Raw genomic sequence first — 72,089 nt, 5'->3', positions numbered from 1 at the left:
CGGAGCAGTAATCAATCTCTGTTTCAGCTCCTGAAAACTAGCTTCGCATTTATCTGACCAGATAAATCGCTTATTCTTCTTTGTAAGCTCGGTTAGGGGCATTGAAATTTTGGAGAACCCTTCCACGAACCTACGGTAGTACCCAGCTAATCCCAAGAAGCTTCTGATCTCTGTCACTGTCTTCGGTCTCGGCCAATCCCTGACGGATTCGATCTTCCCGGAATCCACCTTGATCCCATCTTTACTCACTATGTGCCCTAGGAAGGACACCTGAGACAACCAGAACTCACATTTCTTGAACTTGGCGTAGAGTCTATGTTCTCGAAGTCGTTGCAGTACCATCTGAAGATGTAACTCATGCTCCTCTTCTGACTGAGAGTACACGAGGATGTCGTCGATAAACACAATCACACAGATATCGAGGAAATCCTTGAATACTCTATTCATCGAGTCCATGAATGCTTTGCAGGAGCATTGGTTAGTCCGAATGACATAACCGGGGAACTCGTAGTGTCCATACCTAGTGCGGAAAGCCGTCTTTGGAATGTCCTCCTCTCGGATCCTCAACTGATGATAACCCGAACGGAGATCAATCTTAGAAAAGACCGTCTTCCCCTGAAGCTGATCGAACAAGTCATCGATCCTAGGTAATGGATATTTGTTCTTCACCGTCAGCTTGTTCAACTCTCTGTAGTCGATGCACATCCTCATAGATCCATCCTTCTTCTTCACGAACAAAACCGGGGCTCCCCAAGGTGACACACTGGGCCGAATGAACCCTATGTCAAGCAACCCCTGGAGCTGAATCTTTAACTCCTTAAGTTCAGTTGGAGCCATCCTATACGGGGCTTTAGAAACCGGATCCACCCCTGGTGCCAAGTCAATCACGAAGTCAATCTCCCGATGAGGTGGTAACCCTGGGAGTTCTTCGGGAAAAACGTCCAAAAATTCCCGAACCACACTGATGTCCTCTGGCCGAATGGTGTCTGGCCGAGTGGTGTCCACCACCACGGCCAGAAACCCTAAGCACCCACCGTGCAATAATTCTCTCGCTGACATAGCCGAGATCACCGGGATCCGAGATCCCTGAACCGAACCCACAAATACGAACGGTTCTTCACTTTCCGGTTGGAAGACCACCATCTTCCTCTTGCAATCAATACTCGCCGAATATTTAGATAGGAAATCCATTCCTAAAATAATATCAAATTCAACTAAACTCATCTCTATCAGATCAGCGCTTAACTCTCTACCATCTATCCTGATCGGCATAGACCTAATCCACCTATTGGAGATAACCAATTCTCCGCCAGGTAACAGGGTTCCAAACCCTGATTCATATCTATCAAAGGGTCTACCCAACTTACTAAAGACTCTGGCCGCCACATAAGAACGTGTAGCCCCAGAATCAAACAGCACTGAATAAAGCGAGTCGTTAATAAAAATCTGACCTGTAACAACTGATGGGCTGGCATCTGCATCAGCCTGCGTGATAGCGAACACCCTGGCTGGAGTGGGTATCGCTGGAGCTCTCGGTGCCTCTGGCGGAGCCGGGGACATTCCCTCTTGAAGTGCCCGGGCATGCCACAATGAAAGCATCCCTGCCCCTTGCACTCTCCCCGATGATGCCTCTTGCAGCTAGGGCACTCGGGATAGGAGAATCGGGTCTCATTACCACCAGGACGACTCCCTCTGTTCTGGTTCCCCCGGAACCTCTTGTTCTGACTCGAGCCGCCGGAAGCAGTGGGTGCCCTCTTCCTCTGATCAATGGCCGAACCACTACTCCCCCTGCTGAAGCCTGATGCAGGAGGGGTAGGAGCTCCGCCACCAACCGGAGTACTGGCTGAATCTGACATACACCCCACTGCGCCCTCAGCTCGCAGTGCCTTCTCCACCATCTGAGCATAGGTGGTGCTGTCGTCAGTGGTAATCATCAGGTCATGCCTGATCTTGGGATTCAACCCGTCCAGATACTTCTCCTTCCTGCTGAAGTCGGTCGGCACAATTCCCGAGGCTAACCTCGCCAACCGGTCAAACTGAGTAGTATACTCAGTGACACTCATGTTCTCCCGCTGGGTCAGGTGAACGAACTCTTTCCTCTTGGCGCTTCTAACCGCCTCATTGTAGTATTTCGCGTTGAAGAGTTCCTGGAACCTTTCCCAGGTCATGGTGGTGACATCGTGAATCTGAGACACCATGTCCCACCATACCAGGGCATCCTCCTGGAACTGGAATGTGGCGCACACCACTCTGTCGTTACCGGTGACACCCATGAAGTTCAAGATTCTGGTGATCACCGTAAGCCACTGCTCGGCTTTCGATACATCTGGACCTCCCAGGAATACCGGAGGTGCTTGCTTCCGGAACCGCTCATACAAAGGTTCCAATCTATGGGCCGCCACTACCATCTCGGCCTGGGCAGCAGGGGCAGGTGCCACTGGAACTACTGGCACTGGAACTGCAGGAGCACCCTGCTGTCTCAACCTCTGAATCTCGAGGTCTTGTTCTTCGATCCGGGCTTGCATCTCCGCAAACCGCAACTCCCAATTCGGGGCTCCCTGATCGGCTGGGGGAGCCTGGGCAGCCTGTGGCGGGTTCTCATCACCCCGACCACGAGCCCTGCCTCGGGGACCTCTACCTCGGCCCCTAGCAGGTGGGGGAAACCGAGCTCCCTCTCCCTGATTCGACCCCACGGAGTTGCCCCGACTCCTGGTAGTCCGCCTGGCGTCCATCTAGTTAGAACCGCCTGCGAAACCAAGAGTTGGCATATCAGGTCGTATTCAAGGCGAGCTTACTAATGCCGCTTAATTTGGAAATTAGAAATGAAACATGCGCCTATTCTACTATCAGGCTACTAACATGCTTCCTAACAGGCTTTTCTTTTTCATAACTGAATAAAATAAACTACTAAAGCAATAAAGGCTTACTGAACCGTGAACCGAGCTAACTGCTGATGATGATTGTACATGTCGTGACGATCTTCGGAAGACAACCTGGCGGCTCTGATACCAAGTTGTAACACCCTAACTATCTTAGGCGTATTACGTGATTTTTAAACGTACTGTGCAGCTCGTTGCTAGTCAACGAGGTTTATGGAAAAACGTGATTAATTAAAATTTTGCTTTTTCATTAAACTTATAAACCATTTTGCAAAAAGTCTCGGGATCCCGATTTATAAAAATATTTACAAACGTTTTTACTATTCAACTTTTACATCAAAATAAAGTCGTCTAACGACGGGTTACAAAATCTCGGCCCTTTGTCCCGAGGATCGTACGCTCCAGTGCCTAACCGCCCCGAGCATGTACAATCCCATAAGCTCGCTCACGGTCCATCGGCTACATGCCTTGCCTTTACCTACACATGAACATAAACCGTGAGTCGACGGACTCGGTAAGAAAAGCATAAAAATATCATACATAAAGGCGAGCTGCGAAGTGTCCAACACGATGCGAGTCCCGCCATCGCCATGTCCAACATGGTGCCGAGCACTTCCGCCATGTCCAACATGGTACCGAGTTTTGAACGTTCGGGGGACGGTACTATTGACAAGTATCCTCTGATCGGTCGAGCCGGTCATACTCGGCTCTTGGTCATACCGGCTCACTGCATCGACGGGATAGGTCAATAAGATCGAACCACCAACCGGTGTCGGCTGATCGGTCGAGCCGGTCATACTCCGGCTGTGGTCATACTCCGGCCTCGTACCGACGTGACGGGGTTGGGTGGTTCGAAGCCTAAATACATATCTAATGTAATCTAACAGGCTTCCTACATGCACGCTAAACATGTAATCTACATATGCATACTGTTATACTAATCTTACGGATTCGATTTCGGGTGTGCGGTCAACCCGACCGGAACTGAAGCCGAACGGCGGACATCGGCTCCTAAACCATAAAAATCACAACGCTATAAGTGACACGCTAAATCACTTCCCGGGGACTAAAACTTGAAACTAAAAGTTTCCCTATCGATAAAAAGCATGGCAATACCCCTAAAAACCCAAAAACGAGGAAAACTAGGGTTCTGAAAAAATCCCCAACCGGCAGACCGGTTGCCCAACCGGAATTCCGGTTCTGGGAAAATTCAGGACCCCATCCGGAATTCCGGATGCTCAACCGGAATTCCGGTTCCTCGCGAGCGACAAACTAAAAATCTCCTAACTTGACCAATTCGAACCCAATTGATCCCAAACTTTCCAGACCTGTTCTATATGCCCCAAATAACAATTCCAAGGCCTCAAACCTACCCAGAAACCACATATACGAAATTCACCATTGGAGCTCAAGCTTTGAGTTCCAAACTCAAGCTTGAGCAAAACCACCTAACATGCAATCAAACTAGCTTAAAACCTCTTAAACTAGCATAATATAACCTCTGAAAACAAACAACAACATCCAGCAATTCACAGAAACAAAACATCACATTTTCATTCAAAATTCATAACTTTTGCAAAGAAAACTCAAGGCTTTAACAATCTAACCTACATGCTTCTAACATAGCTTAAACAACAACAATAATCATGCTTTAAAACAACCTAAATTAACAACAAAACACAGCAGAAACATCTCTCAAAAATCACATGCATTTTCATCCATTTTCATCATTTTCTTGAATTACAAAAGGAAAAGCTTAGAGACCTTACCTAGGATGAAGAACACTTAGAATGCAATGGAAATAGCTTGAAAATTCAGAAATCCCAGCCCTAAGATCACCCCACCAGCCGAGAGAGGAAGAGAGGAAAGAGAGAGCCTTTTTTGAATTTTTTTTCTATTTTTCTAAGTTGAAAAAAATGAGTAAAAAGGAGTCTTTACACACTAATTCTTTCAGCCAAATAACATGCATAAATTAAACATTTATTTCATTTATTAAATCATATAAGACAAAATACTAATGGGGCAAAAAGACCATTTTGCCCCTCCACCATAAAATCACTAAAATCATACTAAAGGGGTATTTTTGGGACATTCTAAATTCCCGGCCATTCCCGACATTCCCAATGTCTAAAACCCGCCCCCAAAATACTAACATACTAAGTTGTGATTTCTACTGAGCCAAACGCCGCGTTCCAAAATACCGGACACCGGAAATGCGAAATATAAAAACTGCTGATGACATAATTATGCATATCTGAATTCCATAAATAACAATGATAAATTATTTAAATAGCTATAAATAATTTCATGATTAACATAAATAACTGCTAATTTCCAAATTAACTAAGCGGGCTTTACAATAAAACTCATTTTAATATAATCAGATTTACTAATTAATAAAAGATCAAAAATCATTTTATGTTGCATGGTTCACATGATTTATTTCATGATTATATACTTAATGTATAAATTCATCTATTTAGTCCAAAACATATATAAATATACATATATTTGTTCATGATTATAGTGTCGTAAGCACAGTGGAATATAATCATGATTATATGTTTAAAAGTTTAATTTTTATGAAATTATTTATAGCTATTTAAATAATTTATTATACTGTTATTATTGAATTCAGAGATGCATTTTTATGTCATGTAGTAGTTTGTATAATTTTGCATTCCGGTGCCCGGTATTTTGGAACTCGGTGTTTGGCTCAGTAGAAATCACAACTTAGTATGTTAGTAGTTGGGACGGTTTATTAGACATTGGGAATGTCGGGAATGGCCGGGAATTTAGAATTTCCCAAAAATACCCCTTTAGTGATTATTATGTGATTTTAGTGTGGATGGGTAAAATGGTCTTTTTGCCCCAATGATATTTTGTCTTTTAGTTATTTTATTAATTGAAAATAAATGTTTATTTTATATGTTTATTTGGCTGAAAGTAGTGTAATATGCCTTAAAATTCATTTTCTCTTTACATTTTCAACACTTAGTCAAAATTGGAAAAAAAATTCAAAGAAAACACTTTCTCTTTTCCTCTCTCTCTCTCTCGGCTGGAAGGGTGTTCCAAGAGCTGGGATTTTTGATTTTCAAGCTAGCTTCAACCTAATTTCTAGTAATCTCTGGTTGTGGTATGTCTCTCTAGCTTTTTCTCCTTTGTTTTCTTGAAATTTTAATGAAAAAAATGAGTAATGCATGATGATTTTGGATGATGTTGCTGCTGTTAATTGTTGTTGTTTTCACAGGTTAAATCTTGTTATTTTTAAGTAGTTTAAAGGTAGTGAATGCATGTTGGTTGTTTGGATTCAAGCTTTGTAGTTTTAGCTCTAGAATATGAATTTTGAAGATATATGTTGAATCTGTAATTACTTGCTGTAGTGGATTTTTTTCATTTTCAGAGGCTTAGTTATGCATGATTATGTAGGTTTAATCTAGTTTGATTGCATGTTAGTTGATTCTAACCAAGTTTGAGTTTTGGAACTCAAAGCTTGGTCTCTAATGGTGTTTTGTGAATCTGTGAGTTCTGGGTAGTCTTGTTGCCTTTGAATGGTTATTTGGGGTCATATAGAACAGGTCTGGAAGATCTTGTGTGATTTGGGTTGGAATTGATCGAGTTATGAATTTTTGAAATTTTTCTGCGAGGAACCGGAATTCCGGTTGTGCAACCGGAATTCCGGATGAGGGTCCAGGAATTCTCAGAACCGGAATTCCGGTTGCAGAACCGGAATTCCGGTTGCAGAACCGGTCTACCGGTTGGGGAATTTTCATAAACCCTAGATTTTCTCGATTTTATGTTTTAGGGGGTATTGCCATGCTTTTTATCGATAGGGAAACTTTTAGTTCCTAGTTTAAGTCCCCGGGAAGTGATTTAGCGTGTCACTTATAGTGTTGTGATTTTTATAGTTTAGGAGCCTGTAATCCGCCGCGCAGTTAAAGTTCCAGTCAGGTTGACCGGCACACCTGAATTCGGAATCCAGGTAAGATTAGTATAACAGTATGCATATGTAGATTACATGTTTAGCGTGCATGTAGGAAGCCTATTAGATTACATTAGTTATGTATGTTAGCTTCGAACCATCCAACCCTGTCACGTCGGTACAGGCTGGAGTATGACCAGCAGCCGGAGTATGACCGGTTCGACCGATCAGGCTGACACTTGGTTGGTGGTTCCGTACTATTGACGTATCCCGTCGGTACAGGCTGGAGTATGACCAGCAGCAGGAGTATGACCGGTTCGACCGATCAGGTGGATATAGTAACACGTCGGTACAGGCTGGAGTATGACCAGCAGCCGGAGTATGACCGGTTCGACCGATCAGGCTGTTACGTGTCAATAGTACCGTCCCTATGAACGTTCAGAACTCAGTACCGTGTTGGACACGGCAGTAGTGACTCAGTACCGTGTTGGAAACGGCAGTAGTGGGACTCAGTATCGTGTTGGACACGGCAGTTAGGGTTATGATCAGGGGTATGGGCGTCTGATCATGACCGGGATTTATGTATGAGTATTATTATGCTTTTCTTACTGAGTCTGTCGACTCACAGTTCTACGTTTATGTTTAGGTAAAGGCAAGGCTAGAGCTGATGGACCGTGAGCGAGCTTATGAAGGTTGTACATGTCGGGGCGGTTAGGCCTGGAGAGTACGTACGATCCTCGGGACAGCGAGGCTGATTTTGTAACTAGTCGCTAGGCGACATTTATTTTGTATAAACAGTTAAATTTTGTAAATGATTTTGTAATCGGGATCCCTAGTCTTTTTGTAATTATATTTTACAAGTTTAATTAAAAAGCAAAAATTTTAATTAATCACGTTTTCTATAAACCTCGTTGATTAGCAACGAGCTGCACAACATGTTTAAAAATCACGTAATACGCCTATGTTAGTTAGGGTGTTACATGTCAGCTCACTGGATTTAGACTAACATGATAATTGGCGATAAGGTATACTTATACCTTGGATAAGTGTTATGTCATTTCCATGGCATTGGCAAAGTTTACCAGTATCGGATGTATGGAGTATACATTGAAAATGACCGATATTGATCTTGGATAAGATATCATAAACTTGTCGTTATATCTTTCTAAGTCAATATCAATAGTTGGTCTTAGGTCTATCGATTTTAATCCTGATATGGTTAGGTTCAGCTTAGTTGTATTATTTATGTTCTTCAAGTTGTTCGTGGAAGCTAACAAATGGTTCTAGCGGATATTTACACATTGGAAACATGATAGTTCAATTGAGTGGGAATACTAATCATAGATATGGAATCTATAACTTCTATAAGTATTTAGAAGTGAAATGATGATTTCCTTCGAGCTTGGCTGAATAGAGATAAATGATTGAGACCTCATTTCAGTAATTATATTAGTTTACTGAAGTATCATTTTATAGGTAGCTATGTATTTTAAAGAAAAAATACATTAAAGGGTAGAACGGTAAATTTGTCTCTATTCAAAGTAGATCATCTATAGAGGATCTTCGACTATTAGGATTGTAACAATGAATAATCATAACGTATCTATATCGTGGTACATATAGAGCGTTCTATATAATTGAGAGTGCTATTCAATTCCAAATTTATAGTAGCGCAAGACGGAATTAATAAGTTAAAAAATTTACTTGGTGAATTTTATAATTTTTCCATATATTTTCTAGTAGTACTTACCATTTTTTTTGTTTCTTTTAATTAAAAAATCACAAAATCTGAAGAGATAATGAATGATCAGAAATCTTATATTTTAAAATGAAGTTACAATGATCCACTTTCTCACTAATTAGTCTGATTAAAAAAAAATATATATATATATATATATATTAAAATGAACCGAACTATGCATGAAAAGTCCATAAACCATGTACATTGTTATATTTTTTTGTTGTTTGATTCTAGCTAAACAAAAGAAATTTATGGATCCGTTTGGTTGGGAGGAATAAGAATGGGAATAGGAATAGGAATAGGAATAGGAATAGGAATGGAATGGAATAAAATTTAAAATGCATAAAAAAAAATGATAAAAAAATAATTAATTTTTGTTTCTTGTTACATTGGAATGGTCATTCCTTTCTTTTTAAAATGGAATAGCCATTCCACCAAAATGGTAGAAAGAGCATTCCATTGGAATGTTATTCCAATACCTTAAAATGCAACCAAACAAAGGAATAGAATGAAAATTATTTCCTTTCCATCCTATTCCATTTCATTACCTCCAACCAAACGACGCCTAAAAGTATTGAGATCAAGTTTCGCTTGTGCGGGCTTGTGGTTGCTTCCAAAAGAAAAAAAAATAGTTACGGGTAATAGTTATATAATTATGCTAGGGTTTTGGAGTGAAAAGCAAACATATCATATTTGTAAATTGTTTCCAACCAACGTCCTAGGATATGTATAAAATGTACTATGATTGTTTTCCTTTTTTAATTTAATCTAGTAATATTATTTTTTTTTTCTTTTAATAAACAAAATAATAAGTCACCTTTTATAATTATACTTTTTGTGAATAGACAATTATTAATATAGACTAAAAAAAAAAATCACATTTAGTGATAATTTTTTAGTCAATAAAAAAAAATTGCGACTAAATGTGATTTTTAGTCACAACAAAAAATTATTTGTGACTAAATATAGTATTTAGATACAAGTTGTCACTAATTTAGTTTTAGTTACAACAAATATTGTGACTAAAAATACATTTAGTCACAACAAATTATGATTTTTGTAACTAATACTTTTAGCCACGGACCTTTTAGTCACAACGTATGATTGACAATTTATAATTAGTCACAACTTTTTTACTTTTAATCACAAATTTTGTTTTGACTTAAAATTAATTTTTTTGTAGTAATATATAATTATGAATTAAGAATAAAAATTATAATTCTATTAATGATAATTACATAAGGTACTATTTTTTATAAAAAAAATTATATTTTTACGTTTAAAATTTTTTAATTATATTTTTACAGATTTCCATAAAAACAACAAGAAAACTACATAAAAATAAAATCAAAACAACAACAAAAAATTAGAGATAATTAAAAATTAACAAGAGTACAATATAAAAAAAACTGTATTTCCTGTAAATAAAATAAAAAAAATCATAAAAATATTTAAAATTATGTGAAATCGTACTTTTGTAATTTTTTTTATTATTTTTGTATATTTGTGAAATAATCCTTTTTTTTTCACGTCAAAAGATACAGCCCATTATTTAGAACAAGAAATGACACAGAAAACAAATTAATAATAATTAAAAAAAAAAAAATCCTTATTTTGATTCATGCAAAAACTCTAATACGTAGAAATAGAGAAATGGTACAAGAACTACAAGGGAAAAAGAAAAACAAGAGAAAATGAAATTAATGTGATGAGAATAAAATCATAAATACAAATTAATATTATATTAGCTAGGGTATTAAATTAATTAATTGAAGCTACTTTTGGACGATGAGTTTTGCTCTGGCATGACCCTCCTTGATCTGAAACTGATCTCCCAATCCAAGATGAGACATGAGCAACCAAACGAAAGTAATAAGCTCCCCACCTTTACTAACTTGCTGAGCATGACTTTCCGGACGACAATGACTAGCCGCATACGACAACATCTCCACCCAAACACTGCTCAATATCTCCCACTTAATCTTCTCATCAAACTTATCAAGTTCTTTGGCCAACATACAAGCATCAAACAAAACAGATTTACTCCTGTCCCCTTTCACCGTCTCAGGTTTCACTTCTGTATCAACCCCAAGAATGTCCAAGCACGCCTCCTTCTCTTGCCCCTTCCCTTTCCCTCTCCGAACGAAGAACTTCTTTGCCTCCTCACTCGTGTCTCGGAACCTGATTTGCCCAATCCCAGCAATGGCAGACATCATTGTTGGTTGCAGCACCAATAGATAGAGCATGTAATCTGAAAGTACTTTACAAAATTGATAGTGTTCATTATACCTATAATTTTTCTTGGGATCAAGTTTTTTGTCACTACATTCACTAATATAATGCTGGTAACATAGTTCGGTAGCAATGTGCCATAACAGAAGGCTCTCATCATAAGTGACCTCATCTATGTAAGGAAGTAACTTCTTTATCTTTTCCTTTTCTTCCTTGTTCTTGTATTTAGTACCTTCTAGAAGAACATAAGAGCCTTTTGCTTCGCAGATTCTTTTCGCGATTTCGGGATCTTCAGCATCCTCTGCTTTCTCTTGTAACTCCTTAAATATGAAATTCCATAATTCACCATTCATTCTGTATCTAATGGCGTATTTCAAATCGTCCACAAGAGTTGTCAAACCCAAATTATCAGTGACGAACTCAGAAATTTTATTAAGATATTTGAAAACTTCACCGTAGGCAAAGTTGATCTTGTTTACTGACCATTTGATACAATTTTGGTTAGGTTGATCATTGCCTTGTTCGTCCGGACGTTCTCTTAGATTATAAGTTATGAAATTGTAGCCGGTTATCGCCTCGGTCCACCGCCGAAATAGTGCCGTTCTTAGCCCCCTTTTAACAAAATTGCTTTCCCAATAATCATGCCAATATGGTCTCTGCAATTTGAGGAAACATTCAAACATTCTCGAAACCGACGACCTTCTTATTCTCGGGTACTTCTCCATTCCAACCACAGTCCAATCCGAAAAGATGAGATTAAAAAGAGCTACAACATCCAGAAAAATCGCCCCAAGAAGCAAACTGTAAGTAGTTTTGACATCAAAGGGCTTGAAATCGTCTTTATCAAAAACGTAAAAGAGTCCAAGAGTGACAAAGGTAGAGCCAAAAGCTAAGAAACGGAATATGTAGCCGACCAAGTTATGAACCACTTCGATTTTTGTGAAGAGCACTTCGTACATGAAGTTGAGCTCAACCTCGATGACTCTGTAAGCATCCACAGCCGTCCTAATCATGAAAAACTCACGGCTCTCGTCGCGCTCTTTGAAGCTGAAGATGGAGTCCACAATTAGACCTTTGAAGATGTTGAAGTAGTAATGGGCGCAGGTAACGATCTCAATCTCTTTCAGGTCACCTTGTGCCACGTCTTTGCTAAAGGCTCTCGACTCTGTATCGGGCTCTGCGATCAACTGGATCACCGTTGGTAGTCTAGCTTCTTTCTTTGACGAGTACTCCTCCATCAGCTTAGCGTAGTTCGGACCAGGATCTGGTGTTTTGAGTAAAGATTCACGGAAACTGTTTAAGCTCGCCTTGTAGAGAGCCCGAGTTCGCTCGGCGTACTTGATGATTCCGCCGACGAACATTAGGACCGTCGGTATCCATAGATCGTTTCCCGGGACAGTTTGGATGAAAACATAAGCAGTCATAAAAACCTGTAATTTTATAATTAGATAAACATTTGAATACACACATTATATGGTAATGTAAATTTATGAGATAGATTATAGTAACCTGAGTTACGAGACCCAACAAGTGGCGGAGCCAGAGCTCATTGTCCTCAAGAGCAAAGGCAGTAATGGTGTCAGGGCCACCAAGGTGAAGAAGAAGAAATGGGGCCCAAAAGGCCTGGATCATGCCGTCTGCTCGGTTACTGGATTTGGAGCCAGCACTAGATTTGTCAGTTTGTTTGCTGGAAATGTGGCCTACAGCAAAGTTGGCCGCCCAATCCGCAAGCAAATAAGCCGTCCAGAGTGAGAAAATGATGAGTTTCCTGGAGGAGCGTTTTCTGAGTGGAGCGGCCACAATCAGAAATGCCTGTAATGCCAGACTGAATAAAATGATTGCCCTAATATTCCACTCATTCCACAGTTCCAGAACATTGTCTGGAATTGGATGAACCATTCTTTTTTCTCTTTCTAAAATAAATATTAAAATCCTTATTTTACTTATTGATCGGGAAAGATTGACAATTATAGTAAAATTCAAGGTACATATAAATATATAGAGAAGAAAAATGTTTAAGAGGCTTTCCAAGTTCGCAATCGGCTTTTTAGTCAATCTTGACACACGTGACAAGTGATTTGTAGTATATTAATTAGGATTAATAGAGAAATGTTAAAAACCATCACCCTCTTATCTTATATGTTAATATAGCTATTGGTTTAATTAAGTATAAGAGTATTAGGTACTATCGGTGCCCAGTAACAATGCTCGGAGGAATAATATGGAAATGCTAATCGCTTTTTATGTGATTCCATATTATGATTTCATTAAGAAAACCTGGTTAGATATATTCATGAAATTCCATATTTAGTTATTATTTGGAAAGTACGAAAGAACTAGTTCTTCTATCATTTCTCATAATGTAATTGAAAAGTTATCACGTGTTTAGTAAGTTTATAATATATGTTTGAGAAAAAAGAAAAAAGTCTATATGACAAGCACTGCAGTGTGCACTGTTAGTATTTTTTTTTTTTAAAATTTTTTTTTGGTTCTTCAGCACACTGTCTTATACTTTTTTTTTTTTTTGGTGAAATGGGGCAGAGTGTCTTACTTATCCATTAAAAAAGCAGTGGGTCGAAATCGAATCATGGACCAAATTGGGATCCAAAATATAGAAATGATGGCAGCCAAACTTGGTCAGACGACATTCCTAACTTGTTGGAAGTGCAAGGGATTTTAATTTATTTGGTTCCTTTAAATCAAACTAAAGTGAGAAAAACAAAAACATAAATACTAAAGCCTAAATCATATGCCCGAAAGAAATACGAAATCGATCTGGCTTCATCTTTTATTTTCCCTTGATAAACAATATATTCTTTTTGTTTAGAGAAAAAATAACATTACAATCAACAAAATTATTAAGGAAAGAGTCAATATGAAGAAAGGATAGAATAAGACACCAAGCGGATGTTTTCGTTTGATAAAGAAAATGAGAATTGTTAATAGATATCATAGATTTAGGTGTGTTCATAAAATAACTAATCTAATACAATCGGTATGATTCGATCTAATTCAATTCACAAAAATAATAATTTAAAATTCTAATATATATAATATAAATATATTTACAAACTCAAATGTATATTCCATTCTAATTTATAAGGAAAATATAATTTAAAAAAAAAATGAACATTTTTATACATACAATTTTTTTCTTCTTACTTTGAATTTTTTTTTTATATATATATTTTATTTATTTAATTTGTTTGTTATACCCGAAATTCAGCGAGCACATCAGAAGAAGACATGTGTCGAGCTGGGAAGAATAAAGAACTCAAACACGTAATCATAATCACACTTGATATAGAACGCACTTCAGAGGAACAGTTCTCCAACTGATACACACGACCTGTAGAGAAACAAGAGTCTCTTGCCAAGAAATGAGCTAACTTATTTGCATATCATTTTACAAAACACAAATCAACAAAAGATAAAGCCAAAAGCAAATTTCGAACATCGATCTTCAACAATAAGGCCAAACTGTGAATGCATAAAAATACCGCTCTGAATCGCTTGGACACAAACCAAGCTATCTGTTTCCAACATGACTCCATCCCACAAATGAGTTACAATCCAACTCAATGCTTCTTTAATGTCTATTATCTCAGCAATTTCGGGTTGAACACATCCAGTCTTCTCCTTCTTGAATGCTTCTACCATAGCACCATGATGATTTTGAGCTACACAACCCATGCCAAAAGACAAGACTCGAACCAAAAAAAACTAAAAGGAAAAGACTAAAAAATCATGTCAAAAGACAAGACTAATGGGAAAAACTAAAAAGAAAAGACTAAAAAATCATGTCAAAAGACAAGACTAATGGGAAAAACTAAATTAGTTTCAACACATAAACACGATCACAACATTAAAATTAATTAAGGAATGAACTCCTTATAATTCTAACCCCATAAAAACATTAATTGGAATTAAGCTATAATAATAGTAAATTAATAAATGAAAACAAAAATCTGAAACGAAGGACGTCGTTGAGTCGAACCGAACCACTCTCAGATGACTGCTCTTGAACCCCTCACAGAAGAAGACGTTGACGTGAGAATGAGAAAAACTTATCTAGAAGAAGAAGACGAAGAAGAAGAGTGGTGGTGTGTCAGATATAGAAAAGAGAATCGTACATCTATAAATATTTAGTTTATAATTTTTAAAATTAGTTTTTTATAAAAGGGGACAAATTTTTGTATTGGTCAAAGTTCAGGGGGTAAAAATTTTAATTTTTTAACGGTTGAAGAAACAAAACCTAACAAAAAGAGTATAATTATGTAACTGTTATATTTTTAAAAAAAAAAATTGACAAGCCGTATGTTTTAGGGTGCAGGATCAGGTTGTGTCAAAAGTTCAGGAGGACAAAAATATTATTCTATTTATACTTAAAAATTGTCCTTATTAGTTTGCATTATTTATATCTAGAAATGGTCAAAGGGTGAGGGTTGGGGTCAGGACCAATGTTTGGATCCGAGATCGGGGTCGGGGTCCAAGTTTTGGGGCCGAGGTTTGGGTCAGAGTGGGAGTCCAAGTCTCAAGTCTTGAATCCCGAGTCCCAGGGCTGAGACCAGAATCACAGTATGAGTTTGTGTATGAGTTTGTGCAGGTCTAATGTTTGCGTTTGGGTCGAGGGCCACCAGGTCTGCTGTCCAATGTTTGGGTTCAGAGGTCGGAGCTTGGGTCTGAGTCGGGTGAATTGAATAATTTATTATATATATAAATATATACATATATATTAAATGCTAATCGCTTCTTATGTGATGTGAGTCCATATTATATTATGATTTAATTTAGAAAAGCTATTAGGTTAACCTAGTAATATAATTGAAAAGTTATCACGTGTTTAGTGCGTACACAGATAAATTAAATTAAGTTTATAATATAAGTTTGAAAAAAGAAAAAGTCTATATGTCATGCATTGTTGATTGGTTCTTATTCTCTTTAGTTATCCATTAAAATAGTACAAGGTCGAATCATGGACCAAATTGGATCCAATTCATATAGAAATGATGCCAATGAAACTTTGTCGAATTCCTAAACTTGTTGGAAGTGCAATGGATTTTGATTTATTATGTTCCTTTTAAATCAAACCAAAGTGAGAAATAAAACAAAAACATAAATGTAAGCCATATATATAACATCTCTTTTGATACTTAGTATCATAACGTACCTATTAGCATTTCTCTTTACCTATGAGCACACAAAAATCTTCCCCTGTTAGACCATTTCTAATTAATAGTTATATTAATTTGGTGTGAAATCTATACTAATTAATATTTGACATAAATTTTTATTTTTGATACAATATCTCTAATAATTCACATTAAATATCTTATCAAATAAATATATTTTATTTAAAAAATCTTGTATTTTATATTATTTACATTAATAATCAAAAATAATTAATTTATGAAATATCATGGCTATCATGGCTACTATTAAGAATTTAAATTTTGAAATAATTTAGTATTTATTAAATCAATTAAGCATTATACTTTTTTTAAAAAATATGTATATATATTAAAATTCTATAATTGATTTTAATATACGCCACCAATTTTAAAATAAACAAACAAGGATTATGCAAAAAAGAAAAAAAAAAAAACTCACAAACAATATCAAGTCTCTCAAAAATATCAACGTTCTCAAAATATTTCAAGTTCATATAGTTAATATTTTGATATTTGTTAGTTTAACTTAAATTTATTTTGGACCTAAATTTAGATAGTTAATAAAATGATGTGGCATTATTTTAAATGACGTGTCTTGCCATCTGTCACCCAACATGTCAGAAAACAGCAAGGTACGTACCTACAAAACTTTCAAAAGTGTAACAGAAGGTATTTTTACCGCCAAAATTTTAACTTAAGTATTAAACTGTAACTAGTAGATAAACTTAGGTATTTATACCGCAAATTACTCATTATTATTCCGTACTCAATATTTATTTTTATTTATGTTGTTTTTTGAGTTTTATAACTTAATGTTATGTTGTTTTTATTTTATTTAATATTAGTATTTTTGTTATTGTTATTTTGTATTTTCAAAGAAGTTAGTGTTTTAAATCAATTACTTTTGTGATACATTTTAATTTGAAAATTAAAATGTACGATTATTTTTTTAAAGTAAAATAAAATAAGGGTTAGAATGCAAAAAGAAAAGTTGTATACTAAATTGGTGTAGATTTAATATCTAACACTTTTAGAATTTGGTGTGCCATTAAGGTTGGAAAAATTAGGCTTGTCAAAGTATATATGTAAAATTTAGAAAGAAAAAAAAAGTTAGTATTTAGAGTAAATTTTTTATACATAAACAATTAATTTTGAATGAAAATTAATATAAATCATGACAAAATCATAAGATCCAAAAAGAATTAGTGGATTTTTTTTTTTATGAACTAGCTTAATTCATTAATCACAAACCAAAATTTTTACAACCTAAAAAAGACTATTAAATAAGCCTCAAATATTTATCTATCCAAATGTAAATTCCTTTTTATATTTCTCCACTTTTTACAAAGCCTCAAATCAATCTGCTTCCTCCTTGGTTATCGTTTTTGACAAAATACACATCATTCTATCTTTTATTTTTACTTTGTGAAAAATCGAATTTTTACAAATATCAATAAATATTACAAAAATATAATATATATATAACTGTATACGTCTGCAGCAGCAGAATGTAATTCTGTTATTGCAGAAATTAGTTTTGCAGAAACAAACCAGAACTAGCAGAATATAAAAATAATTGCAGAAAATAAAATCACTTGACACAAGAGATTTGTACGTGGTATCAGTGTTCTTTCAAACACTACTAGTCTACGGGGCCACACCCATAGAATGAAATCAATTAGTAAAGTATCAAAGATTACAAAAGCAATTGACTTAAACAAATTTAGACTCCCTCTAGTGATTTGTCGCAACCTTTTGTAATCCACATTTCTAATCTGATCTCTGAAACACAGCAACTAGTGAACTCCCTTCAACTATTGATGTGTTCTTACTCCCTCCCAAAGGAAGGCTTAAACAAATCTTCTCCTGAAGATATATGCTCACTTTCTCCCGAAATGAGACTTGAAAAATTCTTCTCCCGAAGACCCACGCTTGTTCAAAGCTTCTCTTCAACCTATTCTAAGAATAGTATGAGATCATAATAAGAAAACCAAAACCTAGTTGAACACTCTAGGTTTTTATAAAGGAAACACTCTTCTCAAAAAGAAAGATATGAAAATATGAGACTAGAAGAGATGAAAACGTTTGGCTACTCTCTAGGTCCTATTTATAAAATATAGCAACCTTAGAGACAAGCACAAAAACGATTTCCTAGCTGTACAAAACTTTCTTAAAAAAATTCCTAATTCGTAGCATCAGAATCGGGTTTCACAGTTGCAGATCAGGACTAGAAGGGAAATAATTTTCCAAATTGAACCAGGATCACGAATTTGGACTTCAAACTTGCCAAATAAAGATAATTCGATTTCTTCTAATAAAGGCAAAATCAAAATCATCAATTAGAAAAAGAGAAAGTCAAGTTTTCCAAAATTAGACAACTTTCCATAAGAGAATTCTTACAAGAAGTTTCCAAACAAAGAAAAGTCCAATTGAAAAAAGATTCTTTCCTAAGATAGAAAAGAGCAATAAAATGCACAAAATCAATGTAATAAAAATAATTTAAATGCTCAATAAAAATGCACATTAATTAAAAAATATTTTGACAACTAAATTGCCAAAAAAAATGACCTAACAATCTCCCCCTTTGGCACTTTAGATAATCAAAATATTTTTAATTAACCAACACCAACAAAATAAAGTTAGAGAAACAAACATAAAAACTCTCTGAGAAGCACAACATTAAACCAAAATAAAAGGCTAACTTCGACCAAAGACGAACACAAACACAAACCTCGAACACAAACACAAACCTCAACTCCCCCTGGACAGTTGAGTATACAATTAAAAACACAATTACTATCCCTTTTTGTTCATCTAAAAGGGCCAAAGACAAAAAGAAATGGGATTTTTTCAGTTTTAACCAAAAAAAGTAACAATATTACAAAAATACTTCCATCTGGCCAAATAAACAAATATACATCCCAACTAAAAAAATTACACAAATACCACTTACACACACCTTTAACCCAGGATCTATGCTTCCTGGGCAACTATGGCGCAACCATCGCGCAACCATCGTGCAACTACGCAGCAACCCAATGCAACCGAAACAAAAATTCAATCAGAAAGAGAACCACCATTAATTCTGGCGACTTCACCTGAGAAGACGACCAGAATTAATCAAAACAGAGGCTGTTTCGAATTCATAAAAAAAGTGTAGAAAAACTACTACGAAACTAAAATTCAACTGGAAATCCAATTTAATTTGCATAAAACTAATGTCCTGACTTCAATTTTTAGATCCATGAAAGACAGATCTCAAAAAGTTGAATTGGAGTTCCCAAACAATCCAACTCAAGTATAATCCAAAAAAAATACATCAATACTATAGTAAAATATTTATCCTGGTGTATTTTGTAGTTTTTCGAATTTCTAATGGTGAATTTGTTCATATTAAATTATAAAAAGACATGTAGATAGAGTTATGTACGTGAAAATACTGTTCTGATTTTTAATGTTTCACAACAGTTGCATTACAGTTGCATTATAGTTGCATAAATATTTTACTAATAATTATTTCGTCTGATTGAAACCTTCGTTTGATGCAACCTTCGACCAACTACCCAGCAACCACCCAGAAATTTTTGTCTGATTAAAACCTTCGTCTGATGCAACCTTCGACCAACCACTTAGCAACGACCATGCAACCATCGTCTGATTAAAACCTTCGTCTGATGCAACCACCGCGCAACCACACAGCAACCACTCTGCAACCATCGTCTGATTGTGTAAGTGATGATAGTGTAAGTGGTATTTTGATAATTAAAATTACATAAAAGGTATAAATGTTGACTTTACCTTATGGATGTATTTTTGTAAATAAAATGTAAATTTATATTTTCTATGTAATAATTCCAAAAGAAATTAAGATCTGGAAAACAATCATGATCAACAATTAAACAAAATATAAAGAATAAGAAATCAAATTTTAAGAGGAAACTCATCAAAAATTTACCAAATAAAGCACATGTTGATACTTACCAAAAGAAAGACAAATGACCAATTTTTCTTAGCCCAAAAGTCAAGTCACATGACACCCTTTTTTTAAATATTTTTTTTTTCAAAATTAAAAAAAAAAAACAAGAGACTAAAATATTTTATACAAAAATCAAGTTATTCTAATGCATGCATCTTTCTAAGTTTCATAAAAAAGGACAAATAACCATGTTATTCTTTTAAAGATGATAAGAATTTAGTATCTCAAATAAAAATTATACTTACCAGATGTTGAAAAAAAATAGATAACTTACATAAAATATGAACCAAGATTTTTTTTTAGTAGAGGAGACTTACAAAGTTATACACACTTGTCAGACATTAATGTGTGCAGTGAAAATAGGATCATTGTCCTTGGCAAGATTTTTCTTTTTTGCCTTTTTTAATTTGATCCTGCAACTGGATGCTATCACACCATACTAAAGGTAGCCATTTTCTATGGTAGTGCATCCTCTTCATAACTCTTAATTATAAAGTTCCAGCTTACTCAAAAGATGGCTTTCACACCTCAGTATGGGTAGCTCTATTCCAACAAGGTGCCTGACAAGAAACTGAAACAAAAATCGCTCAACTCTATACATTAATACTTTAGTTTATCCTAATCACACATATGTAAGTAACTTGAATATTTTAACCCAACCTCAAAAGTATGAAGAGTACAAGACACTAAGCTAATTATTATCCAAAAGCATAAACATGTTTTGTCAACCAAGAATGAAAGAAGGATAGATGCAAGATAAGAACTACTCAAAATTTTGTACGAAATGGAGAACCAAATGAAAAGAATTAAATAATGCAAACCCCCAAAGATTTTTTGAGGGAGTCATTCTGACTTGAATCTAGGGCTTTAGTAAAAGTATCAGCCAATTGCTTTTCAGTATCAACATATTCCAACTGTAATGTTTGGTTGTCAACAAGTTCCCTAATAAAATGATGCCTTATATCAATATGTTTTGTATGAGAATGTTGAACAAGATTTTTGGAAATATTTATAACACTAGTATTTTCACATGTAGAATGACAAGTGAGAATAGATGTGAGAGTATAGCAATTATCAACAGATCTAAACCCTTGTAAAATGCATTGTCACTGTTAAGAACAAAGCAATGATCATTGTCAAAATTGACGGTATACCGTTGATCACAAATCTGACTAATACTAAGTAAATTAGCTTTTAGTCCATCAATAAGCATAACACTTTTCAACCTTGGTAACCCTTCAAAATTGAGAGCTCCCATACCAATGATATTTCCTGTTAAACCGTTACCAGACGTGACCTCACCACATTGCATTGGTCTGATATTCACTAAAAAAATCCTTATCACCTGTCATATGTCTAGAACAACCACTGTCAAAATATCACATTTGAGAAGCAGCACTTTTATCAGAAAAACTAGCTAGACATTTGTTTTTCAATCTATTTTTGTTTTAAAGCACTATTTTCTTTTGAAAAAATTTCAAATTACCAAAATAATTTGTTTTGTACAAATTTTGCATGGTGAAACGTTTAGGTCGAATATGCCCCTTAATACCACAAAAATGACAGATTGGAACAAACCTTCTTACCTGAGATCTTATCCTTTTTGAACTTACTGGAGACTTTGCTTCTACAGATGAAATTTTTGTAGCAGCAGATCTTAAATTTGCAGCAGTAGGTAAATTCACTGGAACACTAGATTTTACAAATTTTGTTTTTCCAAAACTTTCTGTACCATTTGATCCAAGACCAGCAAAGCCTCTTTGACCTACATTCTGAACTTCCTCAAAAATAGAAGATCCGGGATTAAGCATTTGAATATTTTTCTTAAAATTTTCAAGTTCCTTCTTTAATAGAATAATTTCCTCATCTTTTAAACAAAAATCAATCTCATATTCTTTAATTTTCAATTCAAGAGATTCAGTTTGATGAGACAATTGTTTATTTATTTTTTGACAATGATCTATTTTTAGAATTAACCTGTATACACTTTTCATACATAACCTTGTAAGACTCAGCCAGGGACTCCTCATAGATATCAGATTCATCAGAATCAGAATCAAAATTTTCTTTTTCAGTGGTATTATTCAAACGTACCAATCTTTCTTTTACCTGTGAATCACAAAAAAACTTAGAAGAAACTGAGGTTAGTGCAACATTTTTAGAAATATCTTCATCACTATCAGTTTAATCGTCACTCCATGTGACATTGAAACTTTTCTTATTCTTTTTCAGTGTATTTGCACATTCAGATTGAATATGTCCAAAGCCTTCACATTCTCTGCATTGAATTCTTTTTTGATTTTTAGTCATTGAAGATTTTGAAATAATATTACCTTTGGAGACTTTTGGAAAATTCTTTTTGTCACTTATCTTTTTCATGTATTTTTGAAAGTTTGTAGTTGAAACATCTATCTCATCATCTTCTTTATCATCTAAATTTTTTTTTTCAGCAACATTAAAAGCAATACATTTACCTCTATCAGCAATGGACTTGAGTTTGTCCTTCTGCTTGATTTGTTGATTCAATTCAAAAGTACGCAAAGAACCCATTAACTCCTCCACCTTCATCTTGCTAAAGTCTTTTGCTTCCTCCATAGCCAAGAGTTTAGTGTCAAGCCTATTTGGAAGAACTCTAACAATTTTTCTGACAAGAACAGATTCATCAAGCCTTTCACCAAGAGCAAAATATTCATTAGTTATATCAGATAGTCTTTCATAAAATTCAGTTAGGGTTTCTTTTTCAAACATCCTAAGATCATCAAATTTGGTTTGAAGCATAATATTCCTAGAATGCTTAACATCAAATGTTCCTTCAAACTGAGTTTGAAGGATCTGCCAAGCATCCTTAGCAGATTCACAAGAAGATATAAGTTTAATATAACCTTCACCTACTCCATTAAATATAGCATGTAAAGCTTTGCTAATATAAGCAGACAATTTATCATCTTCAGTAGACCATTCAAGTTTAGATTTTAATTTAGAATTACCTTCGGAATCTACCATAACAGGAGGAGATCATCCTGAAAGAACCATCCTCCATGCTTTCTTATTTTGAGACTTGATAAAGGCTCTCATTCTAACCTTCCAATAAGGATAGTTGGAATCATTAAGAAGTGGTGGGTGAACAATAAAAGTTCCTTCTGCAAAGAGAAACATATTGCAAAAACACAAGAAAGCATTAAAAGGATGACACTAAGAGTTTAGTGTCCCGCTCTGATACCAATTGAAAAATCGAGTTTTTGCAAATATCAATAAATATTACAAAAATATAATATATATATCTATAAAACTGTATACGTCTACAGCAGCAGAATGTAATTCTGTTACTGCAGAAACAAAATTTGCAGAAACAAACCAAAACTGGCAGAATATAAAAATAATTGTAGAAAATTAAATCATTTGACACAAGAGATTTGTACGTGGTATCAGTGTTCTTTTAAACACTACTAGTCCACGGGGCCATGCCTAGAGAATGAAATCAATTAGTAAAGTATCAAAGATTACAAAAGTAATTAACTTAAACAAATTTAGACTTCCTCTAGTGATTTGCTGCAACCATTTGTAATCCACCTTGCTAATCTGATCTCTGAAACACACCAAGTAGTGAACTCCCTTCAACTATTGGTGTGTGCTTACTTCCTCTCGAAGTAAGGCTTAAACAAATCTTCTCCCGAAGATATATGCTTACTTCCTCCCAAAATGAGACTTGGAAAAGTCTTCTCCCGAAGACCCATGCTTGTTCAAAGCTTCTCTTCAACCTATTCTAAGAATAGTATGAGATCATAATAAGAAAACCAAAACCTAGTTGAACACTCTATGTTTTTACAAATGAAACACTCTTCTCATAAAGAAAGATATGAAAATATGAGACTAGAAGAGATGAAAACGTTTGGTGTGTTTTCTATATATTTTAGATATTTATCATCATATATGTAATAATATTTTGTTTTTTAGTGTTTAGTGCTTTGGTGTGTTTCGTGCCCATTGTATGTGATATAAGTTACTATTTTGTTGCTTTTTGATATATAAGTATACATAATTGTAAAAGTTCTAATTTATTGCTCTTAATTATGCTATTATATATACACTTCTGTTTTTAAGAAAAGTAAAAGAGATGAATTACCATGTAATATATAATATATATAATATAATATGAATGAAAAATATATATATAAATATATATACACTCACTCACAATCTTAATTATAAATTAGTGAGGATCATCATAAGTACTTGAACAAGGTATTATCACATTTGTCCAAAAGCTTATTTTTTATATCTCTAAGCACTAAGAGAACTCTCATGGAAATAGTTTTGAGAATCATCAAGTTTCTTAGGGTTTCTAGCAAAATACTTTGTTGATAGAAATTTATGTTATATTACTTTATAATATAATAAGTATAGATTAAAATATGATAAATATATTATTATGTGGATAATATATATTAAGTGTATGGTAAATAAATGTGTAATCTATTATTTTATAACCTACACTACTTTTGTAACCTACATGTTGTAACTTTTGTAACCTACATGTTGTAACTCTTGTATTGATCACACATTATTAGTGTAATAAAATGGTTATTGTTACACAATTCGATTTAAGGAATTCAAAATTATGATGATATAGTTGTTACAAAATGGATTAATACTCATTTATGGAAGAGAAATGATGTGTGTATTTTGAATTCTAAGTGTGATCACCTAAACATTATAAAAGGACGTCTTTGGTGCTCATTTGAGAGAGAACAAGTTTTCTATTAAGAAAGCACTTTGCTAGAAAACCCTAAAAGCCTTGATTATTCACAAAACTATTTCCTAGAGAGTTCTCTTAGTGCTTAGAGATAGGGGAAATAAGCTTTTGGATAAAGGTGCAATACCTTGTTCAAGTCATGGTGATTCCCACTAAGCTACACTCAAGGTTGTGAGTGAGTGTATACATATATATTATTCTCTTATTATATATATATATATTATATTATATGTGTTGTATTTTCTTCTTCTATATTTCATATATATATATGTGATATATATAGTGTATTGTATATTATGTATTGTAATATTTATTTAATCTCTTTGTTGATCCTTGTATTATATTGCAATAGAGTTGTAATATCTTGATTTTTTCCATTGTAATAATATCTCTAAGAATTTCGTCTTTCAAATGAGCACTAATTAAAGACCTCTTTTTATAGTATTTAGGTTATCACACTTAGAATTCAAACACACTACATATCATTTCTCTCACATAAATGAGTATTAATCCATTTTGTAATAACTATATCATCATAGTTTTAAATTTTTAAAATTAAATTGTGTAACAATCTTTTTATTACACTAATCATGTGTGATCAATACGAGAGTAATTACAAGTGACAACAAATTATAAGTCCTCTCTAAGTTACAACATGTAAGTTACAAAGTGTAGGTTAAAACCATATGTTATACATTTATTTACCATACACTTAATATATATTATTCACATAATAATATATTTACTACGTTTTTATCTATACTTTATTATATTATCAAATAATATAACACCGATGTGATGCGTTTTGAATAATTAGCAGCTTTCTATATTATTTATTAAATTAAAATGTGTGAAATTCGATTTTAATTTGTACTAATAATAGCATGCTACATGATGTTTGACACAATTTTTCATATATTCAAGATCCACAGGAATTAATCAAGTAAAGGACAAAGTAGTCGTTTTATTAGAGTAAGTCCCACATTGTTAATGTATGGAGATAAAATGTCATATATAAGATGAATGGGCTACTCCTCCTATTGCCAATTGGTTTTGAGATGGAACCCCATTCATCGTATCCCCAAATTTTAACATGGTATCAGGCCACTTGTGATCCGTTGTGAGCCCAAAGTGCCACCAGTCCAAAAAGCTATTTGTGATCCGTTGTGAGCGAAAGTGCCACCGGTCCAAAAAGATACTTCCAATGTCTTCCCTTTAACCTCCATTTGAGATCTTTCGGCCAATGTGTGCCAATTTCCAATGTTTGAGTCTTTGACCTGTTTCACAATCCACAAATTTCCTGATATTTGGCCTTGTGGGATTCTTTTAAATGTCACGTTCGGCTTTGTGGTTTCTTAAAAGATCGTTGTTATACCCACACTTTCTAGGCCCAAACGTGAGGAGAGTGTATTAGAGTTAGTCTCACATTGTTAATGTGTGGAGATAAATTATCATATATAAGATGAATGGGCTACTCCTCTCATTGCCAATTGATTTTGAGATAGAACCTCATTTATCTTATCCCCAAATTCTAACATGATCTAAGATATTCAAATAATTATTCAATTTACTGTTATGATTTTCTATCTTTGGAAAACTTTGTGCATGTTTGACATCATAACTAAAAAACTGTTTTTTGTTTTTAAAAACAGAAAATTGTTTCTTGAAAACAATTTGGCTTGTTTGGCCTTGTTTTTTGAAAACAGTTTTTAGAAAACAAAGTTACAAAAAACAAGAATTTTGAAAACAACAAAATGTTATTTTCTGTTTTAAAAACCAATTCACTTTTAGTCAATGTTGTTTTTAAAAACACTAACCAAACATGACTTGTTTTTAAAAATTTCAAAAACTATTTTTTGTTCTCATTTCTATTAATAATTTTTTGAAAACAAAAAATAATACCAAACATGCTCTTTGTTTTTTTGTTTTTTGTTTTTGGACTTTGCTTTGGTGGATTTGACACTGCCCAACGCCCATGCTACGGCGACGTGAATTTCTTCTTTTTTGCATGGAATTATTTGTTGTCTCATTAAGTAGAGGCTAAATGCTTTACAATGTTTATTATATGCATTTGGTTGACTTGGGATAACGACAACTTAGTATTATTGGATTATTGTCGTTAGTATATAGTTAAGGTATTTGATTAAATGTCTTAATAGAAAAAATGATAGTATTTTGAGAATTTTGAATGGGCGATATTTGTGTTAATTAGCAGTAGTAATTAGCTTTGTGGTCAGTAAAATGTATAATGTTGTAAAAATGTGATTAAATGATTCACTACTTGAAACATATTGATGACCTTGAGGCATTTGCTATACATATGCAATATGACAACAATATATTGTTATATTATTTGATATAATATAATATAGATTAAAATATTTAAATGTGACAAATTATATATTAATAGGAGATTAATATATATTATGTGTTAGAGGTTATATTATATCATATATAGTATAATAATACACACATAAAATTGTAACATATGATGAGTTACAAATCTGAAAATAGATTGTAACTTAAGGATCACAATTGATAAATATGTAATTATGTGAGCTGTTACATATGGGAGTTATGAAATTAATGGGATAAGTTTCTAGTTGTTAGAAACTGTTACAATACTCAATTATATTATTTAATTGGGTATTGAGACGTTGGGAAAAGAATTAACTCGGAGAGGAGTTACATTTTTGAATTCTTTGGAAACTGTTGTTTAATAATTGTTTTTATGTTGTTTTATGGTTGTTTTCGAACATCTAGAACCAGATTTTTGAAAACGTTCATAAACGTATATAAATTAATTGAGCATGTTTCCAGCTCTCTTATCCAACGTTTTTATCCCATTAAACACAAATTAAAGTGTTGGTAACAGCCATGTGATGAAAAGATTTGATTTTCAAATGTGATCCTCAAAACACTATAAATAGAGGTCTTGAGTTTACTTTGATAGAAGAAGTTTCTATCAAGAGAGCACATTGCTAGAAACACTATAGGCTTGATAAATCCAAAAAGATATTTCCATTCTTTTCTTTTCCCTAAGTGCTTGTGGTAGGGGAAATAAGCTTTTGGACAAAAGTGTAAAACCTTGTTCAAGTTTTGTGATTCCCCTATTATACACTTGTGGTGTATGTGGTGTTGAGATTGCTCTCACATCTCTTATATATATATATGTAATTTATATATTGTCTCATGTGTAGCTTTTTGCTTTGAGTTGTAATCCCTCTCTTCATCTCTATTCTTATTTTATGCGTATATTTTGTTTAGTGTTGTAACATTATTTATATATGTTTTGTCCTTTAATTATTTGTCATAGAATTGTAATCTTGTTGGTTTGATATTTCTATTGGAGCACAATAATTTTCCAACCGTCAAAAGCTTATCCTTTCCTACATTGCTTCAATGAAAGGTAAGAAATCAACATGTGATAATACAAGGGTAAGAATTGTGATATTTTGTTATTTACTATTTTTATAATAGTAAATATTATATATTCACATATTTTTTTATATTGAGATATGGATTGAAATATATGTATATATATGAGTTATATATGTATGAGTGTATATGTCATATTAATATAGTGATAAATAATATGATATTTGAATATATTACATGTTAATATGTATATGTGAGATATGCATAATATATAACATGTATATGAATTATATATATATATTATATATGTTGAGCATATGATAATATATATTTTATGATGAGAATATTTATGTATATAATACATATATAACATATATTATGTGGAGATGATATATATTATGATGACTATATGTTATACGAGATATGTAACATATATATAGTTGTGATGTATATTAATATTATGTGTATGTTATATGAGATGATAGTAATTATGGAGACAAATAGGTTTTCTATATTTTAAAATCAAGATATTATCTTGATAGTAAATGTGAGAAAATGTGGGGGTGATATCCAATATTTATCAAGCAATTTGGTAAAAGAGGTCTTGAGTTTACTTTGAGAGAAGAAGTTTCTATCAAGAGAGCACATTGCTAGAAACACTACAGGCTTGATAAATCCACACTACTACAAGAAACGGCATTTTATCCCGGTTTTTAGGCTTTTTATCCCAGTTTTCGCTAAAATGAAAATCGGGATGTATGCCAGTGGAATATAAAGTATTTAAAAAACCGAGATAAAAGGGGTACTTTTTATCCCGGTTTTTTCATGAAAACTGGGATAAAAAGTACCATTTTATCCCAGTTTTTAGAGAAAAGTGGGATAAAATGGTACTTTTTATCCCACTTTTGATGAAAAAACTGGGATAAAACATTTTATCCCACTTTTTATGAAAAAAAATTGGGATAAAATGGTACCTTTTATCCTATTTTTTAAATAAAAAGTCACCTTAATTTTGATCCCATTTTTATAAATGTATAGGTTTTTTTTATTTTAATTTATTATATTTCATTTCATTCATTTTTTTTAATCACTAATAAATATAATTTTTATTTTTATAATTATATAGAGTATGTATAAAAAAATTTAATTAAAAATAAATAATTAATATCATTTTTAATAACCACAATAATAATTGGTAAGTTCAATTAATAAAACTTTACATATTATGCATAAATCTCTAAAATACTACACATAGTGTCTAAATAAATACAATAAAATGCTACTAATTAATTTTTATATGTCAAGGGAAGCAATTGACTTAACCACTGTTGACGAAGCGGTAAGATCATACAACTCTTCCCGATGTTATTGCTATAATCAACATCCAATGCTTGCTGAAAAAAGTAACAATATTATATCAATATAAAATAAATATTATAGCAAAAGTGAAATAGAGGTGTGATTCTTACCCTATGTTCCATGGTATAAAAAAATATTATCCTACTTGAGTCATAGTGTTTAACCACATTGATAATTGATTGATGGCTATCACCTTGTCTTGCTCATTATTATAACTAAGAAGCTCGACATCATAAAACTTGTATAACTCTTTTTTGTCTTTGATTTAAATTTTTCCAAATGCATTTGTTTTAAAAAATGAAATAGAGTCCTAAAAAAATGGGCAGAGTTTCCTCTATTTCCATAACATTCCCGAAATTTTTTTAAGTACATAGCAATACAACAAATGGGTAGAGTTTTTCCTTATATCTCCACACAGTCAATAAAACCTAGTATCTACTTCACTACGGATGAAAATTTAAGATATTCAATCTCCACTAACATAATATATATGATATATTAGTCAAAGTTAATTTGTCATCTGCAAGAGATACAAGGACACCGAATTTTTTCAGGATCGCTACAATTCTTTAGGGCAAACTGTAAAAAGTTTTTAAATCCTTCTAGGAATTGTGGGATTGTTCTCTTCTCTTCCATCTATGACTTATCCATTTTAAAAATAAAAATAAAATTCATAATAAACAAGATTGAAAAAAAAAAAAACTTAAAAGTTGCAAGAAAAATTCTAAGCATGCTTAGTAATTAAACATTAAAAAACATGTTATTTAAGAATCCAAAAAAAAAAATTGGCCAGAGTTTCCCCTATTTTTACAATATTTCCTAATTTAATAACTCTCTAACAATGCACACAAGTAAATGGGATAACAAGAAAAAATAATTAAAAAAGTATTTAACAATATAATAATTGTCACCCATCCTACCGCAGTACATTTATATCGCAGAACCTACTTCACTACGGATGAATATCTAATATATTCAAACTCCTCTAATAGCTTTATAATTAGTAAAAATTTGTTAGTCAATAATGTACCTTTAACTAGCAATCAATGATCCCCGATATTTTGATTCATTTTCTAATAACAATCCACAACCTACAATATTAAATACAATTAAAAAAAGTTCAAATTAAAATTAAGTGAGAATAGTAACAATTAACTAATATATATATAAATTATTATTTTGTTTGAAGTGCTATTAGATTGTTGGAATATAAAATTTGTTAATTAGCAATCATAATAATAATAAAAAAAAAATGAATTGAATGATAAAGTTAATTAAAAGGATACACATTGTCTTAGAAAGGAAAAATAAAATAAAAAAGAAAACTGTACATGAAATTACATACTAATTTGTCTTAGGAGATATATGCTCTTATATTACTTAAAATTTACCAAATTTGTGTGCATGGTAAATTAAAAACCTCAACATTAAAAATAATATTAGAATAAATTAGTTAATAAATAGACAAAATTAAAAATAGATTTATTTTTTCTCTCTCTCAAAATGCATATCAATAAATATTTTCAATCATCTTCTTTATTAATTTTAACACCTCATCAATCTTTACAAACCTAATAAACAATATTAGTATATTATTAACTAATTGTTACGATAATTGCTCTTAAGTCTCTTTAGTGCCATGTAATTACTTTTTTAAAGCATATACAATGCCACTGTCATGTAAATAATTATTTTGACACAACAAATTCTGTTTAGATACACATTTATAAGATATATAAAAGACCTATTTGCCCCTAGTAGAAATGTTTATTTTTGTCATAGCAAAATTTTTTACCATTTCATAAAAAATTCTATCAATAACTCATTCAAATATTATAAAAATCAAATCTTTAAGATCTAGAAAGGTAAAAAATGATACATAATAAATAATCCCTAAACTAGAAGACATTATTAACAAAAAAAAAAAAATCAGATTTTATATTTTCTTGAACTCAGAAAAAAATGGTGGATAAAAATACAAAATAGGGAAAAATAACAAAGAAAAAAAGTATACCTTTAACCGTTTGATCAGCTACTGGGTTTGGGCGATTCTGGTATGGGCGAGATCGAGACTATTTTTGGGTTTGTTGGGCGAGGGTTTCTGGGTTTAGGTGAGGGTTTCTGGGTTTGGGAGGGTTTCAGTCGAGGTTATAATAGCAGAGATATATGTGTTCGCGAGATAAAAGTGTTTTTATTAGGGAAACACTTTTTATCCCGGTTATTTAGTTAAAAACCGGGATAAAAGGTTTCCCTAAAAATTTTAATCTCCGTTTGGCTAACCCATAAAAATCGAATCTTGAACTTATTTTTTTACCTTTGATATTTTTTTTTAAACTTTCTACCAAACAGGGCCCTTGTCTAAAAAAATTTTTAATCTAAAAATGGGATAAAAAGTCTCAATATATCTTTTATCCTATTTTTTATTTTTGTTAACTAAAAAAGTGGGATAAAAGGTCCCTTTTCTTTTAGTGCCAGAAAGCTATTTCTATTCTTTTCTTTTCCCTAAGTGCTTGTGGTAGGAGGAAATAAGCTTTTGGATAAAGGTGTAAAACCTTGTTCAAGTTTTGTGATTCCCCTATTATACACTTGTGGTGTATGTGATGTTGAGATTGCTCTCACATCTCTTTTATATATATGTTATTTATATATTGTGTCTCATGTGTAGCTTTTTGCTTTGAGTTGTAATCCCTCTCTTCATCTCTATTCTTATTTTATGTGTATATTTTATTTAGTGTTGTAACATTATTTATACATGTTTTGTTCTTTATATTATTTGTAATAGAATTGTAATCTTGTTGGTTTGATATTTCTATTGGAGCACAACAATTTTCCAACATATATAAATGTTTGGATGCTAAATTTTGTAAAAATTTGTTTCAACCTTTTAAATTTTGTAAGATTTTTCTTTGATGAATTGTTGATTGTTTCTCTTTTTACTTTTTTTTTATTTATTTATAATAAGCTAATTTATACAAGGGCTTTTTTCATAAATGTACAAAAAAAACAAAATAATTACAAAAAATGTGCAAAAAAAATTATTTTAAAAATTTATACATTTTAAAAACTTATTACATAAAACCATACATTTTTAATATGTTTATTAAACTTCAAAATAAACAATTTCGTAAAATTAATTAAACAGATTTATAAAAATAAACAAGTTAAATATTTTTTTATTAAAAGATAAATATTATTATCTATTTTAGTATGAATTATTATAATTTAATAAGATTTTTTTTAATAAAATACAATATCAAAATTATAAACATTAATGTATATAAATATAAATCAATACTTAAAATTACTAAAAATAAACATGACACGTAGAGTGATATAATAAACATATGTGAATATTATTATTTTGTTTATTAAAGTAGTATGTTTAATAAATAAAAAACAAAATAAACATATATATACAAAGTATTTTATATTATTAGTATGTTTATTATAATTGTAAACATAAAATAGACAAAGTCCATTTATACTATACTAAAATAAGTATATTTTCTTTCTATTGTTTCTATATATTGATTATTTTCTAATGAGTTAGTGAACTAGTTTTCTATTGAAGCATAATTCTTAGATCAAAAAATAAATAAACAAACATAACTTTATAAATTCTAAAAATTATTTAATTAAAAAAAATAAACACGACACAATTAATAAACAAAGAAAAAGATAAAGATAAACAACTTTTTATATATATTATTTATTTTCTAAAAAATTACTAAAAAAATAAACATAACACACGTAGAGTGATATAATAAACTTATGTGAATATTATTATTTTGTTTATTAAATTAGTATGTTTAATTACTAGAAAATAAAATAAACACATATATAAAATATTTTATATTATTAGTATGTTTATTATAATTGTAAACATAGCCAATAAACATATACATAAAATGTTTTATATTATTAGTATGTTTATTATAATTGTAAACATAAAAATAAACATAACCAATATTACCATATATATACTAATCAATAATTATTACCATATATATTATAAAAAAATTGAAAAAAAGTTTTTAATTATATATAAAAATGTATGAGAAAATGATAATAAGTTTTTTTGTACATATTTTGTAATTAATTAAAATAATGTATACAAAATTGTAAAATGCCCTTTATACAAATTGTATTGGTATTGTAAAATTATAATATTTAAAATAAAAACTAAGCATACGTTTATTGTATTTAACATTAATTTAGTAAAAAACTTAAACATTAGGATACCCGATATAGAGAAATCCTAAAGGGTTTCAGTGGTGCTTAGCACCATCCTACGTGTCAATATCGCTATTGGTCTAATTAAGTATCGGGTACCATATAATTTAATATAATAGCTTTTAGAGAGTATCGCTAGCCAATCGCAACGCGACATGTCGAGAAGTAGCCATTAATACCTAATAGCAATGCTCTAAAATATAAGCTCACTATAAATTGGATTTCGCCCGTGACATTTCTCTTGTGCTCAATACCACACTAATGCGACATTTTAAATAATTAATAGTTTATGAGAATTGCTTTCAATTTGTATTAATAACAGCCAGGGCCGGCCCTAGGCATAGGCGGGCTAGGCCCGTGCCTAGGGCCCACACTTTCCGGGGGCCCAAAATAAAAAGAAAAAAATATTAGGCTTTTATTTAAGTAAAATTTAAGTGTAATATAAACAACAAATATTTATAGCTTAGTTGGTTGAGGTGGAGGACATAATGTCCAAGGTCATGGGTTCAAATCCCATGTCACTCTTTTTTTGATATATTTTTGAGGCCCTGATAACAGCATACCATCTTGTATAGATTCATCAATTCATGATCCAGAATAATTAATGTAAAGGACAAAGACTCAACTTGTCGTTTTGGTCCAAGATATCCAATTATCCATGGTTCAACTTTGGAAAATAGTAAAAGGTATCATTCTAATCCAAAAAGAGAAATGACTCAAAGAATAAATTATTAATTAATTCTTCCCTCCTTGTAGCTGGGGGTGGAATCCAAACAATGCCTTAGACAACCTCAAAACGGAAAAAAGAGATTCTCCTTTAAAAATGAACTATTAATAAAACTCTCTCACATGCCAAAATAATCATCAACCCATTTCCCAATCTAATCCAATAATGTTTCCAGCAGTTCTAATAAAATCAATTATCAAATTGAAGAGAAAGGGCGTCACTGGCAAAACTAAAACAAATTCACACCCAGAAACAGAGGGAAATTCCAAAATAGGTTCTGAAAACGTCCAGTCCCATGGCAACAAAGAAAAATACGACGTTGAAATTGAGTGGACGCCTCAATTACAAGACAGTCTCATGGTTCGGGGGTTGGAGAACGACATTCTGGCCATGAACGAGATTTTCGAGCGGCTTGAAATCAACAACGACAATCGATTAAAGGTGGTCGGTATCGTCGGGGAACGTGGCGTCGGCAAAACAAGACTCTGCCAAGAGTATTTCAATGTTTTGGGAACGCCAGACGTTAAATGCGAAAAGTTATTCGTTCCAAGGATTTGGGTCTCAGTCAGGGTAAGTGTACGACCAAAAACAAATTATAGTATTATAGCGTAGTGGTAAAAAGATTTTGAAAAATTTTACAATGCACCCCTATCTATTTTAGCATCTGAAATAGTTTTTTAGTCAAATTTTTTCTCATGGTCATGTACGTTATAGTTATTTAAGACATCCGGCAAAATTTTAAGAAATTTGGAAAAGTTTAACATGTCGAAAACTATGTTCAAACATTATATAGCACGCGTGACTATTTTATTTTATACGTGTGTAAAATTGACTATTTGAACATTGTTTTCTATATTGTAAATTATTCCGAATTTCTCAAAATTTTGTAGGATATCTTAAATAGCTATAACGTACAAGAATATGAAAAACAAATTAGACTAAATTTTTTTTCTAAATGCTGAAATAAGTTAAGGGTGCATCAATCCATCCCTTTTAAAGGGGTGCATTGTAGAATCACCCGTATATATATAGAGGGAGCTTTTTTAATGCACCCCACTAAAATAATAAGTAGTGATGCAACTTTTAACTATTTCGGCATCTAAAATAACTTTTTAGTCTAATTTTTTTTATAGTAGCATAAAAAAAGTCACGTGTACGTGCAATAAATTTTTTTAACTTTATTTTTGACGTGTTAAACTTTTTCAAATTTTTTAAACTTTTGCAAGATGTTTTAAATAATTACAACGTATACGATCATAAAAAAATTCGAACTAATTTTTTTTAGATACCAAAATAGATAAAGGTGTATTAGTGTACTCTTTTTAAGGAATATAACGTACATGAATATGAAAAAAAAATTAAACTAAAAGAAATTTCTAGATGCCGAAACATGTAGAGGGCATCAGTTCATCCCTTTTAAGGGGGTGCAATTTTGACATATTCTAGTTTTTTTTTTATTATTATTATTATTATTTTCTTGTGTTTTTAAAAGTAATTTTTTGGTTACTAATAGTGTTGATAAGAAACTAATTAGTTACCTTTATATAAAAAAAATTATTTTTATATCATATAATTTGATACACATTATGATTACTCTCTAAAAACTTATTTGTATATGGTTCAAAAAAAAAAAAACTTATTTGTATAACTACTTAGTTATTTTTAAGTTATAAGGTGATTCTACAATGCACCCCCTTAAAAGGGATGTATTGATACACTTTTGACTTGTTTCGGCATACAGAAGAATTTTTTAGTCTAATTTTTTTTTTTTTTCGTATTCATGTATGTTATAGCTATTTAAGATAACCTACAAAATTTTGAGAAATTCAGAATAATTTACAATATAGAAAATAATGTTCAAACAGTTTATTTTACATGCGTATAAAATAAAATAGTCACGCGTGCAACACACTGTTTGAACATATTTTTCGGCGTGTTAAACTTTTTCAAATTTCTTAAAATTTTGCAGGATGTCTTAAATAACTATAACGTACATGACCATGAAAAAAAAATTGACTAAAAAATTATTTCGGGTGCTAAAATAGATAAGGGTGCATCAATATATCCATTTTAAGGGAGTGCATTGTAGAATTTTCTTGAGTTATATTATGGTAGATTATAATTTAAAATATATTTAGATAACTTTAAAAATATTTTAGAAATTAATAAATTTTCATGTAATATAACAAGATACTATTTTTATATACCAATTATTTTATATATTTTTGTTAAAAAAAAATAATTTATAAAATAGTAACTAATTACCATATTAGTAACTAAATATTTTTTGGGTGATACTACAATGCACCCCTTAAAAGAGATGTACTGATATACTCTTAATTTGTTTCGGCATCCAAAAAAAATTTTTATACTAATTTTTTTCATATTCATGTACGTTATCGCTATTTAAGATATCTTACAAAATTTTGAAAAATTCGGAATAATTTACAATATAGAAAACAATGTTCAAATAGTGTATTTTACACGTGTATAAAATAAAATAGTCACGCGTGCAACACACTGTTTGAACATAGTTTTCGGTGTGTTAAACTTTTCCAAATTTTTTAAAATTTTACAGTATGTCTTAAATAACTATAACGTACATGATCATAAGAAAAAATTTGACTAAAAAATTATTTCGGATGTTAAAACACATAGGGGTGCATCAATATATCTATTTTAAGGGGGTGCATTGTAGAATTTTCCTATTTTTTTTTATGGAAATAGCAAAACAAAAAAAAAATATAGGGAAATTCTACAATGCACCCCCTTAAAAGGGATATAGCGATACATCTCTATCTGTTTTAGTATCTGAAATAATTTTTTATTCAATTTTTTTTTCTTATGATCATGTAAATTATAGTTATTTAACACATCTTGCAAAAATTTTAAGAAATTCAGAAAATTTTAACACGCCGAAAATTACATTCAAGCAGTGTGTTCCATTTTATACGCGTGTTAAATCAACTGTTTGAATTTTATTTTTATATTGTAAATTATTCTGAATTTCTCAAAATTTTGTAGGATATCTTAAATAGCTATAACGTACAGGAATATGAAAAAAATTAGACTCAAAAATTTTTCTATATGCTAAAACAAGTAGGGGGTGCATTCCATTTTATACGCGTGTAAAATCAACTGTTTGAATATTGTTTTTTATATTGTAAATTATTCTGAATTTCTCAAAATTTTGTAGGATATCTTAAATAGCTATAACGTACAGGAATATGAAAAAAATTAGACTCAAAAATTTTTCTATATGCTAAAACAAGTAGGAGGTGCATCAGTATATCCCTTTAAAGGGGGTGCATTGTAGAATCACAAAAAAATATATATTTTTCACATTTTGAAATATTTATATTAAAATATAGATCACAATAGTATTTTTTTTAAGCTCATCCGAATAATAACTTAATCAGAAAATTATTTTAAAATTTTAGAGAAATTAAAGAGATAAATAAGAAAGACAGAAAGAGAGTAGTGTAAGATAAGAGGGAAAAAAAACATAAAAAGAAAAAAGAGAAAAAAAAAACAAATAAAAAACCAACTTATTTTTTACAATTAGATAAAAACAAGTCATTTTTAACAATTTCTCATTATTTTATTTATTTAGGTGCCGTTTGGTAACACTTTTTTAATCAGTTTTCTGTTTTTAAAATTGAAAAAGTAAAAATATTTTTCAAAAATATGTTCTATAAAACTGTTTTTACTTTTTAATTTTTTAATTGAGAATCAAAATTTTAAAAACAAAAAAAATCACTTTCAATATTTTTTTAAACAGTTTTTTTTCTTAATCAATATCTTAGACTTCGATCATGACCCGGACCCAAATCCCCCCACGGTCCTGGCGCTGAACCCGACCTCTGACTTAAACTCAAATGACGACCCTGGAGCTAGACCCAACGTAAATAAAATCAAAAAATGAAAATGAATATGAACTTTACAGAACACACTTTTATTTTCCGTTTTTAAAATTAAAAAACAAAAGTGGTTACAGAACGCATTTTTGTTTTTCAAAAGCAAAATTTTTAAAAACAAAAATTTTACTTTCATTTTGTGATTAAAAAATTAGAAAACAAAAGTGTTACCAAACGACACCTTAATATTTTATAAATCTACTAATAATTTCATTTCAGGGCGTTGAGTGTGGCCCGGACTCAACTCCGGTTATCAAAAACGACGAACAACCTAAGGAAACGACAATGAAGAAAATGTTGGAGAGTGTTGGAGTTGATATCGATACATACAACTTGATATCAACTAATAATTCTGAGGAATTACTAAAAGGGCTTCTCTATCTTCTTCGACTCCAACTAATAGGAAAGAGGTATCTAATTGTTCTCGACGATCTAACGTCATTTCCTGTTAAGGACGCTTGTGATCTTGTGTCTGAATTGCCACAAGGTTACAAAGGAACCATAATGGTGACTAGTAGGGAAGAGAACATAGTGAAGGAGATGGCTAAGCTTAAAGAGCAATACCTTCACCGTCTTCTGCCGTTATCGGACCCTCAAAGCTTGTGGATGATATTTAAAGACGCCGTTACGGAGGACGTTAAAAAATGGTATGGTGGAGTAACAACAGAGGAGTTCGATTGGGAAAAGGTAGTTGAAAAAGACCTTAAAAAGAAATGTTACGATGAGATAATATTAAGTGGTAAAAATATTGATGTGAAGAAAGTGATAGAAAAGACGCTTATAAGTAGGTGTAATGGGATTCCTTTGGCCGCGAAATTGATGGCTGATACTATGAGTCAGAACATTAAGACACTCAACGCTGAGAAGAAGAAATATGACCAGGTCTACTCAAAATCCATTAATGACAGCCAAAAAAATGATGAGGAAAAATCTACCAAACATTGAGCATGCAACTGCAAGTAGTTGTTAATTGTTGTTACTAAATAATAAATTAATATATATCAATTTATTTATGATGTGCCATCAAATACAACAATGAAAGGGATACAATTATTGAAATATAAAGTTACAAAAGAAATTTAAAAATTAATTACCTTAATTATTGATTAAAACTCTTCTTGAATACTTATTTTGATTGCTGAGGCTGCTGATTATCACCATCTCCAGAAACCCAAACTCCATCGGCATCACAAGGGCACATAGTGACTAAAGGGCAATCAATTTTCTCCAAGTAGCACAACTTGGGAAAGAACTCTTTCATTTCTTCCCAATCCAACTTCAATCCAGCCAAGAACTTCAAACGCAGCGTTTCAACGGACCACGTGTTCTTCAATAAGCTCTCATTATTCCCATCATTCTTGGAGTTCGAGTACCAAAGATCACCTCCGAGTTTTCCTCCTCTAATGTAGAGCTTCTTCAAGTTACCCAATTTCTCAGGCTTCAACCAATTAGGAGTAGTCTCATGAGGGTAACATTGTAAATCCAACTTCTCAAGATGGCTAAAAGGAGAAGCAGTTTCAGTATTAGTCCCTTTCTTTTTCTTTGAAGCAGTAGAATCAGTACCACTAGTTGCATTATTATCTGCTCCCCATGACAAAGTCAACCTCTTAAGCCCTTCAAGACATCCAAAAGTCTTCAAATCTTTTGCAGACGGGAAATCTTTCCTACTTATGAAAAGACTCAATGTCCTCAGCTTCTTCATCTTATCCAAATTCTCAAAAGCACAAAACTTCTTACTCTGATTCTTGTCCTTCCCAATTACGAACCCCTTCAAAACTTGGAGATTGGTCAACTTACTTAACTCTCTAGGCATGTGATCTATCATGTAACAATCAGATACATCCAAGTGAGTTAAGCTTTGAAGATATGATATTTCTTTGGGAAGCTCCTCTAGATTATGACAAGCTTTGAGATCTAAGACTGTCAATTTAGTAAGCCCTTTCATCGAATCTTTTAGCTCAATGATTCTAGAGATGCCCTGAAGACTAAGAAGCCTTAAACACGACATACTCTTCAAAGCCTTCAAGAATTCAATATTATCTACTTCGATATGATGCTTACCCGAAGCTCGCCATGTGCCCAAGTAAAGAACTTTGAGAGCTTTCATTTTCGATAACCATTCTTCTACTTGGACACGTTTTTCATCTTCAGTAGGACATTTCTTATCTCTGCCTTTAGCTAGCCATTCTAATCGAAGATCAGGAAATGGCTCGTCCACGTTGAATATTGTCTCCAGATTAGTTTCCCATTCTTTCGAATAATTCTCATTCTTTGCATCCTTCTTATCATCTTTCTCATCTTTCGGTTTTTGAGGCTGTTGTGGTTGGGCATTTGCATTCGAAGAGTTGGAAGCTGCAGGGATATTCTTCTCATCATCTTTCTCATCTTTCGGCCTTGGAGGCTGTTGTGGTTGCACATTTGCTGCAGACATATCTTTGTCATCATCTTTCTCGTCTTTCGGGTTTGTTGGAGGCTGGTCTGGTTGCGGTTTAGAGGTAGCTGCAGCATCCTTCTCATCCTTTTGATCGTCAATTATTATCTGTTTCACCAAACAAATCCTTTTGCAATTGGGGGATCTCGCCTTGAGGTTCCTATCATCATCGTAAGCAAAGAAGTTTTCCTTGGCCGCGAGTTGAACAATAACAGACCGAATGATAGGCTGCATCTTGTAGCTTTTAGCAATGGACCATCGCTTCCTAAACACTGGTTCAATCAAGTGTTTCTCAGTGAATTTAGCAAGGATTTTCCCAGCAGCTTCTTCAATGAATATCATCTTATTTGGATCATCTTGTATGTATCCCTCTCCTGCCCACCAATACGTCAGCATCCTCTTAGTCAGCTCCTCGTTCTCAGTAAACACTGCAAAACACAACAAGCACTTCTTCTCATTTTCTTCTAAATCATCGCCATTATAAATCCTTTCTATTTCCTCATGCAAAGAGCTTTGTGTAAAGCTTTTGCTGGTGTATAAGCTCAGGAGTTCATCGACAGCAATTTGAGTATTAGGGCCGGTTGTTGTCTCCTCCGTCTTCTTCTGAGATTCATCCTGATGATCAGTAGTATTTTGGAACGAAGAAGGAATTCGGTGCTTCAACTTTGTTATCTCCTTGTTTATGTCCCACAGCTTGTTGCCAATAGAATATTTATATTTATTCTCATCATCATTATTATCTTTGGAAGACTCATCTTTCATCTCCTTGATATTTTTAAAAAGAAGCTCGATGCGATTTTGATGATCTTCAATCTTTTTCTTGAAATCTTTCTCGTAGTTTTCCAGATTAGACAAGTAATTCGCCATTTGTTCAAGATTGATCTCCATCTTTTTAATCTGTTCATCTGGATCTCTGTTGACGATACCACCACCACCGCGTCTGGTGCTACCACAACCGCGTCTGGTGCTACCTTCCCCACCTGATTTATCTGCTTTTGCCTTACTTCCTTCTCCATCTGCTGGTTTATGCTTTCGAACACAGTCACACCATGAAGATGATACCTTTTTCGGATCAGACCCGGTGGTGATGGTGCTACTTTCTTTGTGCTGATCTTCTTGGTCGCCGCTCTGTAGTGTATCATCAATTTCTTTTTGGCTGTGAACAAGGGTATGAGCCTCTGTTTCGACATAATTTTTCAATTCCCTAACGATATCAATCAAGATTTTTGGTGAAACATCTTTTTCTGTTTTTGTTGGTGGGTTGGCAGAGTTTTTAGGATTAGACATGATGAAATCTCTGATCTTAACTCATTTCACAGTCAAAATATATACATGCATGCATGCAACGAAAAGAAAATGCTAACTTTTTCTTTATTGAGTATTAACTTATTCTTGTTTGAGAATAAAATCTGAGGAGACAACTATAATGATTGTAAATCAAGCAAATGATAAGTTAGCATATATATTCATTCCAAAAGATAAAGATAGCTAGTTATTAAAGCTGCTTTACAGCTTATAATTATGTGTCTGGTTTAGAATGAGTTCCATGCTTGGGAGGATTGATATGGAATATGGTACCACTTTCAACATACAGCTGCTAAAGTAAAATGTTCCTTCTATATGTCTTCTTACATACAAGACATTTCAGCATGAGTATACATACATAAAGTGAATCAAGTATTATTATAGAACAAATAAGAAATAATTAAAGTGTGTTTCAGACTTTGTTAGAATTTTATCTATTTTAAATTAATAATTATTATTATAAAACAGAAAATGTTAACTACTTAAACGGTTACTTTATGAAAGTGTGACTACCACTAAAATTCTTAAAATCGAAGTAGAAATCTTAAAAAACTAGTGGGTTAAACAAATTCATCTTTATAATGTTACAAAACACTAATACAATAACGGTTAGGCCAAGTCTCCAACCAGCATCATAATTGATGTTAAAGTCAACATTTTTCTCTCTATGGTTAGTACTATTTTGAACCAAAAATATAATGTGCAACTACAATATATACAGTAAAATATTTATTTAAGAATATATTTGGGTTCAATTAAATTGTATTCTAATTGAGAAGTTATAAATAAAGTTACATTAGAAAAAAAAAAATTAAAACACCAAAAAATATCATTGTAACAGCAATATATAGGTTAATTAGTAATTTTTCCCCCCAAACTTTGACATGTACTAAATCATGCCCCCTGAACTTTTTTGGCCGTTAAAAATTTCCCTTGAACTATTAAGATTGTTAAATTTAAGGACTTTTATTTAATTTTAGTAAAAAATTTAACATGGATGAAAGTTCAGGGAGCATGATTTAATACATATAAAAGTTTGAGGGGCATGATTTGATAGATATCAAAGTCTGGGGAGCATGATTTAGTACCTGAAACAGTAAAATTAGATGAAATTAGGCAAAAGTCCTTAAATTTAACAATCTCAATAGTTCAGGGGGAATTTTAAACGGCCAAAAAAGTTCAGGGGACATGATTTAGTACATGTCAAAGTTCGGGGGAAAAAATTGCTAATTAGCCTAATAATAAACAATCCTTAATACTAAAATTATTTTTGAGTAAATATAATAATAATTATCAATGTATTACAATTTGGAATAAAATTATTAATTTACATAAATAAATTTTTAAATTATATGTATACATTTTACTAAGACTAAGTTGATGCTACGTGCAATGCACGTATAATTAATTCTTTTGTTAATTAGGTTTAATTAAGTGATGTTAAGTGCAATACATGTATGTTCAATTTTTTGTTAATTAAGTAATGTATTTTTATTTTTTAATTTTTGAAATAGGATTTGAGATTTTAATCTTTGAGAATTTTTTTTAACTATTGCGGTTACACTGATGTGTTCTTCAAATGTGATTATATACGTATTTTATATGTACAATAAAAGAATGAATTTCATTGTTATACGTATTTTATATTGATCTCTATATATAAAGATTATATTAGAAAATATTTTAACAAAATCTGAATTTGATTAGAGGATTAATCACTTTTAAAATAAATTTTATATATTATGTCGAAACATATATTTTAAAAAAATAATAATAATAGTGATAGAAACATTCTTAATTTGTAATTGGAAGAGTGTAATTATAATAAAGTGTACAAATTATAAAAAGTATATATACATATCATTAATAATTTTTTTAACAATATCCTTAATTAATTGTAAAATAAAAAATTTATCGTGAAATTATAGTTTAAATATATATTGTATATATATGTAATTATATATAGATATAATTTTTATTTTTAAATATATAGTAAAATAAAAAAATTTTATATAAAATATTTATATTATTTTTATTTTTAAATATATATAATAATATTATAAAATTAATAAAAAAAAATATTATGTTAAGTAATTAGGATATTTTGTTGAAATTAACGTAGAAAACTAAAAAAATACCGTTAAACCAAGAATTTCGTTATATAGCCACATTTTATATAGAATAAATATAATTATTCTTATATAGATGTATACTTTCTTAATGCAAGATTTAAAAAATGTATAGCCAATTACAATTTAGAGATTATTTTTATTTATAACTGGCCCAAACTAAATTGTGACTTAATTTTTTTATAATAAAATAGAGATTATTTTTGGGTAAATACTATTTTAGACCCTCTATTTTACAAAAGTTACCAATTGGACCCTGTGTTTTGTTAAATGACAAAATGGACCCTTTATTTTCTAAAATAGTACAAATAGGACCCTGAATTAATTTTTTGTCAAAATAAAGTTTAATTTTAATCCGATCTAAAAGTGCTATGACAAAACTGTTTACATTTTTTGTATCTGTTCTTATTAAGTATTGTCTTCAAGTTGGTTGTATTAAAAAAAAAAAGTTGTCAAAAATTGAGCTCAGGGTCCTATTTTTACTATTTTAGAAAATATAGGGTCCATTTTGTCATTTAACAAAACACAGGGTCCAATCTGTAACTTTTGCAAAACACAGGGTCCAAAATGGTATTTACCCATTATTTTTTGATTTAGTATCCTTAAATAGAGTTTCTAATGTATTATATTTTGTGTATACTATAGTTGCACTATTACTATATATTTATTTTGTGTATATTTTGTCTGTAGTTACATAATCTTGGTTTGTAGCTATAGATTATCTATTTTAGTATCAACTTTACTATTTTATATTTAATTAATTAATAAATTAGTAATTATAAAATATAGAATTTCAAATTTAATATAAAATTTTACATGTTTTAAGTTAATAATTATTATATAAAAAAATGTTAACTATTAAAATTGTTCACATGAGATGTTATAAAATAGAAAATCTTTAAAACATTTTAAAACTAAACTAGATATATGATATCATATTTTTTAAACTCTTTCATTTTAAAGTTTTTTTGAAATTTATTATTCGTATTTTACATTATAAAATATTATTTATTTCTCTAAATATATTTTATTAATAATCTTAGAATTTAACATTTTTTATATGCCAAAATTGTAAGTATTAATAATATATATCTGAAATGAATAATATATATATTTTAATTAAAAAATGAGGATTTTGGTATTTATTTTAAAGAACTTGATCTATGATGTATAATATAATGTATATGTGTGATGTAAAATAAAATAAAAAATTAATGAAATATTTTAATTGGTAGAGTAGCTCATATATTGGATGAATTTTTTTTAACACATTGCTATATTTAGCTCTTACCTATACTTGTATCATTATAGTTACTTTACTCTATCTATTATTGAGTGCTCTAATTGTCATGTCACTATGAAGTAAAATAAATTTTGCTTTATATTTTGAGTGAATATATCAAGTTAGTAATTATGAAAGGGTGATTTTACATTGCAATAAGTGTGTATATCAATCGGTTTGATTATATTGTAGTATATTTTTATTAACCTAATATAAATATTAGTTTATAAATATCTAGTTGTAGCCCGCTTTAAAAAATAAAAAATTTATTATTATTATTATTATTATTATTTTGTGGTGTTCAAATAATTATATTTGAAAAAAAAAAGGATTTTTTTTATTTTTACATATCAAAATAATTTTTTGTGCATTTTTACAGAATTCTACATAGAAACTCATATTGCAACAAGCGGATCAACCTAAATTGCAACCAAAAATCGTATAGCAACCCACATAGAAACTACTAGAGAAATTACTTAAGAAACTCAAACTGTAAATTTGAAAAAAAAATTAAAAAAAAAATTAGTATATGAAGAAATTCACAAAAAAACATATATAGTCTAAATTAATGTTAAAAACTTAAACATAACACAAATATAAATTGTATAAACATTAAAGTATTAAACAATATTCTTTCAAAACTAATATATATATATATATAATATATATATTGATGTAAAATTCTAAATATCAACTTCAATATTCAAATACAATCAAAACTATCAATTTAAATACTACAAAGTATAAATTTTTAATATAAAATAATTTAATAATGTAATATATAATAGACAATTTTAGTAAAAATATATTGATCGGTTTATTTGGGTTATTTGGACAGGTTAGAATAATATTCTACCTACTCAATATATTCATTGGGCGGTTTGAATTTTTTGTTAGGTTATTCGAGTTTTTTTCTTTGTCAGTTTATTCGGTTTGGTTTGGGCGATTTATTTAGATTGGACAGTTTGTAAATTTTTTTGAACACCCTTAATGCACTCCCCTAAAAAAAATGTATTGATGTACCCCTATTTGTTTCGACATTCAAAAAAAAATAGTCTAATTTTTTTTTTATAATCGTGTACAATACAATTTTTCAAGACATCTTAAAATTTATTGAGAGATTCAAAATAATTCACAATATAGAAAGTAGTGTTCAAAAAGTCTATTTCATACATGTATAAAATAAAAAAGTCACACGTGCAATAAAATATTTGAAGCGAATTTTCGATTTGTTAAGGTGGCGTTTGATAACACTTTTTTAATCAATTTTAACTTTTTAAAATTGAAAAAGTGAAAATATTTTTCAAAAACATGTTCTATAAAACAGTTTTCACTTTTTCAATTGTTTAATTAGAAATCAAAATTTTAAAAAACAAAAAAAATCACTTTCAATATTTTTTTAAACAGTTTTTTTTCTTAATCAATATTTTGGACTCTGACCAGACTCGAAACCAAATCCGCTCCCCACAGCCCTGGCGCTGAACCCGACTTCTGACCCAAACCCGAATCCGACCCCGGACTAGACCTAACTTAAATAAAATCAAAAAATAAAAATGAAAATGAATTTTACAGAACACACTTTTGTTTTCTGTTTTTAAAATTGAAAAACAAAAGTGGTTACAGAACATAGTTTTGTCTTTCAAAAATAAAATTTTTAAAAACAAAAGTTTTACTTTCATCTTCCGATTAAAAAATTAAAAAATAAAAGTGTTACCAAACGGCACCCAAATTTTTTAAAATTTTTTAAAATTTTACAAATAACTTAAACAACCACAACATACAAAATTCTCCCATATTGAGGACCAGCTCCTAAGTAAAAGGTAGTTGAACTTATTTTCCATAAAAGAAAAAAAAAGTGAAAGGTAGTCCATACCTTAACAAACAAAAACTTCAGCACAGAGAATCCAAGCCTCCAACAATTCTGGCACTGCAATTCATTGGTGACTTCGAGAAACGATTTTGATTTCACCGATAGACAAATACAGAGCTGACAAATAATCAATACTGTGTTGATTTATCACATACATATACCACCTGTCTCCGTCTTCAATGCACTCTCTTCACCTATCAACAACTACCACACAAAATCTGCTACTTCGAATATCATATAATTAATCCCTTCAAAACTTCTTGGAACCTAAAAAAATTAAGTTAGAATCATGGGGTTTACTTGGCCATCTCATACCTTCATCTTCGTTTTGGTTTTCATAGTTTCTCCAATATCACATTCGTTGCCCTTTATAGTACTTCATGGTAATTTTCCTCTCTTCTATTTGGCTTTGTTTTTATCTGCCCTTTTCAGTGAAAAAAAATCTCATTTTTTTAATGGTTCATACGTTTTTGTATATGGGATTTTAGTTTCTGCTTTTGGGTATTTGAATTTTGTGTTAAAATATGTTTTAGTGTTTTGTAACTGTTGCTCTCCCCTATATTATTGGAGCACATTTAATCTCCTTAATTTAATTATATTTCCAAATCGGTTGTTATGCATTTATGATCTTTATCTATGCAACTATGGCAGCCAAATATGAAGTGGGTTCAGTGTGATTTTTTTTTCTGGTTCATTTTTTCTAGCTCTAAAATTCTTTGCTAAATTAAGACTTTATAAGGATTGTGTTGTGTGCTTTACATAACTTGTTACTCTTTCTTTGGAAAATAGATAAATCTAGAATGTATATGAGATGAAATGGCTTGAAAAGTTTCTATTTTTGTCTTACTCAAACTCTATTGATTCTGATACCATATTCTCCATTTTTCTAAATTTCAATCAAAGAAGTAAACTGATGCCATTTTACCTACGTTTTATGTGTTCTCTAAGAAATGTTTCTATGACAGACTGCCAGTTGACACTTGATATATCAAAGTACCTTTTCTTATATTTCTCCTTTGCAGGCATTGGAGATCAGTGCTCGAATCGGGGTGTTAAACAATTCACCGACCAACTTGTTCAATTTTCCGGTGTTAAAGGATTCTGCATGTACGCTAATAAATTACAACATGACAATTCTGTATTCTGACCGTTATTATCATTTTACCTTTGAGAACTTTGCATTTTATACCCTTTGTTCTTAAAAAACACTGGTATGTCAGTTACAGTTACTCTTTATTTGGCTCCATGCTATGTTCATGATGTCATATAATAACTCATTATACTAAACAAAATATACGTTTAATTGATTTGTGAATAAATCAAGTAAGAAACTTAAAGGTGCATGAAAATGCGTGTTTATTATGTCCAGTTCTGGTTATTTTAACTATGTCAGTATACATTTCATGACACTACTTTATACATTTTCCTTCTCACAGAGAAGTTGGAAGTGGAACATGGGATTCTTGGTTTCTGCCTCTTGAAGAACAGGTTAGAGCAAAAGCTAGGACTATCTTGTAGTAAACCTTACAAACTTTATCTTTTCCACATGTAATTGGAGGGTTTTTTTAATGTGTTTTGCAGACCGAAGTCGTGTGCAAGAAGGTTGAAGCTTCTTGAATTGCTTTCATCAAATTGTTAGATTGACTTTTAAATTCTCTTAAATCTAACATGTTGGCAAATATAAGCACAGGTTAAGGAAATGCAAGAACTGAGAAAGGGTTATAACATAGTTGGTCTCTCACAGGTGAGCTATAAGGCTAGAATCCCTTAGTTTCACACAAATATATAGCAGAGCATACTTCAGTTGTTATGTCTTGCAATAAGATGCATGATCATATTTTGACACATTCTGCTTTCAGTAATTCTTTCTTCTTCTTTGCCCTGCTATGTACTATTATTTGTTATCATATTTCTAATTTTGTTTTATAGTATTGTTTCTTGAATCTAATATCCAGTTTCTCATTGTACATTTATTACAACTCCTATACTATTTTCAAGAGAACCTTTAAAAAATTGAGCACTAGTTAAGCTTGTAAACTAAAATTAGTTCTTAATTATTCATTCAAATATGTTTTGCTCAATAGGGTAATCTGATTGGTCGAGGTGTTTTGGAATTTTGCGATGGAGGACCGCCGGTAAGATCCATTAAATTTAATATTTTCCTACATAAGTAATACTATTATTGGTTATCATTAATAACTTTACTGCAAATCATTGTATACCTATCTCAGTACATTTAACACTTAAATTGTTTTTTAATAGTTGGTCTTTCCTAAGTTCTTCTATTTCAACTTGTAACAGGTAAAGAATTTCATCTCTTTAGCAGGGCCCCATGCGGGTACAGCTTCTGTTCCTCTTTGTGGTGTAAGTGTCATTTTGCTTTCCTACATTTGCTCCTTACATGCTCACATTTTTTGCCTCTCTTCCTAAGTTTATTAGTGTTGTTAAGGGTTCATGGTGATACAACTTTTAGCAATAAAATACGTTTAAGTTTAGAGCATGATCTTTAAAATGAGTTGGAGGTAATGCAATTTATATTTCTCTTAAGACCACACTATCTATTTTTATCTATAATAATCCAATTAAGCTCATTTGTATTATGATGTAACACATATTTACATTATCATTCTACTCTTATCTATAAGTGATCTCAGTTTAGCTTCTTGAACGGTGAGTAAACCTTGTCAGAGTTGCATGTTTAAAAATAAAACTAAACCAGTTGACATACCTGAATTACTGTGTGTGCTTTTTCAGTCTGGTGTTTTATGCATTATTGCAGACTCGCTCATCAAGTCAGAGATCTACAGCGACTACGTTCAAGTATGTTTCTGACTATCAAATACCTTTATTGTTTCAGTTGGGTTCACTCTCAATTGTTCTGATGTTTATAACAAACTGATATTTTAAGGTTTGGTTGTTCAATTCAAATGCAGGATCATTTGGCTCCCAGTGGCTATCTTAAATTACCAAACGTGAGTTGTTTTCCTTTCATAACACTGAACTGAAAAGAAAACAAAAAAGGCTTTATTAATTCCCAACAAAACATTTTTTTTAACATCTATCAATCTAAATAAACATATTAACCTTCAGGCTATTCCAGACTATTTAGAGCATTGTAAGTATCTTCCAAAGCTTAACAATGAACTTCCTGGACATAGAAATTCCACCTACAAGAAACGTTTCAGTAGCTTGCAAAACTTGGTGCTTATCATGGTAAGTTATCCATATTTACTAATCATAAAATGCCAAATGGAATCTTCTTACTTTTGAGTTTAAGGTTCAATTAATGCTACAGTTTCCTCTTTATTTTTATTTATTTAATTTTTGTTGGGAGATCAACAGTTTGAGAATGACAAGGTTTTGATACCGAGAGAGACTTCCTGGTTTGGATATTACCCAGAAGGTGCCTTCAAACCAGTTTTACCTCCACAACAGGTATTAACCCATTGTTACCATATTCTTTGGCCAGTTTCTAATACGATGAACAAACATAAACGTTACACTTGTTTCTGGGCAGACAAAGCTTTATACGGAAGACTGGATTGGTTTGAAGACTTTGGATGAAGCTGGGAGGGTAAAGTATGTAAACGTTTCAGGAGGTCATCTTGGAATCTCCAACAACGATATGAAAATACATATTGTGCCTTACCTTATAGATAGTACAAACTATGAGGAGAGAAAGCAAGTAGAACCAGAAGAATTGGTGGATAGTCTTTCATCCCTAGATGGATCATCTTCTTACAATTGGCCCCCATCGATACAGAGCTTCATCAGTGAACTTCTAGGGTTCACAGAGGATTCAGCCGAAGCCCCTAATGGTTTTTAGTTGTATTTAGAAACTATAACCACGTAAACTAGGAAATCCATTATTATTTATATTTGTGAGATTGTAAAGAAACAAAAACAAAATACATTCATTGAACACCATGTCAAGAGTTCAAGACTTTATTTATGTACCGAAAACGTTTAACTAGAACCCTTCCCATGGTCGAACCATAATGCTCAAATATATACCAGAGACTCAATGTAACAACTCATTTACAGGGATGGAAACAACATCTTTTGGTTGTCCCTTAATGAAACATCATTACATGCAATTTTCTGTGCGACGAAAAAACATGCAAAAGACAGAAAACTTGACAGTATGTATGCAAACTACAGGGAGCTTTTCTCAGTATACATGGATGTCCACACTGATACCTCCAAGATGGTCAGTCCTTATTGAGCAGCTTCTCTCTGTGTGAAGCTTCTCGCTTGTGTTATTCTGATAGGCATGGCAACGAAGCCATAGGCATGAGATTCTCGCCAGAGCTGCTTGCCCAGCAACTCGAACACGGCAAACCACATTGAAATCTGCCCATATCTCATTTCCCACAGAAGTTGATTTGAGATCAATGCTTGAGTCATAGCCATCAAGATCTGATTTTGTTATCACTACCACAGAACCATCATCAAATGCAACCAAGTCCTGAGAGGTTGCAGACTTGGGAGCTTTCTTTATAAGATTGGTCATGGGGCTGTAGTTGTAGATAACAGCACTTTTCATCCTCAAATAATAGTATTCCTGAACAGCCTGGATTACAACAAACAAACATCATATTATATTCTAATAATGAATACTTAGACATACAGTGACACGGCTACAATCTAAAGCTAAGGACAATACATATAATGTGTAATTTTTTTGTGGTTGAACAGAGCCTCACATAGAATAAATTGAAATATAAAGGACTAAGAAATAAATAACGTACTGACAGTTTGTATACCTTTCTTTGAGAAGGGGCTAAAAGCACCCTAGGCCGAATCGACTTGATATAAGCATAGGCAGAGTCAGGTGTCATCTGCCTGTGTTGAATCTGGATAAACAATAAGCTCAGAAAAACTGGAGAATATGTTGGTCCGATTAATCATAAGCAGAGTGTGGCACAGCACTTACCAGATAACAAATAACGACAGTCGTGCTGCGTCCCCGACCAGCCTTACAGTGAACATATGTAGTGCGCCCATGTAATGCATTTTCTATTCAAGTAAATGAAATCAGATCAACAGTAAATAATGTTTACTAGAAAAGTTTGATCTATAATAAAGCAACAGAACTTGGCTTCTAGACATATCAAGACATAAAAAACCAATGGCCCGGCACTAATGTACTACACATAAGACTAAAAAGCAATTACATAAAGTCATAGTAGACAGAATGAATAAAATATTCAACAAAACATGACCGGATATCTCTGTATATGAAAAAAGATATAAGTAGGCTACACTAATAAACTTGGAATGCAAACAATTGTTCATTTCCCTGAAACTGATCCTTTTCTTCAGTTATTTTAAGTCAAATCCAACTCAAATCGTTAATTAACAGACAAGTACTCATACATATTGTCACAAACCAAATGAATGTTAGTTCTTACTAGCGCTACCATTTTAGACTTCTTGCTGACAATTTTTTTTTTTTTTTTTGGTAATTGGTGGAGGGGATTCAATCTTAGGAATGTAGTACCAACAGCCTACGACCACTAACAAAATATATTAAAACCAGATGGCATGAATGTTAGTTCTTACTACCATTTTAGACTTCTTGTCATTGGGGGAGGGGATATAACAAAACAAAAACTGATGAAGCATGGACTTTTTATCCAAAGTAGCGCAATGTGGTTGCATGCTGAGAAGCCAAAATAAATAACTACTGACCGTGAATAAAGTTTACAGCATGGTATATATCACTTAGTGATGGTGCGAAACAGTAGTCTCTTGTTGGAATAACCAAATGGTCAATGCCGTGAAGCTACATAGCAGATCAGAAATAGAGTTTAGCAACACATAACCCGAACAAAAAACCAAGAAAATCATGACTTAAATGTCACATTAAACTCCAATGTGGCTAGAAAAATACTCACATGATATAGGGAAGTGGGAACCAAGGTCTCATATGGTTCATTAAGCGTAACAACTCCATGAACTCCAAGCTTCTTCAGGCAGGGAACATGAGTAGGAAATGGAACGGCACCTAACAATATAAACTGAAAATAAAAACCAAATAAGCACAAGTGATTAACCACAAAAATCTCGTGAAGCTGCAATTTTTCATTTTTATTTTTTTGAAAAACAATATCGTATCAGTTCTTCAGACCTAATTTATAATGACTTATTCCACTAACACATAGATAAGAGATAATAAAAATAAAAGCATGAGTTCCTTAGCATAGATCAACTAACAGAACCAGGAAAAAGAAATAATAACAAAGTACTCTGAACAATGGACTGGACATGCAAAACCATGATTCGTTACTTTCAATGCCTAACAAAATAACAAAGGGTACGATTATCAATCACGCTCAAAATCAAAATAATAAACTGCATGCATAGATCAACGGTAACTTTCCATTAGTGATGATCTTCAATTATAAGCAAATGAAACGCATATGAGAAAAATCTAAAAAAGATACCATGTTAGAATAAATGCAAAAACTAGTAAAAGAAATCTAAGAAAAATTATACCTCATCAACCCTGTCCCACCAGCGAAATTCGGCCTGGAACTTATTCCTAACAACATTGTAAAGCAGAGTTGGGTAAAATAGAGCACGAGCCCCTGCCCCGACCAAAACCCTTTTGGTATCAGCAATATCAATCCTCCGGCTTCCATAATCACCAGAAAAATTCTCCTCCTCCCTATTTTCTACTTCCCCTCCTCCCTTCAATTCTTCAATATACATATTCTCAACTTCGAACCAAATTAAAAATTAGGGAAAAAAATTATGATTTCCCCAATATTTACATACAAACGACAAAAATCAGCTGCAACAACCCTAATACTATCTGTACCTCAATTATTGACAAATCACACGATCAATAGAGAAAACCTAAAATTTGCAGAAAGTGATACCTAGAACAAATAATCGGGAACAAATTGGACCACAGAATAGAGAAACTGAAATTTCTTCGAGCAATTTCCAGCATATTAGCCGGAAGGGGTTTGATCGGACGTAGTAGATCAGGAGGCGTAGGCGGGTAAAGATCGATGAAAATTGGAGATGAATTGATTGGAATCTAAGATTAGTGGGGAATCTAAGGAAACCCTAACAGTAGAATTGCTTAAAGGGGAGGATTAGGGTGAGGTTCCACTCCACGTTTGGCTCAACAAACTCCCGAAACCCAAATCACAGAAAAGATGACTGACAAGAAACCTGAGAAAGAAATGTAGAGAGAAAGAGAGAGAGAGAGAAATGAAATGAGCGTTTGGTGAAGTTTTGTTTGGATGGATTATGATTGTGAAAGATAAAGTCACTAGACGGTCACATAGACAGATAAGATTTGGAGCGGGAAAGTCTCTCGACACGTGGAAGCGCCAGCGAAGACTTTATTTTCGGTATTTTTTTTAAGAAATTACAAATCTTATTGATTTTTATGCAAAAGAAAAAAAAAATATAAGAGATTTTTACATTAGATACTAAATTTGGCCTTTTTTTTACATTTTTATTCCAGTTAGCTTTTTTAAACTTTTTTTATATTTTATGTTTTTCATTTTTATATTTAAAAAAGTTCTTTAATTACAAAATTACCTTTTTGATGATGTCATTCTTCTTCCTCTTCCATTTTCTTTCTCTGTTACATGTTATTTCTCTCTTTCTCTCACTCTTTTTTTTTTTTTTCATTTTTTGTTCATTATTATTTCTATGTTCATCATCCACGATTAGATTTTTAAAATCGTCAAACTTCTGTCCTAACCCACTCATTTCCAACTTTATTTTTCAGTCACGAATCCCTTTCTTCCATAACCTCCCTCTTCTTTTTTTTTTCTTCATTTCTCAATTATTTTTATTTTGTTGTGTATAAATGGAACTATTAGGTCAGGTTTGATGTCCTCTGCTCCTAAAAAAATCTCTAAGAAACTTAAGAAAACTCCTTTAAAGTCCACTAATCTGAAGGTTGAAGGTGAACCTAAAATGGGTATGAAATGTATTGCAAATAAAAGAATGTCTAATATCTCTGATGTTCCAGAGGCTTCTGGTTATATTAAAATACCACTTCCATCTAAGGTTGAAGCTTGTAAAGCAAAGACAATGAAGTCTTCGAAATCTGTTAAGGGTATAAGGCTTCGATGGTTTTTTTTTAATTTTTTTTTAGTTTTTTTCTTGTTGTTTCTTTTTTACGTTTTTAGTAGTGTGTTTTAATTTTTTTTTCTTCCTAATGTTTTAGGTTGTATCTGATTCTGATTTCGAGGATGAAGTTCTTGATTTGGATTTGAAAAAAGATACTAGTTACCAATAGGTTTTTTTAACTGTTAACAACTATTTAGCAACGATATAAAAATATAAAAACAATTGTATACATAATTTAAGGAATCTACAAATTTTAACCATTGAAATTCAATGTTTAAATAACGTGAAAGTAACATATTTAAAAAAGTAATGAAATTAAACAGCGTGTTTACAACTTTAAAACAATTGTAAAATGCTATTAGTAAATATAAGTATTTTTTCTTTATATTTACCATCTCTTTCTATTAATGTCCCCACTTGATGTAAAATCAACATAATGCGTGTTCTTTTATTATTTTTCATGTCTGAATGTAAGAGATAAGATAAATTGTTTTAACATGTAAAAATCTATTCTTTTAATTGTTGAACAATCATTGTAGTGTATATATAAATAATTTATAACAAACTTTACAGCAACATGAAAACAACTTGATTTTATTTTCAAGTTGAAATAGGATGTTGTAAAAATACCATAAAAGAAGCTTCACAATAACATAAAAACAACTAAATTATTATTTTGTAGATATTGTGTAGTTTTCAACTAAAACAATATCAAACGATAAATAAATAATTATAGATTTTTCAATATTCAACACCTTTGGGGGTTTGCTTTTGGTTGCTTTCTTGTTGTTATATGGTTGATTCTACAGTCAAAGTGTCAGTATCAACCAAAATAACATATTTTGAAACTGATCCCCTCCTTGGAGCAGATAAAAGTTGTTTACTTGTTGTTGTTGTGTTGTTGTGAGGTTGCTTCACATCTGATTGTACTGAGTGATTGTCACTTTCTGTCATTATCACATTGTTGCTCACTATTATTTGGGTAGCTGCCAAAAAAGATTGTGTTTCTGTGTTGCTGAATGTGTTCACACATAATAGATATCGTTTGAAATCAATTTTCTTAGTTAATAGCTTTATGTAAAACAATAGACTTTTGTCATCCTTGATTTGGAGTGGTTGGCAGCCTTCATTTAGTTGATATTTCAGTTGTTTTTGAATTATTTCACGATTGCATTGTAGTTTCTTCATCATTATTCGCACTAGATTAGTAAAGGTGCAATCTTTTGATATTATTTATCCAATTGATTCGTAAGCAACATAGTACTTGTTGTTATCCCAATGACCATTGCTCTGTACCAAATTTTGCAATGGTTTCATACTTAAAACTAGTGTATCAATTTTTCAATATTATTAAGCAATTATTTTAATACATGAGAACAATGTATAAACAACTATTCATGACAGTTTTCAGGAAATGACCTTACATCCATCACTATTTTTTTAAATATGAATTATTTGCACCAATTTATTCAGATCAACCAATTTTCAGTATGAATTTACTTTGATCTACTTCAAAAACATTAAATAACAACCTAGTTATGAAGGAAAACAGTTGTATTTTTTTTTTTTTTTTATAATATAGTATAAACAACTCTTAACAAACTTTACTACAACTTCAAAATAACTTGGTTTAACATAGTATTTTCAAGTTAAGGATAAGATGTTTCAAAACAATGCAAATAAAACTTAATAACAACATGAAAATAACTTTTTTATTCTTTTTTTATATTTTGAAATTTATATTTATACCTTCAACTTTTTAATTTTTATTTTTAATGTTCAAAATTATGGAAAGATTAATCTTACTGAATAAATATAATTCAATTATTTTTACATGGGATGGGTAAAGATGTTATGATACAATATTTTTTTTTTCTTTTTCTCTTGTGGTCAACACAATTATTTTTTTATTTCATTATTTATTATTCTTAATAATAAAGTAACATCAGTTTCTCATTATTTTTGTGTTATTATTGTATTTTTTGTACATCTTTTATTTTACGATCATGGACAACCAAAAAAAAAAACATAACAACAACGTTAAAACAACATAGTTTTATTTTAAAATTTTAAAACGCACTCACTGTTCTCATTATACTGCCCAGAAACTTCAATTCACTGTTTTCATTCCAGATTTTTAAAAAATACCAGAAAATACTAAAATATATGAACTAAAACCACCAATATATGCGAATCAACTAAACAACAATTGATTAAAAAAATAATTAAAGCAAACATACTAATCAACATCAGATTTGTTTTTACTAAGGAAAACCCAAAAAATTTGGCAATTAATTAAGCGTTTATGGAGATTTGCCTCAATAGTGACCTTCTTGTCGACTTTTCATGGAGATCTCTATTGTTGGTCGTGTTGCCATGGCTGATCGGAAAAAGCTTCTTGCCGGAGTTCATGGTGATCGGTAAAAGCTTTCTTGTCGGCATTCATGGTGATCGGCAAAAATTTCTACATTGTTGGTGGTGTTGTTTGGAGAAGCTACATCGATTATGGAGTAGATCTTGGATTGTTTGGGTGAGCTCATGATGATTTTAGATCTGAAATATTTGAAAAAGTTATTTTAGGAAGGTCATTCTAGAGATCGTATTTTTGAAAAAAAACTTTGAGTTTTCCTTTTTTGTTTATTTTTTTATGTGAGAGTAAAAAAGTAAAATTTTACCAAAATAAAGCTATATGAGAAAAAATCCCAATATATAAAGATTATTTTATGAAAAAATTAAAAAAAAAAAAAAAATCGAAAAATATGGAAAAATCGTGTAAGTGTAAATATGTATCCTTAAAAATGCTAAATTAACTGTTATTGGTAAATACGTGTCCGAGTTGGATTAAGTTTTCTCTGTAGCAGGTAGACTCCTCTCTTATTTTTCGTTCTCTGTTTTTCTTTTTTACTCTGTTTTTCTATAATCGCCTGCAACTGCTGGTTTCTCTGGCCAACTGCCACGCTTCTCAGGCCAACTTCGACAATCTCCACTCTCAAATGGCTTAACCTATCAATGATTGGTCTATATATACTCAATTTTATAGCCTCTTTGCGCTATACCTACGATTTCTCTTCTCTTTTTCTGATTCTATACACTTTATGGATTCTATCATTAAAGATATGAATACCACTTTAGCTCTGTCTGAAAAAGAACGGTCTGCTCATACTTTCACTGAGGCTAATCTCCATGATCCTCACCAAACACCAAAATTCTTCCTTGTAGTCCGTTGCCTATCTACTTCTTTCAATCCTAAGACTTTCATTAAGCGAATGGGAGATTTCTGGTCTAATAAATACAGGTTTGCAGTTGTTGTTTCACAGATGCATTCTGATCTCTTTTTACTTACTCTTGGATGTGCAGGGGATGTTCATAGAGTTCTTTTTGGGGAGCCATGGCATTTTAACAACAATTTGGTTTTACTCCACTGTCCAACAGTGTTGCACAATGTTACCAAATCTGATTTAAACAGAGTTCAATTTTGGGTTTAGACTCATCGCCTTCCGTTCCTTAGTAAGTCATGAGCTCTTGCTAAGAAAGTTGGTGAATGGGTTGGCGAGTATATTGATGTTCATGAAGACTCTCTTCATGAAAGTCGGGGCCCTTTTATCGGGATTCATGTTTGGATTGATGTTAACCAACCATTGATGAGGGGGAAAATGGTCAATCTTCTGAAGGTTCGTGATGAACATTGGCTTGAGTTTTGGTATGAAAACCTTCATATTTTCTGCTATCGGTGTGGTCTCATTAGACACCCTTTTGAGAGATTCTTGAACTTATTGACAATGGTGTTGATCCTGATCTCCCTTATGGACCCGAAATGATGGGTGATAAACTCCCAAATTCAGGTTATGATAGATACCGATTTGATTTTCCAAGGCTAATGCTTACCCATTCCTTACTAGGCTCTCTAAGAAAACTATTGGACAAGCTATTCCACCCCTGATTTCCAACAAACACTTAGCCATTGGAACCATTCCCCACTCGCCTCCTCTAACCAATACTGAATCTTCCTCTACAAACTCTACCAATAGGGATGGCAATTATACCCGCGGGTTCGGGTATCCGCGGGTACGGGGGTTGACTTTCGGGGGCGGGGCGGGTTTAAAGATTCATACCCGAGTTAGAAACGGGGCGGGGCGGGGCGGGGGAATAGATACCCGCCCCGAACCTGCCCCGATATGATATATGTATATATTTAAGTTTTAAAATCATAACTACTACAATTAAAATAACTTCATGCTTTAGGCTTTTTATTCATTATACTTTCTTTTTATTATACACATTATTCTACTTAAATTTATTGTTTTACTAAGTTTTTATGATTTTTTTTTTATTCTCTTTGAAACATCATTTTTTTTTCAAAAATATATATGTAATGGGTACCCGATGGGAATCCTTCCCCCGTCGGGTAATTCCCGCCCCGCCCCCGCTTTAATTTAAATGGGTATTGGGGCGGGTATGGGGGTGGGGGAGCAATCCCCGCAGCCGCCCCGCCCCGTTTACATCCCTATTTACCAATGCTCACTCTTTGGAGACTATACCTGTATTCCCTTCCCCGCTCCCATCCTATTACCAATCCAAAATCCCATCACTACCCAATACCATACACGAATAATAATGTTGTCCTAAAGGCAATGACTGAATTATTCAAACTTAGGAAAGTTTGATACAAACTTTAGTGTTATTTCTAGATATTGAATAATTGCTAGTGTGACTCCATGATAACATAGATGCAATTTCCAAACATTAAATAATCCTATAACCTAAGAAGAGTAAAACATATAGATGAGGAATTCATAAAATCATGGATTGTGTGACTAAGGAAAATATGATGGTGGAGTAGGTTGTAACTGAGTACAACCTATGAGATCCTATTACATTCTTTATGCGTAATACTACATTTGATCAAGACATCAAGTATATGAGACTAAATTGAAATGCACTTTAGTTTTATATTAGTGCAAGTGGGAGTTTGTTGGGATTTATGTCCTAAATAAAACCCAAATTCAATGTAATCATATTTACTTTTAGTAAAGATTAGAAATCATACCATGACTTAGTCATATGCTTTGTTCACATGTTTATTACATGATTATAGGTTTAATATATAAGTTCTATTAAATCTCGAACATGTAGTTACTCACAATTATAATAATGTCATCACAGTAGAAAGTAATTGTGATCGTATGCTTCAAATTATTTAGTCCCACGATTTATCACTGCACTGAATTTATACTTGTATGATAATCAACAGTAAGGTTTACTTACACTTCGGTGAGTGGAATATATTTTCCAAGGCATTAGCAAAGTAAACAATGATCAAACATATCGGCTATACATTAGATTGGACCGATATTGACAGTGAAAAAGATATCAAACTTACCGTTATATCTTTTCTGGGTCAATATCACTTAGTTGATCATAGATCATTTGATCTTAATCCTAAGATGGTTAAGCTCTAGCTTAAATTACACATGTTCTTTGACTTGTTCGCTATCAACTTACTTGTGGGACTAGCCTATACTTACATCTTGGGAACTCAGTAGTATAATTGAGTGTGAGTGTTAATCATAAATATGAACATCTATAGTTTCTATGTCTATTAGAAGTGAAATGATAGTATTCTTAGGGCATGGCTTAACATAATAAAAGATAGAGCGCTCATTTTAATAATTATATTACTTTTCTGAAATATCATTTACAAGTAGCTAAGTGTTTTAAGGATAAAATACATTGTAAGGTAGAACGATAATTTTGTCCCTACTCAATGTAGACCGTCTATAGAGGATCAATGATAATTGTAAATTTAAATAATAGATAAATTCATAGTGTATCTATACTTGGTGTGTAGAGCATTCTATGTAATCAAGAGTGCAATTCTGTATCAATAGTGGAGTCGGGATGAATTAATAAGATAGAGAATTTACTTGATAAAATCTAGAACTACTTATTGGGAGCTTGATTACATAGGCCTATGGTTCCCACACTAGCTAAGATCATATTGCTTTGTAGACTCAACTAATTGGTTTTAATTAATCAATTAGGATTCTAAATAACATCATGTCTTATTTATGAATTTTATTAAACTAGGGCAAATTTGAGAAGAAAAAAGAAATATAGGGTTTATTTGTTAATTAAGAAATTTTGGAAAGTCTAATTAATAAATAAGTTAAATGGTAATTTTATATGATAATTAGTCATAATTGATAAATTAACATTTAAAAGGTTAGAATTAAAAATTGGTATTTTTGAGAAAAGATAAATTTAAACTTAAAATGACATTATTGGAACCCATGGCCTCTATATGAGTTTCAGCCGTAAGGATTTTAATAATATATTTTTAATACATTTTAATTTTAAATCTAACTCAGTGACACTATAAATATATGATTATAGCTCTAAACCAAAGAGACACATATTCACATATTCAGAGATATACAATTATTAGAGAGAAAGTATGAGAGAGAGAAATTTTACTCTATTCTCTCTCTCTTTTTTTTTTTTTTTTTGATTCAAGCGTTTATATATTACAATCATGTTTTAACTGGTACTCGAACCCAGGACCTCCAAGACGCACACACCCACTTATGGCCACTTGAGCTAGCCTCAAGTGGTTGATTTTACTCTATTCTCTAGTTATACATACTTATGATTATGAATATGTATTCATATACTATGTATGAAGATTGTTGTTAGAAAAGTGAGATTGAGAGTTATAATCCATATTAGTATATGGAATTCGTTATTCCTTAGTCTGCTTTTTTTTTTTTTGTGTGCGCTAAGGGTGTTGAATAATTGTCCACTCATATCAATACAATATCAAGGATAGTGTGGAAGATTGCCTAGTCTTTCACATTTTCGAGGAGATACCAAGTTCAATTCTTGATCATACTTTGTGACAGATTGGATCAAGAGTTAGAGAATTGAATAGAATGAGACATTAAATTTCACTGCATTATTGTAAGGTTTTCTTAAACTCTTTACCTATGTATTTTAAATATTTTAGGAATCTATGTTAGGTTGTTAGATTAGGTTTAATCTAACATACTTGAATAGTAAATAAGATTCAAGTAAATAATCTTTTCAACGGCGTAAGCCTCACAAATTATATTAAAATAATATTTTAGAACACCCAAAGATAAATTATATGTTACATAAATTTTAAATTAAGAATATTTGAAAAAATAATTTCGTTTTTGTGTTTTCAAAACAATATTTAATTTAAATAATCTTATTCTAATTAAGAATTTTAAATTATATTCCAAATATAAAGAAAATACATGTATAAATAGGGGTTGATAGTGACATAGAGAGAGACTACAAATAAAAATTGTATTAGTTTTCTTGCTCTTGTTATAATGTAAAAGTTGTCACACCAAAAAGAAAAATATAGGTTTTGAGAGATATCAAGCAAGAAGAAGAAACCATAATCATGTCCACTGTTCACTCGATTAATACAGAAATATCTAAGCGCCATATAGAAGAGATTAGGTCTCAAAAGTTCTCGGTTGGTAAAAAAGAGTCAAACCCATTATCCCAAGATCTTCCTCATGCTATTACAAGTTTATCAGCTGAACTTTAAACCAAAGATGTTCACTTTTTCATGGAGTTTATCATGCTGAGCTTATCCAAAAAGACAATCAAAGGATAATATTCAACTTTTGGTACATTGGGTTTCTATTTTTCTACTAAACGCTTAAGATTTTCCCATTAATTCATTCCATATAACTTATTTTTTCATCATCTCATCACCATAACCGGGAAAGCTGTACAACATGTGGCGTTATGTGATTTTATCGGAAGTCAAGAACATACTTTTTAATATGAGGTATGCGTTTTTTAACTTACTTTTATAAGATTTTTTTTTTCATATTTAGATAACTCTTAAATACTTAGAGTAATTGTAGAATAATATTAATGTAATACATTTACTTAAGGTATTATAATTGCGTATTTATTTAACTATTTAATATAATTTTTCTTTATTGTTATTATATATAATTTATACTTAATTTAAGTATAATAATAAAATAATATATATGAAAAAGAAATAGATTTTTTTTAAAAAAAATTCTATTATTACACAAAATTCTAAAGTTGAAAAAGAAAAATCATAGGAATTAAGCCCTTATGGAGTCAATTATTATGAAATAATTGTAATCCTATCACTACGGTTATTTCATAATAATCGACTCCATCAGACTCCTACGAAGTCGGTTATTTCATACCCCTTTTACCGTCACTTAGAACAGCGTCGATTGCAAATTTTACTAAAATTGACGCCTTATATCTAAAAAATTGCCTCTAAAGCCTTTTTTTTTTGTAGTGTGACTATAAATGATTGTCTTACTAGATAATTATCTGGATATAATGTGTATTATGTATTATGTGGTGTAAATACTGTAAGAATATTTTTTATTTAAGGAAATCTATTTCTATATAAAGAAATAAATTTCTATTTAAGGAAATAAATAAATAATTGATTTTCTGATAAATGAATATTTTATATTCATTGAATCTGGACAAAATCAATTACGTAATATTCTATATATGGTCAGATTTCTATATTCATTACCTGATTTGATTTCCTGAATTAATTGTCAAAATATTCTGACAATTAATGTGGCGCAGATACTGATGGAGTATCTCACCTATAAATATAGGGTCTCGGTCCCCGAGCTCCTCACTCATTCTGTTCATAACAGCAAAATTCATCTAAAGAGAGTTGAGAGAGCGAGGAAGCCCGATTACCCATGGTAGTCAATTTCCTTTGCAGATCAAAGCTTATGTGGGTTTGAAGCTCAATAATCAATGGCTGGAGGTATTTCGATCCTTAAATTATAGTGCATATATGTTTGATTAATTCCGCACTTTATACTTAAACATATATATTTCAGTTTATACATATAAATGTCTAACAGTTGGTATCAGAGCGGTTTTTATCTCTGCCTTGATTTTAGTTTGAGTTTCATATATATATATATACTCGTATATACAGTGTTTATATATATATATATTTAATTCAGTGTTTATATATATTTAATTCAGTGTTGATATATATATTTATTTTCGTTTGTGTATATATTTATATATTCATATTCATTCAATCCCAATTATATATATACATATATATTTTCATACATATATACTTGTTTATTCATTCAGTTCATATATATATATATTCATATACATATATATATATATTTTCTTCATTTCATTACGTATATATGTTGTATATATATATATTATTTATATATCTAAATGCTATATACAAATATATACATATATACATTTCATGTTTATATATATACATACAGTATTTTTATTTTTCTGTATATATATATTTATATATATATTGTATATGTATTAATACATTCATATATTAATATAGATTGTTCTAAGCATGAAAATCCACTTTGAAAAAACAAAGAAATCTCAAAATTATTTTTCAGAAAATTTTGGTGATTTTTAAAGTCTTTGTTTTATGTATTTTCGATGCATAAAATCTATATGAATGTCTTAATTTTTTCATTTAGATTCATTTGGAATTGATTTCATGATTTTTGGAAGTTTAAAGAAATTTTATCATGTCGTTTATGGCAGTGTATTTTTCAAAAAAAAAAAAAAAGGGAAAAAATTTCGATTTTTTTTTTATATATTTTTTATTTATTTGGAAATATAAATTATTCTCCTATTGTTAATTTAGTCAATAAATTACATTCATTAATTTCCATTTTTAATTTAATACATATATTTAGAATTAATATGTTATTTAGTATAAACTGAAAATGGAAATTTGTTTTAATATGGTAATTAATTACATGTTTTATTTAGGCATGTAATAATTGTACAATTTGTATAATTGTGCATTTAATTATTTATTACCAAATTTATGTAATTTATTGTTTAAATTAATAAAATTTGAAAAATCTCGCCATTAAGTATAGTCTTTAATTTTGCATTTAATTCATTCCATATAATTAATTGTACTAATTTGTATAATTACCTTATTTATACAAATTAATTATTAGTATAAATATTTAAGATATTATATGGTCATAAATGCATAATTAATTATATATTATGGAATTAAGCATTTAATTTATTATCATACAATAATTGTATTAATTTGTATTTATTTGGCAAATTTATGTTTAATGCAATTAATTTAGATTTGTATGATTTAAATGCTATACATAAATTCCTTTTATAGTGCTAGATATATTTAGAAATATTCAAACATTAAGATAGGTTGAATATTTTATATAGCACATTAAGTTTCATAAAACTTCATAAAATATTCATAAAACTTCCTAAAATGAATAAAATATGAATAAAATGTAAGTAATTTTGTGGTTTGACATAAGAAAACATGAATTTGGGACAAATGCTCATATCTAGAACGGTTTTTAATGATCTTCGGACGACCACACTAGGAGCATTAATCTCAGTGATTGTCTACTATGTTAATAACGAAATTACTTTTAGGTAGAGCCCAATACCTAATGTCAAAGTGAAAATATAATTTTATATAATTAGGGAGTAGCCACAGCATCCTTATTTGTATAGAATTATATATTAATTAAAATTCACCTTAATGGACATAACTTGTAATTAATTATATAGGTATAATAATTTTACCCCACAGGGATTTTATTATATTTGTATAATTAATTAGGATAATATGTTAAATTAAATTCTCTTAATTTACCCCACAGGGAGTTATGGGGATTTAATTTAATAGTGTCATCATAAATTTAATTAAAGATAGATAATAAACCTTCATTTTCCAAAACTAATTGTTTAATTAAATCTATCATAAAGTTCATCTAATTTTATTAAATTTAAAATTTAGCCCACAGGCAATTTTGGATTTAGTAAAATTTTAATCTTCAGTTTATACTTTGGTGTCTAGTGAACCACATAATTTTAAATAATTAGGGAGTAGCCACAGCATCCTTAATTATATAAAATTATATATATTAAGTGGATTAAGATCACATAATGGACATGAATTATGTGAACATAATAATCTTACCCTACAGGGATTTTATTATATTCACATGATTAATATGTTAAATTAAATTCTCTTAATTTATTCCACAGGAAATTATGTAGATTTAATTTAATAATTTTATCATAAAGTATAAAATTTTGAAACATTTATAAATAATTAAGTGTTTCATACATTTCATTGAGATAGAAATATTAAACTTTAAGTTTTTCATAAATTGTGTAAATCTATCATAATCTACATCTAAATCTAATCTTATTAAATTAAAAATTTAGCCCACAGGCAATTTTTGTTTAATAAGATTTCATATGTAAGCATGTTTATTCATTGGTAAAAACATGATTCATTTAAACCTCAAAACTATATATGTAATTTTATTACATCACTATTCATAAATTTCTTCCATACCAATAGAAATTTTCAAAATTTATTCTGATAACTTCATCTAGCATATACGCTTTTACTGTATAATTAAGAAAAATAAATCACACTTTATTATCACCAATAAATTTTAATTTATTGTGTATGAATTCATTCTAATATAGTTAATGTGATTATTAACACATAGTGGATTATTTTAGATTGTTATTCCACATTCATAATTTCTTCCAAGGTTTACAAATAAACCTAAGAAAGTCAGTAACTGTGAGCAAATCTTATCCACAGACAAGATAAGTTCTCACATTTAGAAGTTTAAGGAACAAGCAATATAGTAGTGACTTTGTTTTAAAATTAGCAAAGATCTTTATGTTCCAAGCTTCTTTTGAAACTTGATTTAGACATATTTAAAGGTCTTTACTATAAAATGATGTCACTCATAAAGATATGCAAGTTCAATCTGACAATAAGAAATGTGTTATTAATAAGAATTCTTCTACATTATAGCACCAAAAATTATGGAACTTATATCCATGAATAGAATAAATGTTAGTAAATGGTGGGGATATTCATTACACTTGATTTTACTAACTTTATTTAGAACTTGTGTGAAATTCATTAAGAATATGTATTCCAACAAGTTAAAATCGGTGCATATTAGAATTCTATCATATTAGAAATCATACAAGTCAATTAATTTTGAAGACATGGACTCAAATTTTGCATCTCATTTTAACGATTACTCACATAAATTATTTTTCTACAAAAGTATAGATTTATATGTTTCAAAGACATTTAAATCTTAAGTAGAGAAATAGTGCATTTTGCATATTAAGATAGTGAGATCAATTATAAAATGGAGAATACTACATTAAAATTCACGAGTATGGATAAACTCCCAGTCCATTTGCAAAGTTTCTTTAAAAGCATGGGTTCATTGCCCGATACATATGCTTGGTACACCCAAATTATAGTGTGTAACAGATTTAAGAAACTAAGCATTTTTTGGACATGGGGTGGAGCCTACATAGCAAACTCCAATCTTTCCTAAATCTTTGTCTATTGATTCTCAACAATGGGGTGTACATATCGAATCGTGTTCTAACCAAAGTTGTTTCTCAAACATATTTTGAGTTGTGATAAGGTTGAAAACCGACTTGATGACATGTACACATTTTATAAATACCCATATATAGTTAGAGTACAATTGTCAAAGAAAAGATCTGGGCCCTAAACCATAAATGAGCATATTTCATTTGAAAAGCTATAAGGTTTAAGGGTTACATATTTTATTATCCATCTCACAACACTAGAACTGTGGAATTAAGAATTGACTTGATCAGTGGGAGTGATCAATCTAGGAACCTAGTTTCTAAGAAAGATCATTCATATTTTCTCAAACTTCCACCTCAAGTGCTAGATTAATTATGATTCACAACAACCCTTAAGGTTAATGGTTATTGAGAATTCATAACTAATCATTAATAATCTACAAGTCATTGATAAAATTCTAATAAGTTATGTTATTTAGTAATTGCTTATAATAACATGTATATTGAACCATTTGCTCTTTTAAGAGTTTGTTGGTCCATCCTTAAGATGACTTATTAGAACAATAAGATCAATGTTTTCTAGTGATTACATTTTGTACAATAAGAGTTCAACTACAATATTAATTTGAGACATAAATTAAATTATAGAATGATAAGGAATTGAAGTTGTAGTACAATATGCCATGAATGAAGAAATGAATATCTTAAAGAGTAATAAAGTTTATCTTTAGTAAAGTTGCCTAATGGGGTGGAGAACATTAATTAAGCATAGATTTTTTCCACCAATAATATTCATTAGGCAACATTGAGAAACATAAAGATATAAAAGAATATTCATTACTAAGAAGTTCATTTTGAACTAAGAATCAATAACAAATGAGATTTACATTCTCACTTGTTTTTATAAATGATTCTATTATAGACCTTGGCATTTGTTGCTTGTTTTAATTCATTAATCAATTCCAAATAGTGAACTAGAGGAGAAGGTATATAGGCGCCATAAAGATTTTTCTCTAATAGTGGTGAACATATGCAAGCTTAAAGTGTCTACTCGTAGATTAAAACAAACATCTCACAAATTGGTATTAAATCATCTTTTCCTTTAGGTTTGAAAAGAGAATTATGGAAATAATTATATACCAGAAGGTTAGTGGGAGTAATATTTGTTTTATACGTAGACAATATGTTACTTGCAAATGATGATAAAAGTTTTCTATATGAGTTGAAATAATTCATATCTCAAATTATTATTTTGAGATAAGGAATATAAATAATATATATATAATTTTAATTAATTAGAGAGTAGCCACAGCATCTCTGATTAAATAAAATTATGTATTATTCATCTGATATAACTTTTATCTTTAAGTGTGATAAATTCAACTCGAACCAAAGATTCGAAAAATGATCCGGAGTGAGAATAAATTAAGAACATTCATTTGCTTCTATTTTAGAAGCCTAATGTATGCCTAAAAGTACGAATAAGACTTTGCATTACATTTGTTTCAGGATCGTTAAGTAGTATCAGAATAACTAAAGTTAAGACCACTTTATTCTTCATACAAAGTGATGAGGTGTCTTTAAGATACTGAAATTATATTCATACATATTTTGTTAAGATGAATTGACCATCTGGAAATATAGTTAACCAATTAGATTCTAACGTACTTCACTGGTTGTATTGATTCACGTAAATCAATATTTTATTACGACCTTAAGATTACCAGTAAGTTATATTGTAGAGAATCTTGATTGCTATTTCCACTATAGAAGTCAGATTCATTTATTGTTTTGAGGATACATCTCGTATGATGTATTATAGAGTTTCATAGTAGGCCTAGAGTTCAGAATTACAGTTTCATTAGGCCATTAAGAAAATTTTGCGATAAATTCAGCTACAATATTTATGGCTAATAACTCTAAGAGTACTGGTCGAAGCTAGCATATCGACATTAAGTATTTAGCCATAAAAAGGCGTGATAAGTGGTCATTAATCACGCAAACTGAATTGGGTCATCGCATAGATCCTTGACTAAAGGCATGCCGCAACACAAATTCAAGGATCATAAAGTAAAGATGGGATTCAGTTAACCCATGTGCAGTTTTTTTATTTGTACAACCAAAAATTATTTAATGAAACTCTAATTTCGATATTTTCTCATATTTATGTGCACCTTAATTTCATCTGAGAAAATTATCGTAAGAGGACCTGAATAAACATAAGGGTTAGGGTTTATTCACTTAAGTACATTGCCACATAAAGTACATTGTTATATAATAAATATATCGTAATACACGGAAGATAATACTCGACTTATAATGAGGACATGTCGCTATGATTCGTATGTTTATTATATAATGAGGAACGTTTGGGTTTGAATGTTTTAGTCTAAATGCTGACCAAGTGGGAGAATGTAAGAATATTTTTTATTTAAGGAAATCTATTTCTATATAAAGAAATAAATTTCTATTTAAGGAAATAAATAAATAATTGATTTTCTGATAAATGAATATTTTATATTCATTGAATCTGGACAAAATCAATTACGTAATATTCTATATATGGTCAGATTTCTATATTCATTACCTGATTTGATTTCCTGAATTAATTGTCAAAATATTCTGACAATTAATGTGGCGCAGATACTGATGGAGTATCTCACCTATAAATATAGGGTCTCGGTCCCCGAGCTCCTCACTCATTCTGTTCATAACAGCAAAATCCATCTAAAGAGAGTTGAGAGAGCGAGGAAGCCCGATTACCCACATCAATCGGTTTCTTTTGCAGATCAAGCTTATGTGGGATTAATGCTCAAAGAATCAATGGCTGGAGGTATTTCGATCCTTAAATTATAGTGCATATATGTTTGATTAATTCCGCACTTTATACTTAAACATATATATTTCAGTTTATACATATAAATGTCTAACAAATACTTGTTTATGATTGGGTATGTGCATAATGGTTATGCTTATATATTGATACCTGTAATTTTAGTTATTGCATTTCTTCCTGAGTTATAATGACTTATAGATGCTTTGTGGTGCAAGTAAGTGTAACAATAAGTTGGATCAGCCATAAGTTATGGACTTCTTCAAAAAATATACATATCAGCCTAACCGATTAGTGGGACCGAATTGTCAGAAGATATATTTTAGGTCACTTTTGAAAACTAAAATTTACATTTTAAATGTAACACTGAGTAGGCAACTTTTGTAATTTTAAATAAAGATCCTCGAAGTTAAAGTTTGTACTTTATGGTTTAGTTTATTTATTTAATTAATTAAATCATGTTTTATTAAATATTAGTTTATTATTGAAAATTAATTTGTAAAAGTACACACTTGACGTCCTTATGAATTAGGGTGTATTCGGCCAACCCGATTCATACACGGGCGTCCAATAAACTCGCCTGTTATTCAACCCCAATCAAAACTATAAGTATTATGTTTTTAATTGGATTAAATATATGATATTAAAGGATTATTTTTAACCAATAAAAAATAAGGTAAATAGCGGCACAAGTACCCAAAGTTTTATGTTTGTAAGCAGCATAAACTCAATGTTTATTTTTAACGACATAAGTATCTAATATTTGTAAAACTATAATTTTTTTCTAATTTTATCAGTATATACTCTGTTATTGTCTTAAATAGGGCACATATAAAGCCTGAATTCTAGATTATTGGTCTAAATAGAAATATGTAGTATCAGTTACTTCTAGATATTCTTTTAATAAATTCAAAACAAAGTCTGTACTGATGAAACTGTAAAAAAATAAAAGTTTTATATGCCGCTAAAAATAAACATTGAATTTATTCCGTTTACAAACTTAAAACGTTACGTACTTATCCCACTATTTACTTTAAAAAAATATAAAAATGTTCATGCGTGGTCGGTGTGGGACTTATGCTTTCTAATAAAGCTAACATTTTCTGTTTTTCTTTTCATGTAAATATTTCAGCCACATATTTTATCCTCATACATGAACGACTCAGATGTATATATAATAAAGTGTTTTGATAAGCCAGTGTGACAAGGATTTAGTGCTAATTGTAAGTTGTAGATAGACTAGGCACACACATCACATGCATGTCATGAAATCTAACCTTTTTCTCCTATACTTGAGCTGAGTCAAGTCAAAAATAAAAAATAACATAAACTGAAAAACATGACTTTTGTCTGTACATATTTTATACCATATTCATATATGTCATGTAGAAATTATACATGTTTTAT

At 30.9% G+C, this 72,089-nt stretch overlaps 5 protein-coding genes across 5 annotated transcripts; 2 read left to right on the top strand and 3 right to left on the bottom strand.

Annotated features, from left to right (window-relative positions):
- Nucleotides 1-10,127: 10,127 nt before the first annotated feature.
- LOC115715823 (uncharacterized) lies at nucleotides 10,128-12,992 on the bottom strand. Its single transcript, XM_030644493.2, has 2 exons — nucleotides 12,284-12,992; nucleotides 10,128-12,204 (listed from the first exon to the last, which is right to left on the bottom strand). Exons 1-2 carry the CDS (start codon nucleotides 12,671-12,673, stop codon nucleotides 10,318-10,320), a joined length of 2,277 nt encoding a protein of 758 aa, XP_030500353.2. The 5' UTR covers nucleotides 12,674-12,992; the 3' UTR covers nucleotides 10,128-10,317.
- A 21,472-nt stretch (nucleotides 12,993-34,464) lies between these two features.
- Nucleotides 34,465-39,298, top strand: LOC115716997 (probable disease resistance protein At4g19060). Its single transcript, XM_030645921.2, has 2 exons — nucleotides 34,465-34,941; nucleotides 38,508-39,298. Exons 1-2 carry the CDS (start codon nucleotides 34,537-34,539, stop codon nucleotides 39,231-39,233), a joined length of 1,131 nt encoding a protein of 376 aa, XP_030501781.2. The 5' UTR covers nucleotides 34,465-34,536; the 3' UTR covers nucleotides 39,234-39,298.
- LOC115716996 (uncharacterized) lies at nucleotides 39,108-42,042 on the bottom strand. Its single transcript, XM_061115892.1, has 2 exons — nucleotides 39,383-42,042; nucleotides 39,108-39,241 (listed from the first exon to the last, which is right to left on the bottom strand). The coding sequence occupies exon 1, from the start codon at nucleotides 42,004-42,006 to the stop codon at nucleotides 39,415-39,417; it is 2,592 nt and encodes an 863-aa protein (XP_060971875.1). The 5' UTR covers nucleotides 42,007-42,042; the 3' UTR covers nucleotides 39,108-39,241; nucleotides 39,383-39,414.
- Nucleotides 42,043-47,308: 5,266 nt separating this feature from the next.
- On the top strand, nucleotides 47,309-51,406 carry LOC115715578 (uncharacterized). The gene is made up of 12 exons (XM_030644214.2): nucleotides 47,309-47,688; nucleotides 48,328-48,412; nucleotides 48,742-48,793; nucleotides 48,887-48,907; nucleotides 48,996-49,049; nucleotides 49,390-49,440; nucleotides 49,607-49,669; nucleotides 50,060-50,125; nucleotides 50,239-50,277; nucleotides 50,396-50,518; nucleotides 50,648-50,740; nucleotides 50,823-51,406. Exons 1-12 carry the CDS (start codon nucleotides 47,595-47,597, stop codon nucleotides 51,129-51,131), a joined length of 1,050 nt encoding a protein of 349 aa, XP_030500074.2. The 5' UTR covers nucleotides 47,309-47,594; the 3' UTR covers nucleotides 51,132-51,406.
- On the bottom strand, nucleotides 51,161-54,582 carry LOC115715580 (phosphatidylglycerophosphate phosphatase PTPMT2). Its single transcript, XM_030644215.2, has 6 exons — nucleotides 53,807-54,582; nucleotides 53,206-53,328; nucleotides 53,000-53,093; nucleotides 52,242-52,324; nucleotides 52,072-52,161; nucleotides 51,161-51,878 (listed from the first exon to the last, which is right to left on the bottom strand). Exons 1-6 carry the CDS (start codon nucleotides 54,020-54,022, stop codon nucleotides 51,477-51,479), a joined length of 1,008 nt encoding a protein of 335 aa, XP_030500075.2. The 5' UTR covers nucleotides 54,023-54,582; the 3' UTR covers nucleotides 51,161-51,476.
- Between the last annotated feature and the right edge of the window lie 17,507 nt (nucleotides 54,583-72,089).

This window comes from Cannabis sativa, chromosome 5, assembly GCF_029168945.1.
Source record: "Cannabis sativa cultivar Pink pepper isolate KNU-18-1 chromosome 5, ASM2916894v1, whole genome shotgun sequence".
NCBI classification, from domain to species: Eukaryota; Viridiplantae; Streptophyta; class Magnoliopsida; order Rosales; family Cannabaceae; genus Cannabis; species Cannabis sativa.
This window is presented reverse-complemented; position numbering and strand designations above follow the sequence as displayed.

Bases quoted from the DNA above. Each gene is read 5' to 3' on its own strand.
- LOC115715823 (XM_030644493.2), bottom strand. From the start codon at position 12,673: ATGGTTCATCCAATTCCAGACAATGTTCTGGAACTGTGGAATGAGTGG. The intron at 12,205-12,283 runs GTTACTATAATC...ATAAAATTACAG, and splicing joins TGTTGGGTCTCGTAACTCAG to GTTTTTATGACTGCTTATGT.
- LOC115716997 (XM_030645921.2), top strand. From the start codon at position 34,537: ATGTTTCCAGCAGTTCTAATAAAATCAATTATCAAATTGAAGAGAAAG. The intron at 34,942-38,507 runs GTAAGTGTACGA...ATTTCATTTCAG, and splicing joins GGATTTGGGTCTCAGTCAGG to GGCGTTGAGTGTGGCCCGGA.
- LOC115716996 (XM_061115892.1), bottom strand. From the start codon at position 42,006: ATGTCTAATCCTAAAAACTCTGCCAACCCACCAACAAAAACAGAAAAA.
- LOC115715578 (XM_030644214.2), top strand. From the start codon at position 47,595: ATGGGGTTTACTTGGCCATCTCATACCTTCATCTTCGTTTTGGTTTTC. The intron at 47,689-48,327 runs GTAATTTTCCTC...TCTCCTTTGCAG, and splicing joins GCCCTTTATAGTACTTCATG to GCATTGGAGATCAGTGCTCG. The intron at 50,519-50,647 runs GTAAGTTATCCA...GGAGATCAACAG, and splicing joins AAAACTTGGTGCTTATCATG to TTTGAGAATGACAAGGTTTT.
- LOC115715580 (XM_030644215.2), bottom strand. From the start codon at position 54,022: ATGTATATTGAAGAATTGAAGGGAGGAGGGGAAGTAGAAAATAGGGAG. The intron at 53,329-53,806 runs GTATAATTTTTC...TTTTATTTTCAG, and splicing joins GGTGGGACAGGGTTGATGAG to TTTATATTGTTAGGTGCCGT. The intron at 52,325-52,999 runs GTCAGTAGTTAT...TTACTTGAATAG, and splicing joins TGCTGTAAACTTTATTCACG to AAAATGCATTACATGGGCGC.